Raw genomic sequence first — 72089 nt, 5'->3', positions numbered from 1 at the left:
CTCAATGAATTACAATCAAGAAACTATTAAAACCTACCAGTCAGTTGATATCACATTGTTGAGTGAATGAATCATGGATAATTCCTTACAAACTAATAAAAGATTATTCCAGTTTCCATACAGGGAAATATTTCTTAGAAGATGGAGCCTTTTATAAAGCAGCAATGATTAATTGCCTGAAATATTTATATTTAATGAAATTTCAAATTTACCTTATAATTTTATCAGTATTAATTTGTGTTAGAGAATTGAAGACCTTTAAAGATATCTTAAGTTAGATATTATCTCACTTACCTACTGCTACATAAATGAACACCCCAAAATTCAGTGGTTTAAAGAAATAACAGAAGTCTTACTCACAAATATGCCAGTAGGGAAAAACTCATCATTGTATATTTCTTTTCACATTACAACAGGCACTTTTTAGTCTTTTCCATTATATATCACTTCCACTTTTGTTTTCCACCAAAGAGTCAAAGATACCTTATTCAAAGAGTAAACATTCCAGAATCCATCTCCTGCCTCAGAGTGGCCTTAGAGTCTCAAGGAGTTGTGTAATATCTGCTACTTTCTATTTGCTGAAATTCTACGTTTCAGGCACGGAAATACGTTAGGATGACAGGAAAATGAGGCAGTGGAGTTTCATAGAAAAGGCATGAGATTTAGATCCAGACAGTTCAGAGTTTAAGTTCTGATTCTAGTGTTTGTGAACTGTGTGCCTATCTCAGGGAACTTCCCTGCTGTACCGCTCTGATTTAAGAATAGTTATCACCCTATCTTAGAGTAGAAGAAGAGTTATTGCCCTTGTGGGTTTGAGTAAACAAAAGTAGCAATTCCAGCCATCTGCAACATATAGGAATTTAGCAGAATGAGATAATACAATTAAACAAGAAACGTTGTACCTTAATTGTCAAAAAACTTGAGATATTTGCTTATAATAATACTAGCTTCCCCATAATATCCATATTTTTTCAGATGTGTGCAGTTTCTGAGTCCAGACATTTCTGTCTTCCTAACATCATAAATGAAGTTTCAGAAGTTATATCTCTTTTATTAAAGAATTCACCCACCTCAGTTTCCTAATCAGGTGATTGCAGTGAAGTTTTCTAAATTTCAGGTTGTAGTTCTGTGGAAGTTGTCACTGCTTCTCAAGATGAGTATAGGCTCTTCCTTCATTGGATAGCAACCAGGTTTTTTAGCTACTCCTCAGTTGCTAACAAGTGGGGAAGAGATGGCATTGCTGGACAGATGGTCAGCCGGACAGATATTGGGACTTCACAGTGATGTAGAGTCTGGAATTTACGCTGCTGATATCTTGGCAGCAACAGTTTGAGGAAATTAACGCACATAGCGCATAGGCTACACCTCATGACCAGGGTCAGGTTCTACTATCTGAACTTACCCAGGTCGAACAGCTAGTGAAAAGAACAGAACTCATATCCAAGCCACAGAAGAGTATAGTGAAAACTATTCATTTCATTTTTTAATGTATTTTACTTAAGAAAATCACTCAACCAAGTCTAACGCTTCTGCCCCAAGGCCATTTTGCCTTGTTAACTGACTTTCCTACTCCCATAGTAGTGCAGAAAATGATGATCATTTAATGGCCAAAACACTAAGTTGTATCTTGGGTGAGAGGAGGAATGGAAAGTATTTGTGCTAAGGGGGAGCAGTAAAGTATCAACAAATAAGCTCCATGTTATAGTCACTCATTTAATCTCTTCACCTGTACTTTGAAACACTTATTTGACCATTCTTTCAATGTTATAGGGATATGGAGCTGCCTTTTCCAGGAGAAAATAATCACAGAAAGATGAGAAAGAAATTATTAATCATTCTGGCAGAATTTCAAAACAGCCAAAAATAAGTCTAAATTCAGGTACAAGAATTCCCTGTAACTGGATAGTTAAGGAGACTTACCATTGGCAAACTAATCGAGGGTTCTATACAGCTGAGTGATGAATTGGCAAAGCAAATGTTTTCCTGACTTATCAAACACTGAGTAGGGACCCGGAAATGCCTCCAATTTGTGACAAAAGAAGAAGCTTGGATCATAAAATAAAAGAAGGACCAAACAGGAAGTATATCTTTGTATTCCAATATACGGGATAGCCACATGAAAGAATATACTGTACTGCATATATTAGCATATATCACCTTAGGAAAGAACATTATAGGCATTCCTATAGTCACATAACCAACTTGATCTCCAAGGTGATCTAAACTGGCACAGAAAAACAGGAAATTAAAAAAAAAAATAGCGGTACTTAGGAGTCTCAGTTGAGTGTCTGACTCTTGATTTCGGCTCAGGTCATGATCTTAGGGTTGTGAGATCCAGCCCCATGCTGCGTTGGGCTCCACCTCAGTGGGGAGTCAGCTCGAGATTCTCTCTCTCTCCCTCTCCTCTGTACTTCCCCACTTCTAAAATAAATAAATCTTTTAAAAAATATAAATAAACAAACATAGTTATGGGTTAGAAGACTGCTTGGTCATGAAAAGAAAAAAGATGTCAGTGAGAGAATTCACAGCCCATATTCATTTATAAAGTTTAGAGTTTGAAGCGATGTTTCTATGTAAACTACGTGGTTGCTAAAGCAAAGAAGGAAATATGATCAAGTGAAAAAATGTGTAATATTTATATTAAGACTAACAGAAAAAAACCCTCCATAAAGAATCATAAATTTCTCAGTAGATAAAAAATGCTGTTCATATTCTCTCCCTACACACACACACACACACACACACACACACACACACAAATATATGTTCTATATAACTCAAATGATTTTGTGCTAGACCACAAATTCATGTAGTCTATTAAATAGGATGAAAATTAAAAGATCCAGAGAATTTTGACATAGTGTTTAAAAATTGTTTTAAAACACCAAGTTTGTAGAAGTTGGTTTAAAAAGGTCAATTTATTAGATTCTCGTATTTTCTAAATGGGAAGTCTCATAAAAACCCTACAGCAAAATGGCTCTACAAGGACATTATTATTTAGTGATAATGCATAGTCATGCATTAATTTATTATTTCATTCATTCAGCATTAATTGTAGGTGTGAAATATACAGAGATTTATGCTAGAAATAAAAATATATATAACCATACATTAGAAATGTGCCATTTTTTCCCTTTGGATTCAGGAGACTTGTTGAAAAAATTACAAGACTTTGTCATTATGTTAGGATGAAGATATGGAGATAGTTGTAGGGCCTGAGACACAGTACTCAGTCTGGGAATGAGGAAAGATATTTGATGGTGATCAATATATTACTGTGTTCTGTGTTTAACTTAGAATTTTCACAGTTTAGATCATTCAGTTTCGTTATTATATTAGTCATATGTTTTTTTATTTGCACTTTCCTCATATTCTCTGACTTTTACAAGTTCTTAAGTTTAAATAAACTTTATTCTCTTTGTTAAATATTTCACATGCAATAACAAAATATAAAATAAAACAAACAAAAAACCAAATGCCATCCGTCTAATTCTTTCATTAACTCATGATTGCTTTTATTCAGTAAATTTATCTTGAGACGAAAGTGAACAGGACAGGTCTTTTGTTAATGACAAAGGAAGAATGGAAGGAGCCACTTGGTATAATTAGGAAAAGTTTTACAATGTTAGTAATGTTGAGCCTTAAAGATGAATAAAAATTTGCCAGATGACAAATGTAGAGAGTATGTTCCAGGAAAGTAAAGCTGTACAATAACATGAAAAATTGTTTTCACCATAATCCCATTTTTCTTATTTATGACAATGTTTTGACAAAGCTTTTTATTCAATACCTCGTGCTACTCTAGGGAGCCGACATACCCTATTAGCAAAGCTATCACTCTCATCTGTCTACACTGGGGTAATGCTAACACGTTTCTATTTTTAAAGATTTAATTAAGTTTAATTCATCTAAAACCCAGTTTTTAAAAAATAACATATCCATTTTACTGCTACAGTGTGGATGGGTGACATGCTGTAATGATAACAAAATAAAGCAAATCGAGGCTGTTGAATACATGACATTAAAAGAGGTTGTATTTAAAACCCGTGGGCCGGTGTCACTTTTAGGAGTAGTCTACATGTCAGCAAAATAACACTCTAGGGTTCCATTGTCTTAAACATATCATGGGACAGAAAAATCATACATAATGAAAATGAATGGAATCTCATGTTAAGTATATGTATATCTGTATATACATGAAATAAGTAGAAAAACAGAAGGGCTCTAAGATGTGTATTCATTAGCAAAGGGAACTGTTACAAAAAAAAAAAAAAAAAGACCAAGTTATAGAAGTGCTCCTTAGCTGTGCCTTTGCTTTCAAATTTCAGAGAATTTCTGAAGACCAATTGTTAGAAATAGTAGAGGATATTTTCTGTGGATTCAGCATCACTAAGTATTACTGAAAAATTGAGTGACATGTTTTCAAACTTGGAAGAAAATGCTGTACATCCTGAATAATAATAGCTTAGTGTTATTAATGTATCTTTCCATATGTCCCTATTATGGAAAATAATTTTCATCTGCTTTATGATTCAAGACCACTACTTTATCATTCAACAATACATCTTCCTTCCAAATGGATTTTATGTTGTATAAATTTTTTTCAATTTTACGGAAGAAGAAAAATGTTTTTGGTCGTTTTTACAGATCCATTTTGTCAGGTAAATGCCTTTAAATTTCTCTCCTGTCCTCTATCACTTGCCAGTCTGAACATTCAAATATACTTGAAGAAATAATTTACTGAAAGGTTTGCAGTAAACTTTTCCTTAAATTATTATAATTAAGAGATAGTGTCTTTATTGTTTGTTAAATATTCCAACTGATTCAACATGCCAGTCCTCATATTTCCTAACATTCTACAACTCTTTCACTTCTGTGTCCTCTGTTTTTAAGTCCACTCTTATTTTATATATTATTCAATTCATTTTTAGAGCAATAAAGAAAAAGCCATTCCACTAAAGCAACCACAACTGTATTTGCTTCTCTTTCTCTGTAGATTTAACTTAATTGCATAAAATGTCCCTGGGGATGCTATCTTTTGTTTGGTTTATAATTTGAAGAGTCTGCGCTTTCAGGATTACATAGATTTTTTTCATCGGTTGAGGTTGCCAGTGGCAGATTCCTTGCCTCTCTTTCCCTGGTTCATTTATCTGTCCTGATGCAAGTAGGTCTTTTGTGGTGCACTTGGCTTGCAATCCACTTGCAATCCATAGAATATACATTTTTATCCTTTCACCATTTTGTGAAGTCTGATGATCCTTTGTGCAATAGTCATGCATTTTGCTGTGTAACTAGTTACTGCTCTATGATAAATCAGTTACTGTTTACGTACTAATGGCCAATAAGATTTTAGAAATCTCCACCTCTTTCTCTTTTCCCTTACTATGTTTGAATTCTCCAGCAAGTCATCTGAAAGCTTCAGTGCCTTACCTCAGATAGATTCTTGGTAGTTAAGCAAATCTTATACTCTGTCTCATTCTCAGAACCAGGCACATAATAGTACTAAACAATCATTTGTGATTAAATGAATGAATGATTGTTAAGATTTTTGCATAGATATGTTTGTAAAACAGACCCTTGAAGATCCCAAACTTAATAGTCATGATTCTCAGTATTTGGGAACAAATCTTAAAATATGTTGGAATTTGTATTTTTGTACAGAACACAAATGTTACCTCTATATTAATACTTAGCTGTTATTAACCAGCCAATCCAATGATTTTTTGTCCTAGATCTTACATTTTTTTGCCCTCTATTTTATTTTCATATTTATTAGGTGACATGTTACTTTTTAAAGAAAATAAAGTCCTAAAAGAAGTCACTTGCAGGGGGGCCCCTGGGTGGCTCAGTCAGTTCAGCGTCTGACTTCCTTTCCTTCCATGATCTCAGGGTCCCGGGATCGCACCCTGTGTCAGGCTCCCTGCTCAGCGCGGAATCTGCTTATCCTTCCCCCTCTCTCTCTCCCCCTGCTGGGGCTCCCTCCATGTCTGTCTCAAATAAATAAATAAAATAAAAAAAGTCATTTGCCCATGACTTCATTAATATTTAAGTGATCTCCAATCAAATATACTTAATAAAGTCATACCTTTTTAAATCTGAACATACAAGCCTAAAATAAAGAGTAACAATTAAGTTTTTGCTAATATAATCTATATGTCATATATGATGTATTGATTCTGTATGTCACCTTGCCGGGTTACTCTGAAAAGTTGCCACGGTGAAAAAGCACTGTAAGTGTCTTTTAGTTTACAGGAAATTAAAGAGATAATACAAATAGGCTTGTTTGGATTTTGATTAAAAAAAAGGTATAAAAGATATTTGGGACAGAAATGGGTCTGATATCTGACAACATTATAATATATGATATTAAGATTTTTTGTTTTATCGTGGTGTGGTAATTGTAATGAGTTCTGTCAAAAATATCTTTATTTTGGGGCGCCTGGGTGGCTCATTTGGTTAAGCGACTGCCTTCGGCTCAGGTCATGATCCTGGAATCCCGGGATCGAGTCCCACATCGGGCTCCCTGCTCAGCAGGGAGTCTGCTTCTCCCTCTGACCCTCTTCCCTCTTGTGCTATCTCTCATTCTCTCTCTCTCTCAAATAAATAAAAACAAAGATCTTTAAAAAAAATTAAAAAAAATATCTTTATTTTTAGGTGTGGCATGTTGCCATGCTTGGAGTTGATGTTTGCTACTTTCTTTCAAATAGTTCAGGAGTACACGCACACACGCACACACACACACACACACACACTTTCATATGCATATATATTTACATATATACACATACATGAACATATATCTGTATGTTCAGAAATGCATAAATATATTAAGCAAATACAACAAAACATCAGCAAGTGAATTTATATTTTGGGTGTGTTGGTGTTCCTATTAGCACTCTTTCAACTTTTCTATATATTTGAAATTTTTCACAACAGCAAAATCCAATGCTCTCCTACTTCTATAAATCTATCACCCACCAACCATTATATTTTCACGTATCCCTTACCACTTTTCCTTTTGATTCTCTTTAATGATTGCTTCAAAAGTATCTAAATGACCCAAGAAACCTACCTGACTGTGACTCATCCTATTTGGGAGGTACCTTCAAATTCATGGAGAAATTAAGCCTTCAGGCATAATCTCCCACAACTTTCACTTCCAGTAAAACACTGCCTATATTTTGAGTCTCTCTTGTAACCATCCCTTCCCTCTAAGATTATGGTAGAAAGAAAGAAAGGAAGGAAAAGAAGAACTGATTGTTTCCATTTATTTCCCTCTACACTCTGCCTGGAATGCTTGTCCGTGTAATTCACCTCATTAAATATTTTATTACAAAAATGGAAATTTTGTTTATTTCTTCCAGAGTAGCTTCCCAGAGCTCAAAGTCTTGGCTGTAAGCAGATAATGCATAATGAACGATTTCCATTTTTTAAATTTGTTGTGGTTTATTTCATGACCCCTGATATACTATATCATGATAAATGTTCCATAGGTACACATTTATTTTTCAGTTCTCACACTTTTAAGGTATTTTTACTTCAGGATCTTCAATCTGACATCCCAGATTATCAGGGTTTGTCTCAGCAGCATTTCACTGTATGAATATATTTTTTTCATTAGTGGGTATTTTAAGTATTTCCCAGTGTTGTCTACTGAATAAAGAAAGTTGCTATGAACATTCATATACAAGTCTTCGTATGGGCATGTTTTTATATCTCTTGAGTAAACTATTTTTAACTTTATAGGAAACTCCCAGAATGTTTTCCAGAGTGGTTAATGTACCATGTTATACCCCTACTTGAAAAGTATAAAATTTGTTTTCACAGTCTCTTCAACACTTAGTACTTCCAGTATTTTAAAGTTAGTTTTTTAAAAAAATTTTTAAAAATAAAGTTAGCCAGTCTTGTGGGTATCTTGTGGTATCTCATTTTTACTTTTTTTATTTGCATTACCCGGATGACTAACAATGTTAGCATATTTTTGTTTGCTTTTCACCATTTGATACATCTTCTATAATGGCTTTATCAATTAGTATTTTAAGTGTTTTATCCAAAATGTGAAATTGTCGGTACTATAAAGGCTCTTTGGACTTCTGATTTTCTTTTGCCCCTGATTGTAATGTGCTACAAGGGATTTCAGCGGACTGTGGACACGTGACCTTCCTGGCTGTTGTGTTTTTATGTCCCAACCTAGCTGTCCTTTCTGGAGTTCCCTTTCACGCCTCTCCGGTGGGATCACGTCCTTGCCCCAAACCAGTCCCATCTTTTCTGCTGTGCACCACATGAAAATATGCTTCTCCTCCTCCCTTGCCTTGTTCTCTCTTCTTTAGAAAGATACACACACACATATTTAAAGACTGCCCCTGAAACCAGCCTTTTTATTTTGGAAACTTCTGTAGAGGGAACCCAACCACAAAAACAAGTGTGGTTTTCCCAGATTGGGCATTTGTGTGTTGTCAGTTGTGGCCGAAGATGTGGAAACCTCTTGTTCTCTACTGTTGGCAAATATGTACCTACCTATGTGGTTCTCCAACAGAGCTTCCTGTATCTATAGCTAGGAGCCATCTGTCTGTTTCGATGTATCTTTCTATAAATACACACTCTCAGGTTAAAAAAAGGGCTGCTGAGCAGAGGGACTCCTAGCAGGGTGGTCCTGTGGCCCGTGCCTGACCCGCAGAAGTGGAAGGTGGTGGCCCAGGACATTTAACTCTAACACAGGCCACGTGGGCCCCCACCTAAGAAATCAAAGAAAAGGTCATTTGAATGGACAGAAGGTGGCCTTGGACAAGCCAGGAAGAGAGAGCTTTCACCAGAAACCAGACCCTGTGGGAACTTGATCTCAGACTGTGGGTGTCCAGAACTGCGAGAAGTAAATTTCTGTTGTTTTAAGACGCCTCTTGTGTGTCATTCTGTGTCAGCCCAACCTTACCAATACAGCATCTCTTGTTGACCTTTTTACAAAACCAGCGCATGCTAAGGACACCCTTCTTAGAGAGCAAATGAGGTGTCACCGATGCCCAGGACCTGCTTCCTAAGAAGTAGCATGGCCTCCTGCCCTGTCCTCCGGCTGTGTCTCCCCTCACACCTCTGTACTCTCTGGCTGAAGAAGCTCACCTGCACACGCATGAGCTTGCTTACTCTGAGGCTGTGCCTGAATTAGAGAACACCCAGCCCCGAGCCCCACCCTCGCCCGGTACCCACCCTCCTGGCTTCCCTGTTTGACCCCTCCAGCCATCTCCAAGCCGCCAACAGGCCTTCCCATCTGGTGGACATGCCGGTCCTTCACCTTCACGAAGAAGGATTTGCAGCAAAAAAAAGGGGGGGGGGCACCTGGGTGGCTCAGTTGTTAAGCGTCTGCCTTTGGCTCAGGTCATGATCCCACGGTCCTGGGATGAAGCCCCGCATCGGGCTCCCTGCTCGGCGGGAAGCCTGCGTCTCCCTCTCCCATCCCCCACCCCCGCCGCTTGTGTTCCCTCTCTCGCTGTGTCGCTCTCTGTCAAATAATGAAATAAAATCTTAAAAAAAAAAAAAAAACTGAGTGCACATCCACATGAAATTCTGGCTTTCTGGTGCCTTGTGGGCAATTAGGGTGTGGTGAACAAATGCAAGGTACTATTTTGTCTGGTTCTGTTTTGTTTTCCTTTTCTGTGAGTAATGTGGTTTGTTCACTGATCCAAAGGTGAGGTATCTCAGTATATGTCATAAAACTGATAGGTTAACTTCTCAGCTTGTAAGTAGGGTCAAATTTCAGACTTAACAGTTTCAGACACAACTTTAGGCAACAAATAGAATATCAGAGACATGTTTGAAAAGAAAATCAAAGAGCACACACATCATTATTAAGTGTTGCATAGGGTAAACTGAACAGATGTGGCCCTAGACAGGGTGGATGACATTAATCAGAATGGTAGACAGAGGCATATACCGGGAAAATTTGCCAGGGACCAGGACCATGTAATATCAAAAAGTGAATATTCTGAGAAGAACTTTTTCTTGGGTTTTTTGTTATTCCTGAACATTCCACCCATTCTGGATAAAGAAAATTGTCAAGCTATATGGAAATCACCTCCCCACCCACCTCCAGAAACATTTGCTTGCACTTCACAGTTGTAAAAAACTGGAGATCTCCTCCTACCCTCCCCAAAGAGAACTTCTTTACATTATAGAAATTAAGGGTTTTCTTTATATATTTTCAGAGAGGGACAGATATGTCTTCTGCTCCTGTGTCCTCTCTGAATCTCATGACTTTGGGATTCCTCTCTGTGTACAAACCCACTACGTATGCAGGTAAACCTCTGGTCCTCACTGTTGCTCTGTGGGAGATTGGAGTGTAGAGAACTAACATAAAATTCTACTCTGTTTGCATTTTTTGTTCCACGCAATAAATGTCTGCTTTTTGACAGAAACACTGGATCTCTATATGAGAGAAGAGACCATTTATTACTCACAGCCAAAAACTGTGTGTGTATGTGTGTTTTCTCTGTGTTGGACGTATAAATATATGTGTTTACAGGCATTTATAAATGCTAAGAGAATTCAGGCCAACCTCAAGATGTGCATATCATAATGTAACGTTATCTTTGGGTTCCTTGAAATTATATTTCCCAGATTAATATGTTTATATTCCTTGCACATGTTCTTTTCTAAAACTCTTCACAAGAATGGTATCATTAAAACATTTACCTTTTTTTTCCACATTTCCCTACTTTAAAATCAAATAAATTTGGCTACATTGATTATTTATTATAGACTGGTAAAACGTTTATACAGTACAAATTGGAAAAAAAGCTACAAAGAAATCAAATTGATAATTGTTCTAGATGAGCCTAATTCCTTGATTGCATCCTATTTAAAATAAGTATAATGTTTTCATATTTAAACATTTTTTAGATTCTTTTTGATGTGCCATTAGCTGTACAGAAATGGTAAGATTATTGTTATAATTGTGGGCACCTTTATTTATTTTCTGAACTGATTCTAGTTATAATTAAGGCTTTAATATATTATTTGACATACCAAATGCTTTTTGCATTATTCTAAATTATATTACCCCTGTCACTGCTCAGGGTCAAGCTGATTCTTGCAGGGACTTGTTTTTTGTTTCTTTTTAATTGAAGTCATTAAAAATAAGGAAAATAATGATAAAGGCTATTGAACTTCCAGAACCCATTTTGCTTAGTGTACAAAAACTTTATTATATGGCATGATTATTTAAGATTGCCAAACAGAATATTTTGTACAACAAAATAACACAATGACAAAGCTATTTAATTTTAAAGATCTTCAAGAATTCTCATTACATTTATCTACAAACTCAATTATTGTCTGTGAAAAATATCAGTTGCCACATCCAATTTTTCAAAAATAATTTAATTTAAAACTTATTGCAGAAAACATTTAGCCATTTTTTTAAAAAAGAAGCTAAACATACAACTATCACATGATGCAACCATTGCACTCCTAGGTGTTTATCCCAGAAAAAGAACATAAAATAAAACTTATGTTGACACAAATACCTGCACATGAAAGCCTATAGCAGTTTTATTCATTAAAGCCAAAAACTGCCAACTGTCCTGTTGTCTTTCAACAAGTGAATGGCTGTAGAGTCAGGGGGATATCCATACCATGGAATACCACTCTAGAGAAGGAACTAACTATTGATACATCGACCAACATGGATGACTCTCCAGAGAATTATGTTGAGTGAAACAAGGCAGTTCCAAAAACTTGCATACTATATGATTTCATTCACATAAAATGTTTGAAATAAATAAGGGCCTAGGAAATTAATTTGAAAGTTTTAGAGAAGGGAATCTAGTTTTAAGAATTTTCCAAAACTGTTAATTCTTGTGTAAATCCGAAGTCATGAGGGTGTAACAGTGATATAGTAGCAGCAAAAGAGGTCTCAAAATTAATAGCACAATAAGAATTACACATATATTCAAAAGACTTAAGTCTCATGTCTTCAATTAATTAATAATTGCCCATATTTCCTAAAGCTAGTTTTCATTTAATTATAGAAATACAAATATTTATCACTCCAATAGATCAATATCAAAAAATATTCTCAATTACTATTTTTAAATTTAATTATCATTCTCCTTTTCTATTTCTGTCCTTCTGATGACCGGTTCTATATAAAAGAGAACTTCCCTGAATATTTCCAAAGGACAGGTGGGAAACATGTTGGCTCTTCTTGCTTACACAATTTCCCACTGAGTGTAAAATTAGCAGTAATATCCTAAATCATTATGCCTGATTGTTACTGGAACCTCTTCCCAAACAACCTTTCATGGTGATAGGAAATTACCAGTTTTAGGGAGTCCCAGAATAACTCCATCTCTTCTAATTTAATTTTAACAATGTCAGCTTCCAGGCCTCAAAAAGGTAATCCTGATTTTAATTAAATTAATTCTGGTTAGATAATAATGTTTGACGATTAAACGGACATGCTTTATTACTCCTAAATCTTCATACAAATGCAATGAATTAAAAACTGAGAACGCTGCAAAAAAGGATTAGAATAATAAATTTATTGCTGAGTTTTCACTATCAGATTGGTTTTGGGGATAATCCAGATTGATTCAGTAGTCTTTGGAATTAGATTTTATTAGGGAGATTTGTGAATTAAAGAAGGAGACAAATTATTTGCCATTTCTCCCATTAAGAGGTGGGATGTATTTTCTTTCCCCCTAATTCTGGGCTTGACCTGTGACATTCTTTGATTAACAGAATTTGGCAAAAGTGGTACCGCTTAAGGTCTTAGACCAGGCCTTAAGAAATCAGCAGCTGCCACTTTTGCAAGCTTGGAACTTAGCCCGCTCCAGGCTAAGAGAAACTCAAAGTACTTGGAGAAGCCACAAGAAGAACGTGAACCTCTGGTCAGTAGCTCTTGCTCATTTCCAAGCCGAAGACTAGTTAACATTCCTTGCCAGATGTGTGCCGTAGTCATTTTTGAACATTCCAGCACAGTTGAGCCTTCAGACAACTGCAGCCTCATTAAACATCACATGAAGCAGAAGGATTGCCCAACTGTGCCCAATTAACCTACAGAATCATTTATAAATGATAAATCGTTCTTGTTTTAGTCTCCTAAATTTTAGGGTGGACTGTCATGCAGCAATAAGTAACTAAAATTGGAGAAAATAGATTTTCTGAATTCCAGTAGTTTCTTTTACACAATTAGCTACACACTTGGTTAATTTGGATCCTAGAGTTTCATAGTATGCAAAAATAAGGAAATACCCAACATATGAAATAAACAGTTTAAGAAGCCAATACCACCCCTGCTGGTGAGAAGATTAGAGCAAAAGAAAGATAGATGTAGAATCAGAGGAGGAAGCAAAGTAATGGAAATACCAGATAGATTTAGCTGCTGGTATTCCTTTTCCCCTAACATCGTGTGTAAGGGCAACAGAATGACACTAATGGAGAGAGATTTCTACACAACATGGAAATGGTGCTGTTATTCTACAGGAAACCAACATGTTTCTGCATGCTCCCAGGGAGGTATCAGAGAAGCTAAGAAGGCTCATGGTCAGATAATGGAGGTCACAGTTGGTTGAATATCATCACCAAGAATTTCAGCCTAGAGAGGAGCAGGTGTCCCAGAACATCTATTTGAAGGCAGTTTGGGATACTCATGAAGAAGAAGGGCTAGGGTAGCCTTTCAGTATTAACCCAAAGGCTTACGTTTTCCAAACTACAGACCTAACCAGATTGCTTTCTGAGTTGTCTTATCTGAGTCATTCTTCTATAAACGTGCAGCTTCTGTTCTGACCAAAAAAGGTCCTAGGGAAGTTCTGAAAGTTCAGGTTTCTTGTGTCACTTCCTGACTTATTTCAAAAAACAGGATTTTTTTCCTTCAATCATGACAAGCTTTTACCTTCATAAAGAATATGTTACTGGTTCTTTCTAAAATTCCTTGCCTTGGGACTCTTTTGACACTCCTTCACATTTTTCTACTTCTTCCTTCTTAGAGTCTACCTAATCCTAGGCCTTTTGAGTAACCTTTACCAAAATCTGGAGACTTTGATTTTATCTGTCTTCTAGGGTTACTAAAAATGAAATCTGAAATTTGTCTTTTTTTTATTTTGCCATTCTCTTTGTCGCAGAGGGGGAGGAAAAGCAGAAGCAGAAAAGGAAACAGAAGAGGAACAACAAAAAACAACACAGAGATAGCACTTGACCAAGCATTAACATTGTCTCTACAGATTTTCATTCCAAATGTCTAGCACTCAAAGAAAAATGAGCAAATATAAAAGAGTAGTGGCTTGACCAAAACACTAGAGAGTAGTATAAAAAAACATGGAAGATGCAGAATTTGGGGTGACCAGACATGCACATTAAATAACCATGATTCAAGGATTTGAGAAAAAAAGAGAATATCAGCAAAAACCAGGAGATTACTTAAAGAGTAAAATGGATCTTTTCAAATAGAAAATGAGAATTATATAAATGGATTAACAAAAGTTAGAAAATGGTTATAAGGAAATTCATGATGTAGAATATAGATTAGAAAAAAAAATCCAAAGTGTACTTTAAGTACAAAGAGATACTAAAATGGAAATAGAGATCACAAACTTTATTTTATAACTTTTTCCATTTATAACTTATAAATGGAAATAAAGATTATAAACTATGTGAACTATAGTTAGAAGGAGAACAGAAGAGGGAGAAGAGAGAGAAGAGAATGGGAAAGAAACAAATAGCCAAAGAGATTGAGGTGAAAATTTCCAGTATTGTTAAAAATCATCCACCTGTCCCTGTTCTTAGCATAAGTAGAAAGAAAATAGCTTCTAGACACATGAGAGGAAATGAGTAACATACAATGACAATGAAAAATCTTAGAAACAGGAACTATAAGAGAAAAAATTTCAAAAAGAAAAGAAAAAAAACAGTTGACAATTTTACAGAAACAGTGTGTACCAGTTTCTTCTGCAGTTTTGTATTTGTAACACTTTCACAATTTCAGCGGCTTATTGCAACCATTCTGTATTTTTCTATTTCACAGGTTCCTGTCGGTCCGCTGTGGTTCAGCTGATCTGAGCAGGGCTCGTCAGCTGGGCCATTCTGAACCGCAGACTTCCGGTCAGGTAAGATTTATTCCTACCTTCGTTCGAGAGCCCTATCAGAAACCGCAACTACAGGCAGCACCTTCTTCCGAAAACGGGTCATAGTAGCACAAGGCTTACTTTTCGTCTTACAGACAGACGAACATTCGACTGTCCAGAGCACACCCGGCATAGGAAGGTGGGAAAGTGGACTCTGTCTGGGTGGGAGGAATGATAAAATCACATGCCAGAGGTCTTTCTCTGTAAGGGGCAAATTACGTACTGAGAATAATTTTCTAAGCTACCTCATAATGGAAGCTATTAAACAATGATATTAAATCTTGAAAGCGCTAAAAGAAAATAGCTTCCAATTCACATTTCTATATCCAGAGAAAACTCTAAGAATATTGTACATGAATTTTTCTTGAAGAACTTTCTCCAGATAGAGATCAAGCAACTAAAAGAACTTCTTCCAGATACAGATCAAGCAACTACTTAGGACTAAAGTAGCATAACAGAAAATACTGGTTTTGATTACTGTATATATTTAACTGAATATATTTAAGTAAAACAATGTGGGAATTAAAGCGACTGAGGAGACATGTAAATATTTAAGCTCTAAAAATTAAAAAAAATAAGGTGAAAGAGGAAACAATTTGGAAGTTATAAGTTTTATAGTTGTTCACTTTATAATAACCACATGCCAAAAAATTTATTTAATATGGACAAATAGAAGATCTCTCCTGCTGGAACATCTCGGCTTCTACAGTGAAGGAAACACCTGTGATAGTTCAGTACTTTAGTTTTTCTGTTTGAAAAATCATTTAAATTATCCTTGACGACTGAGAAGTTAGTATCTGTATATTTGACTAAACCTTTTCCTAAGCTATCAATAATGGTACATAGGGTTTTTAGCATAATAATAATAAAAAAACCACTATCTGCATCATCTCCCAGCCAATATGTCAGTATGGAGCTTATAGATGGAACACCAAGAACCGCTTCCACATTTACTTTTCATCCAAATAAAAGGCATGGTGTACCAGAAGCTTAAGATCGGGTGTGAGACTTTCGGCAAGCTCAGTGATGCTAAAACCTCACTATCACATAACTTCCTGTGTGGATTTCTTTGGAACACTGTTCCATCTCGGATCAGACTCAAGGGGTTTTCACTGCCTCTGTTATTTTAGAACTCTACTAGTAACATTGAGGCTCCAGGGTGGGGAGCTGAGGGGGCCAGTATGCTAATTATGCAACCTCTAATATTCTGCACCGTATGTGGGAGCACCTTACCTGTGTTGGGATTTCACAGATAATGAGAGTTGTCACAGACCAGCCATCAGAGAAGCTAGAGTACGTGATAGCACAGAGTTTTCATTAGCTTTATCACAATATTCACAATAGAAAATTATATTACGTGGTAGCAGAAATAGGCATTTGTCAGTGTTGCTTATATTTTACCTCAAATTAAATAGTAGATATAGGGTAATAAATAAAATCCATTCATGCCTTTCACACACTATAAATAAACAAACACACAAATAAACAAATAATAAATAAAGTGGACAAATATTCTATATTACCATATAGAATAGTGAAAAGAAAAGAAGAAAAAATAGTACTTGCAAAACATAGGTGATGCAGGAGAATGTAAGGATCCTTAGTGATAATTACGAATTGTGTCTAAATAAACATAGTATGAAAGGTATCATACAATTGATAATAATAAAGATAACCGTAAGAACCAAACTTCATTAAGTAGCAGGGAAGAGGGTATACTACAAAAAGAAACAGAACAATTCAGAGAGAAAGATTGAAGGAAAATTTAATATAGGAGAAAAATAGCATAATATGATATACTCCAGTGTGATCATATGTCATGTTCATAAATATAAATAAGTTAATCTTGTCCTTTAAAAAAGAGCCATTTAATTCATGTAACAGAGCAAGCTTGCACTTCTCCAAACAATTTTTCTTTTCCTATAATCCTCACATATATGCCTGACACCTCACAGAGTAATCTTGGGAAGCCACCATTCTTCAGCTCATAAATGAATATAGGTTATATATCTTCTTTACAAATGGTGCTAAAGCAGTCGTGAAAATTGTTCAATTATTCCTATTTATAAATAGTTTCATTCACTACACCACGGAAACTATATTTGGTGTCCAAAATAAAAAAGACAGTATCATCTAACACAGCTTCATGAAAATAATTTGCTTAGAGATTTATGAAATATATTTTGACTGCTTCAGTAAGCAGATAAAAATGCATAGACCTTTCATAACTGTAAAGTCACAAAACAGGCATTTTAATTTCCTGAAAACAAGAGAAAATGCTTTTATGTACAAAATATAGGGGCTTTGTAGTGGATCACTTACTGGAGGGCATACTGAGAGCAGGTTTTCCAAGTCTAGAGATTAATATATTTAATAGTCTGTGATCATGTGCAAAGATTGAAATAATGCTGCAATATTATATTTCTAAGAAATCTAGATAGTAAAATAGATTCAGTGCTACCAACACCTTGATTGTCTTCACACTTATTTGATTCCAAAGACAGATACAAACAGAAATCTGTTTCTATTTTAACAGGTTAAAAGTATACTTGGATCCCATCATTGGATTCTGAACAGTATTATCAAATCCAATAACATCAGTTATTCCTTGGGCTTTTGGGAACAATGTATAGTGTGTCGATGAAATTGTTTTAAAGTAGTAAATATAATGAAGTTTATTTGAAGAAAAAATGATGGGAAGTAATTGATATACTTCTTGAACATGCAGTCAGTGGCAATATACATATATTATTTAAAAATATGAAGGGAGTATTAGAGAAATTACCATAAAGAATTGAAATTTCTTGCCTCTGGGGAGGGAGGTCAGATGAGGAAAAGTAAAGCTGAGAGGTGTTTTATTTTTTTATTTCCTTTTTCTTTTAAATTTTAGAACTAAGAGACTATTTCAGATATGTGCAATGATAAAAATGAAAACTAATTTATAAAAAATTCAAAAGTTTACAATATTTTATCCTTAATAGTGCAGTCCTTGGCATACACTTCAACTGAAACTCTAGCTCCTCACCTCCCAGCTATCTGTACCTGGGCACAGAATTTATCTTCTCTGTGGCTCAATTATCTTAATTATACAATCACAATAATAATAGTGCCTACCTCAAAGGACCTATATTGGAAGTGATTTAGGCTTTGCTCTGCACATAATTAAATTCTCAATAATTGTTAAAAATTTAAATGTTGATGTTGATAGTTCTATATAAGGTCTTTCGCTTATAATTATTTCTAGAGGAAAAAATAAAACACCTTGAAGCATTCAGATGCTACATCTCTCTATAAGAACTTTCTTCATCTTTATGTAAAAGTGCTCTTTCCAAAGACAATTTATCTGTATTTGTATGCTAATAGACACAAGTAGACCAGTATTGTTAAGAGATATGCAAGCCTAGGAGATTTAAAGGATCAGCAGACCTTGTCCCTGGTGTAGGAATAGTCCTAGTCGAGAGTGGGAGACGTTTGCAGTTTGAAAAGCAACTTTACTCATTATTTTGGTCTAACAAACTATGAAATGTAAAGTTTGACAATATTGTTTAAAAGGTATACTGAGAAGTCATGAGGGAAAGGTGACACGAGTTTTTTAAAGAGTGTGTTAAAATGAGCTAGAGTTGTTCAGTATGACCTTTATATTTCTTGAAAATTGATACATCATTTCCCTAAAGTTAATGTAAAGAAAGCTAAATCAATGTTTATAAAAATTTCAGAATAAATTAATATACAGCTAATTGAGTTACTGTGTTGTAAATATTGTGGCTGTATAGTAATCAGAATTGATGTAGGTAAGACATTAGGGTTCGAAGCCTCCAGCCAAGAAAAGAATTCTTGAGACATCTTTTGTGCAAAAAGGTGATTTTATTAAAGCTCGGGGACAGGACCTGTGGGCAGAAGGAGCTGCACTGGGGTCACAAGGAGGGGCCCATCATGTCCTTTCAAGTTGGGAAGGGGTCAGGGATAGTGTAGTTCTCTAAGGAATCTTGGAAGCAAGGCTTCCAGGACCTTGAGGAGGCTAGCTGTTGTTGGGAAAAGGTCATTTATTACCATCTGATAAAAAAACCTTAGTCATGAGCCCTTTCAGATGTATATCGGTGGGCCATATGCTTGGGGGATGATTGCCCACACGTCTCTTGGGGGATTTAAAGATAAAGGAAAATTCTAAAGGAATTTCTATATGTTAAAGTAGACTTACAGGATCCTGGGGGTCGGGCTAAGGTTGCCTTTTGCCCTTAGCAAAGTATTAACATCGAGGCAGTGGAGTCCCTAGAGGAAGGTCACTCTGCCTGTTTCAAGGACTTGTCAATGCGCTGTAGGTAGTGAGGAGATTTAATACTTTTCCTTCTGCCTCTGTTTCCCTCATCACATAGCACGTGCGTGCATTATTTGATATGTGATAGTATCACTATCACATTTAGATAGTTTTTGCACAGTCTTTGAAAGCAGTAAAAGTTTTTTTTTTTTTACATCAAAAGGAAAATTTAACTGAAGGAAGCAATATGAAAGTGAGCTAAAAGCAGAAGGTAGGGCATGACTTTAGAAAAGAAAAAGATTCACCTTAATCACTATAGTGCCTAAGGCTAATTATACTCCGTGATACAATTAACATAGCATAAGTAGAATAAAATATGTGTTATAATTATTTTCTGGGAAATGACACAGCACAGTGTCCAATTTCTGAATTAGGGGACATACGATTTAAACCGGTGTAAATGCATTTGAAACCATTTTATAACAAAATTGCTGTTTTAGGCCACCTTTTTGTCTCACTGAAATTAAGAAAGTAGTAAGATCTTACTTTAAATTTCAGAACGTCTCTATCTCTAGATTATCTGTGCTGTGTGTGGTTAGTAAAACTGTGTGAGAACTACCACGATACAGCTCTAATTTCTGATAACGTTTTGTTTATAAATGTTTTATTGCTGTTATTTCCTGTGGTGGTAATGGACCAAACTGATGAAACTGTAACTCTCTTTCAGAACTATCAAAAAGTCAGAACTATAACATATGTGATGAATGAAAGTTTGTTTTTGTTAAAATAGTATTGGATTGGTAATTCTAATCTGATTAAAAATCTGACACAAGTGTAGCTAGAAATGGGTAACTTTAGAAATGCTTTGTAACTTAAAGAGATTGAACTCTTTCTATAAATAGCAAAGGACAGATGGGGATGGGAATATCTAAAACTCTCATCTTCATAAGTAGATCAGCCTTTAATAAAATATTTGTGGAAAATGGGATTAAGTCTTTCTATCAGCAAGCTAGAGAAAGAAAGTAATTACAATTCATTGAGTATAATACAAAGACCAGAAGAGACATTACAATGATGATAATTAAATAATTATATAGAAATAAATGTCATTTTAAAGACATCTATGAAAAAGGAGGCTATGAGTTCTTTAATTAATAGGATATTCAATCTATATACCTTTGTTCCTTCAACAATTGAAAATATGAAATGCTTCACTCTTATAATCTTTACTTTCCAGAAACTGCCTAGGAAACTTTCTCCATGTTTAGTGCTTTGAAATTAAATATATATGTAGTTAGCTATTGGATTATGTATTATAAAATTTAAACATTATCACTTATATTAACTCTGAATACTTAAACATTAAAGTATATATCAAAAGACTATAAATAGATATACAGTTGACCCTATTGTGGGGGTTAAGGGTGCAGTTGAAAATCCAAGTGTTAACTTTTGACTCCCCCGCCAAACTTAACACTAATATGCTACTGTTGACTGGAAGCCTTACCGATAACAGAGACAGTCCATTAACACATATTTTGTATGTTATGTGTATTATGTTTGTATGTTATGTTATTGCAACAAAGTAAGCTAGAGAAAAGAAAATGTGAGAGAGAAAATACATTTATAGTACTAAGCTGTAAAAAGTCCAGGTATAAGTGGACCTGTGTGCTGTTTAAACTGGTGTTGTTCAAGGATCAACTGTACATAATAAGTATCTTTTTCTCTGAAAACAGAACTCAGTTTTGAGGTAATTCACTTTTTAATGTCTGCATGGATTTAGTGTGAAGATGTCTCCCAGAAGTTCTCTAGGTAGAGAAAAATCACAGGAATAATGAGTACGTTATTCTGCAAATTATCTAGGGTATCTAGAATGGAGCTAACTTTCATAGCTGTTGGAATATGATCAGTATGTTAAAATACATGGATGTGACAGATCACACAGTAGGATATTTACCAGGCTGTCTTTCTGTAAGATCTAATAACATTAAAAGAAAGGGTCTGATCACTGATGGTGTTACTACTATGAAAATCTAAATGACCTGGACTAGCATTTTTAATTGCCACACTTTGTTAATGTGACTAAATTTCAAAAGGCTAGAACTCCTTTTTTTTTTTTTTACAAATTATAACCACTAATATTTTGTTATAGAGAGGGTATTATGAATGAATTCACAGTTTCCAGCATTGATAATCTTTGCCAAATAATCAACCAAAGTACAAAACTTACATTAATAAAGATGTCATTAAAAGACTGATTGACATTTTCCAGTGAGTATTTTGTTTTGTTTTTAATAAAGGAAAGATAAATAGTAGGTTTTAAGTAGAAATATCTGAGTAACAACAACAAATTCAATTTAATATTTAGTCAACATATCTGATTAAATTATCAAGATGTCCAAGGGATTATCCAGCAGTTTTGCTGTCCTAAAATCTGTAAGTAATCTTTTGAAGCACTGGAATTTCAATGGACTTGTTAACTGTGACCTAGCCCTTCAGGTAGAGATATAATTCTTACTCCATTTATCCATTTGTTTCAAACAAGGTCAGTGAGCATACCAAGACTTTCATTATAGTTTAAGTAGAGTTCCATGAATAGAACAATGTGTTATAAAATGTTGGCTTAATATTACTCTTTCAATTGAAAATAATAAAAATCAAAATTCAAAATAATCTAAGCATATTAGAAAAATTGGCTAACATAACTAAGAAAACCAAAAGTGGAAACAGTTTCCATCTCTTGCCTCTGAAATTTTCTTTGCCATACCTGCATTTTCTCTTATTGCAAACCCACTTTCTCCACATGGCAATTTAGATACTCTTGGATAGTCACTGATTCCCATGTGCGCTATTTTGTTACTCCAGGGATAAGACATTTCCACTAACTGCAGATACAGTAATCCAGGGAGAGGCATACCTTTGCACCACTTATTCTGACCAGGATATTAATTTAATATATTCAATTGTATGTGAATTATATAAATCAATCTGGAACAAAGAATAAGGATATTACGATTGTCAAACCCACCCCAAATTAGCATAATTGGAGATATGCTGGAAAAGAAAACCAATTACTATGTGAGATAAGTATTATAAGAGGAGATCATCAGCTATTACTTTCTCCTGTCCTTAAAAATAAACAAACTTGTATAGATTTAAAAATTAGAGCAGTGCTCTTAGGAAAAGGAGCTATTCTTTATCCAATCGTACATCTATTTCAATCTAAACCAGGGTGGGATGATAGGACCTCTTTTTTTAGCAGAATAATACTAGAGCTATATAATAGAATTTTTACATATTTTGTTGCATTGATATATATGATTTATTAGTAGTATTAAATAACAGATATTAAACTGAAAAACATGACAGCTATTAGCAATAGCAATAGTAAACTAAAAGACCTCATTGGAGATTTAAAAGAAGATCTGAATATGTAAATGAACTGAAGTTTAACAAATCATCATTATTTCCTTATCTTAAATACAGATTAACTATTATAAATATGTAATTTTCTACTTCAATATGAAATACCCAAAGGAGTATTTTTTGAAACTAGGGTAATGACTAAATAATACATCAAAAAATTCTTAAGAATATTAGAAATTATTTTGAGAAATAAGGGCAAAATAATAACTTCTGCCTCTACCAAAACTTCCTTAGTACTAATTCTCATAAAAAAATAGATAATTAAACAAAAGAGAGTTTATTTTTTAAAAGATTTTATTTATTTATTTGACAGAGGGGGGAGAGAGAGCACAAGCAGGGGGATGGCAGGCAGAGGGAGAGGGAGAAGCAGCTCCCTGCTGAGCAGAGAGCCTGGCATGGGGCTTGGGATCTTGACCTGAGCAGAGGGCAGACTGAGACATCAAGGTGCCCCAACAAGAGAGATTTTAGAAATAATGATAGTTATCATTATCGTTATAATGATAGTTATCATTATATCATTAGAAATAATGATAGTTATCACTACTGAATTTAATAGGAAAAATCCAAACAAAAAAACCTTCCTCCTTTTCTGTTACTGTAGATGAACTGGTCTTGCTTCTAGGAAAAGCTACTCCCTCCTCTTGTAAACTAAATCTCATCTTCTGTTATCTTTTTTTTGAAGAATCGCTCCCACAATGTTCCATGTGTCCCGAAGCATCAGTTTTTCAATTAAGACATTGACCAAGTGTTCACAGTTGCCCACTTCTTACCCACTGCTTTTTCTTGACCAAACATTAGACTTCTCTCTTTCCTACAGACTTTTTGAATTCCTCTTCTCAAAACCTGAGTAAGCACCAAAAAATAAAAATAAAATAAAAAAAGTGGAATGTGCCATCCACCTCCAGCAGGTTCTCCTCTCAGAATCAGCTAGCACAGTGAGACCCTTTTCCTGGCAGATAGCCCTGGTCCCCATGCTTGTCCAGCTTCCCCTCCAAATTTTCTACTTATCTCAGTTTGCTGCCTCCTTTACCTCATAATAAAAGAAAATTCTTTTTTGTTTGATTTTGAGATGCTTGCAGATTTCTGAAATTAGAGTGTTCTCCCTCTTGTAGTAGTCTTTCATTCTAATTAAAATTTCTCCCTATCTAGATTTTAGATTTGTTTTTATTTAACAACGCATGCTGTTTTTCAACCCATTTCTAAAGAATTCTATCTCGACATTAAAATCTGTCTAGCTACTGCACCAATTCTCTTTCTAAAATAAAAGTCCTCTTAATGACATGTTTCTTCTTCCATTTAAGATGAAATTCCTTTATTCTCAATATCTCCAGTGTCACTCTTCCCCTTCTCTCTACCCCTCCGCAAATATCAATAATTCCGATACCTACATATACACACAAACTAGGCATTCTTCAAGATCTAGTGCCATATAAAATATATTATGTATTTCTTAACCATTTAATATGTGTAAAACTGTTTTTTTCTTTATTTAAGTTCTATATTTATTTTTATATGTCATTAATGAAGGTTTTTAGTCCTGTGGGGTTTTTTGTTTGTTTTCTGTCTGTGGTCTTAACATCATTTTTTCCTATAGGTCTTATGATTTTTATTGCACAATTTTGCATGGAATGGCATTTTTTTTTTTACAGATGCTGATTTTTAACCTGAAAATAAATAGCTACAGTAATAATGAGCATTTATTTGGGACTAAAGAATTGTAATTTGGGGAGCACAGAGTCTAGTTGAAACCCAAGTAGTGTCCTGCTTGTCGGGTGAGAGCAGCGGGTTTTATGAAGAAAAAGAAGGGGGCAATTACATGATTTGAAGAGAAGAAAAAATGTTTCCTATGGGTGCTAACAAGCTAAGCTACTCTGGGTCATACATTGATTGACTACTGATTCTGTATTTAGAAAGTCCACAGTCATCAGTCTCATGATCAGGATGTCTTTTTTCCCGCTGACTTTTCAAACAGTTGCTTTAAAGAATTGCCAGATTGCCCTGTCCAAAGATTTTGGCACAGTTCACACAGACACTGGTTAAGGCAGTTGCTCTGCACTGACCTCTTCAGCTTTATTTTAAAATGGCTTTAGTCATGTCAGTTTTTCATAAATGTTTGTATCTCATCACAGTGGAACTGACTGCATGCACACAAAAGTTATGTCAGTATGCAGATTTATGAGTCTTTTCAATTCCGGAAAAAAATAATTAGCAATTTGTTTCAATAATAGCCCTGTTATGTTTTGTTTCTCTTTTTAGAGACTCAAATATGTGCAGAAAATTAAACAACTATCTTTCTCAAAAATAAAAATAGTAACATCAAATGCAAACAAAAAAAGAATTCAAACATTGTAGTAAATACCATTGAAAATTTTATAACTTCTTTGTAAAGCAATTTGAAAAAATACTCTAAGAAATGTAAATAGTTTATTTAAATTTGAATACAGTTTCCTCTAGAAATTTAACCTATGATATTATAACGCATATGACTTACTGAGTACATTCATTAGGCACCAAATATGATTTGATATTTTAAATATAATACCTACCACCAGGAGAGTTCTTCAGATTTTGAACTTAAATGATATTTTTAAATAGGGGAAAGTTCCCAAGGTCATGCAGCTAGTCAAGAACTGATTCCGAATTTAAGCTTAGATTTGTTCAGTTTCATTGCTTATTCTTTACCTTCCTTTGTGACTACACCATGTTTTATTTAAAGGGTTGATTCAGTAAATCAAATGGTATATTTTATTACAATGTTTTCTGTAATATTAAAAATCCGAAAAGCTAAACATCTAATATTATGGGAATAACTTGATAAATTCTTAAATATTAAAACTACTCCTAAGATTATACCTTGAACACACAGTAGAGAAACATTAAAATTGTTTATGCTACAGTAAAATTTAAGATGGAAATATTATTAGCTTTATCCTACATACTCTACTGAAACACAAAATCATTAAGCAAATTACAAATGTGAAAAGCTGCAAATAGTTGGTACTATAGAAGATTTTAAAACCAGTATTGTGAGGGAAGGGATTCATTTTTCAAGACCAATAACCTAGAAGTTGGCCTTTTGCAAAGCTCCATGGAAACCAGCCAGAGCTGACTTCTTAAAGCAGTGAAACCTGGTAGAGGCTTGAGGTAGAAAATCAACTCACCCATTTACCATGTCATGAGAGATATAATCATAAATTTAGACTTTCCCATTGTCCATTACATTCTAGGGAGTGCATAGAAATCTAGCAGGGGTGGCTATCAGATTCCTGGAGGGGTACTCTGACTTTTGGGCCAAGTGACTTTTAAGATGCTAGTGATATTATAATGCTTTGTGTGTGTGTGTGTGTGTGTGTGTGTGTGTATACACACATATATACCTATTTAATAGTTATTATTTTTACTTTAAAAATTCATCTCACAGGGGTTAATGTTTGAATAACTATAAGAGAGATGATAAACTGAGTTTAGTCAAATTGCCTTGCAAATATAACTGAAATTCTGTATCACTGTGGACACATGCAAATGAACAAAATAAGATTTGGATTCTCTATCAGAGTTTAAATTATGTTTTAGTCTGAACTTTTAAAATGTAATTATTTTGGAACTGAGAATTACTTTAGAACTGATTTCTTATTAATTCATATATTACAGTTCATATGTTAGATTTTTAAAATTAGTTTAAATTTCATAGACTACACATGCTAATCCCTATTTTTTAAATTTAATACCAAAATAATTCTTGTAAAATATGCAGACTGGTAGAAAGAAATGCAGATGGCCTTGTTTGAAAATCTGTGTCATTAGAGAAATGCTCCAGATTGACGGTAAAATGTGTTGATAGAGTCATAACCAGAGTCGACTAACTTCACTGAGCAAACAGGAAAATGATGGTAGGCTGAGGACTGAAAAGAAATTTCATTATTTATTAACTTTTTTGGCATAAGGTGTTAATGAGTGAGAGTATTATGTGTATAGGAACGTGCATGAACATACATAAGCCATGTATGTTCTATAACTGTAGAAAGAAATATTTATGACTCCTTTACAATTATGAATGCTTTATTTAACTTGTCCCTGCATTTTCCCTAATCCTAAAATTGTATTGCTATCCCACAGATTGCAGTTTATCATGTTCAAAAATATAATAATAACTCTGAGTGTTTTGGAGGATTAAGTTTTATGAAAATTACATGTCTGGAATTATGCAAGCCCCAAACATAAAATAACTTAAAGGTTAGGTTGTGGCATCAGTTTTCCCTCCGGTAAATTTGATGTTTGTTGCTATTTTGGGCCAAGGATATTTGGAAATAAAACTCAGAGAGTGAGTCCTTTTCTAATTTTATGTATACCTGATGAGAGTTTTGTCTGGACAAAGGTATAAGCATCTTTGGACACCAAAATTTGGGTAGGAGAAAAACTTTTGCTTCCAGCTATTATAATGTTACCAAGACTAGACCCTCTTGCTACCATATATAACAACAACAATAACAAAAACTGGAAAAATGTATGAAATGACTCTTTTCACACATTGAGAAAAGGCCATTTATGTTCTGATATCAATGAGTGGAATAGTTAAACAAGGCGAAGTCTACAACCACCCTTTCTTGCTGGAAGCCCTCTCCAAATTGCAGCGTACAGATAGGGAATTCGGCAGAACAGGGAAGGTTTTGCTGAGTAGATACAGAAATCAAAATGCAAGGATGCTAAGGTGCTGGAATCAGCAGGCAGAATACCGGACAGAAGAGTGCTACTCAGAGAAAGGGCTTGGAAAGATTTTTGTAGAGAATCACCTGAGTCTTTGGCTGAAAAATAAACTACTGCACATGTTTAAGGTGAGATTCTAGGAAGGTACCAAAACCAGCTACGGAGCAAAGATAGGAGCAAGGAGATATAATCTGAAGAATCAATTCCTAGACGCCACCCACAACAGCAACAATCAAGTTCTGATCAGCCAGAGTGGAGAGATTTTGTGGATAATTGAAAATTTCAGTAGAGTCCTGTGAAAGCTCACATTTAAATAATGATACTAATTGACCTTAATGTTAGGACTATTCTCTCTAGTTTTTACAGTTTTCTACATATAAGATCATGTCATCTGCAAACAGTTTTTCTTCTTCCTTTCTTATTTGGATGCCTTATTATTTCTTTATTAGAAATAGTAAACAGGTTCAATGAGGTTAAAGGATACAAAATCAACATATAAAAATCAATTGTGTTTATACATACCAACAATGGAAATTAAGAAACAATTCCATTTACAATAGCATCAGAAAGAATAAAATGTTTAGGAATAAATTTGACCAAGAAGGTGGAAGACTTGTACAATGAAAACAACAAAACACTGATGAAAGAAATTAACGAAATCCCAATTACATGGAAAGTTATTGCGTGTTCATATATTGAAAGACTCAGTATTGCTGAGAAGTCCATACTACTTAAATCTTTCTTTAAAAAAATAAAAGATTTTATTTATTTGAGAGAGAGAGAGAGAGATTGAGTGCACAAGAGGGGGTAGGGTCAGAGGGAGAAACAGACTCCCCGCCGAGCAGGGAGCCTGGCACAGGACTCGATCCCGGGACTCCGGGATCATAATCCGAGCCGAAGGCAGTTGCTTAACCAACTGAGCCACCCAGGCACCCTATTTAAAGCTTTCTACAAATTCAGTGTAATCCCTATCATATTCACAATGGCATTTTTTACAGAATAGAGAAAAACAATCTTAAAATTCATATGGAATCACAAAGGACCCTGGGTAGCCAAAACAATCTTGAGAAAAAAGAATAAGCTGGAGGCATCATATAACCTCATTTTGAAGTGTATTATAAAACTACAGTAATCAAAACAGTAATTACAGTAATTATGGTATTATCATAAACACGGACACATATATCAATAGAACACAATAGAGAGCTCCCAAATAAACACATGCATATACAGTTAATTGATCTTTGGTAAGGGTGCAAAGAATACACAATGGAGGGGCACCTGGGTGGCTCAAATGGTAAACTGTCTGCCTTTGGCTCAGGTCATGATCCCAGAGTCCTGGGATAGCCATGCATAGGGCTGCCGGCTGGGTGGGGAGCCTGCTTCTCCTTCTCCCTCTGCCATTCCCCCTTTCCCCCCGCCACCCACTTGTGCTCTCTGGCTCTATTTCTCTTGTCAAATAAATAAAATCTTAAAAAAAAGAATACATAATGGAGAAAGGATAGTCTTCAACAGATTGTGTCAGGAAAACTGGATATCCACATGCAAAATAAAATTGGATGCTTGTCTTATATCATTCACAAAAATCAATTTAAAATGGATTAAAGGCTTAAACATAAAAACTGAAATTGTGCATATCCTCGGAGAAAACATAGGGGTAAAGTTTTATGGCATTGGTCATAACAGTGGCTTTTGTGTATATTAGTAAAAGCCCAGACAAAAACAACAAAAATTAGAAAGGTGACACTACATGAAAAATAAAAGGATTCTGCACAGCAAAGGAAACAATCCACAGAATGAAAAGGCAACTGACAGAATGGGAGAGAATATTTGCAAACTATGTGATAAAGGGTTAATATCCAAAATATATAAGGGACTCCTACAATAATAATAATAATAATCCAATTAAAAATGGGCAAAGACTTGAATAGACATTTCTCCCAAGAGGACATACAAATGGCCCAATGATATGTGAGAAGGTTCTCAACATAACTAATCATTAGGGAAGTGCAAATCAAAATCACAATATCATCTTACACCTGTTAGGATGGCTATTATATTATTTGTTAAGATTTGGCAAGGAGATGGAGAAATTGAAAACCTTATATACTGTTGGTGGGAATGTAAGATGTTATTAATAAAGGTGAATTTGCTTCTCCTTTTGATTTGCTTTTGTATGTGTCATGTCTTTTTTATTCTTCCTTTCTTCTATTTTTCCTTGAGAGGATAATTACTAGTATAATGTTTTCCTTCCTTGAATTATATTTGCACTATATTTGTTTGAATCTTTTTCTTAGTGGTTGATTTTGGTTTAAAATATACTTCTTAATGTATCAGATTGTGTTTCTGATTATGCTAACATATCCAGTATAATGTAGCCGTGTTATTACTATATAACTCTATCCCCTCTTTCCCTTTTGTTGTACTAATATTATTATGCATATTCTAAATTTGTTGCAAACTCAAAACCACATTGTTCTAATTGTTACTTTATATGATTTTATATCATTCAAGAAACATTAACAAAGATGCTTTGTTATATTAACTTTCTTATTTACTCTTCCCTGTTTCTCTTAATTGCTTCCTGTGCAATTTAGTCACCATCTGCTATGTTTCCATACTCCAGCAGCTCTGTTCAAATCCACCTTCTTTGTGCTTTGTTGTTATTTGGCAATAACAATTATCCACAGCTTTGTTAGTGTTTGATAACAATTTGTTGTCAAATATATTATGTGTCTATATATTATATACCCAACAATATCATTACATACATATTGTTTTATACAGTTTTTGAATCAGTTAAGGAAAGAAAGAAATGCTCATTTATATTGTCTTTTGTAATTACATAATTGCTTTTTTTTTCCCTATAGAGTTGATTTATAGTGTTAGATCACTATATTTATCCAAAAGAATGTTGTTTGGTACTTTTTGTAAGTCATATCAGCTAGCAAAAAATTCTGAGGATGTTCATTATTTTGCTTTCATTTTTGAAATAGAGTTTTCTTGGATATAATATTTTTGGTTGACAGTTCATTTTTTATACTTTGTATGTGTCAACTCACAACCGTCTAGCTTCCGTTATTTCTAATGAAATGTCACCTTGTATGTGATCAGTCATTTTTTACTTGATGCTTTCAAGATTTTGCCTTTCTCTTTAAATACTTTCCCCCATATGATGTATCTGGATATGGATCTCTTTGCCTTACTTGGAGATCACTGGGCTACTTACATATTAGATTTAATGTTTTTCACCAGATTTATTTATAAAGTTTTCAGTCATTATATCTTTGAGTATTTTGGGGGGTTCCTTTCACTCTATTCTTTCTTCTTGGAACTCAGTTAAATTTATGTGCACTTTATGAAATTCTGTATTTCTCAAAGGTTCTGTTAATTGCTCTTTATTTTTCTCTTTATTCTTAGATGCATTCTTTCTATTGATCTAACTTCAAGTTTGCTGATTCTTCTGCTAGCTCAGTTTTACTATTTAGCATCTCTAGTATTTTTTTTAATTGTGCTTTTTAAATTTTTCTACCTGAGTTTCAGGATAGTTTTTTTATAATCACAATGTCTTTATTAATATGCTGTATTTGGTTGCACGTTGTCATTGTACCATTCTTTACTTCTTTAAGTATGGCTCCTTTTGGTCCTTTTAACTTAATTATATAGCTTCTTCAAGGTAGTTCTTCCTCTCCTAAGTCTGACATATAGGGTCTCTCAAAGGCAGTTACTGTTGCCTGTTTTTTTTTTTTTTTCTCTTGTGTGTCTTGCACTTTCCACTTTTGCTGTATTTGTCATAAAATTTAAGAAAATTTGCCAATCTGACAATTTAGGTACTACTTTGTACCAACTCTGGATTGTTGTCATCGTTGCCTTTGTTCTTGTCTACATTGACCAAGGTAGAGGTTTATCATGCTGAGCTGTGGAAGAAAGGAACAGGTCTTGGCTCAGAGGACACAGACACTGGCTGATCTTATCCAAATGTAACAGATATTCTTGAATAAATATTTCTTCATTTTTTGTATCACAGTGAGATAGTTCTCAGAGATTTTAATTTGTTTTTGTTATATTCACATGTAGTTATGGTTGTCTATCTGGAGAGATATTCCATGTAGCTTATCATGACATCATTCTAGAAGTCATTCTCCAAGATAAAATATTTTTAAGAATCTAATACCATCCACCCCAAAGCAGGGATTTTTCTTTTTGATATTGACAAACTGATTATAAAATTTATGTTATAAAATTCTAGAAACAACTAGAGTAGCAAAAAAAAAAATCTAACAAAAAACCACAACTATTTTAGGAAAAAAAAAAGAAATGTTGGAAGAATTACGTTACTTAGTTTTAAGACTTTCACTGAAGTTCCAGTCCTCAAGTACTCAAGGTGTCATATTTTTGGCATAAGCATAGATACAGATTAACGGAAGGAGAGGGTACCCAGAAATACACCTGCAATGTATGAACAATTGATAATTCAGAGGTATGCCAAGGTAAATATTTTCAACAAAATCACTAGAACAAATTAACACCCATATGGAAAAAAGTGAATAGCGATTTTTATTTCACAATAAAAAAAATTACTTTGAAATTGTCATAGATCTAAATGTAAATGCTAAAATTCTATACCTTCTAGAATACTACATAAGAGAAAATTTGGGGTACTTTAATTAAGCAAAGATTCATGACAAAAATCTCTCTCTTTCTCATACACACACACACAAAACTTCTATTCTTTGAAAGACACTTAAGAAAATGTGAAGGTACATTATGCATTTGGCTTATTGGCTTCTTAAAATTAGATTGTAAGGATTCTTTATATATTCTAGAACCAAACATTTTTTCAGATATATCTATTTTTAATATTTTCTCACAGTCTGTGTGATAAATTATTCAAATGGTACATGTACTTTCTCAAAATTAGAATCTGTTCTTCAAAAGGTGCTCCTAAAAGTTACTTGTATCTGGAGTATATTAAGAATCCTTAAACTCAGAACAGGCAAAAGAAAATACCAAAATAGGTACTCTACATCCTGAATGTTGATGTTTATAATTAATAATAGCCCCCAAACCAGAAGAAGTAAAATTAAATACCATCAATTAATGAATGAAGAAGCAAGTTTCCATGTATTTATAAAATGGGATACTATTTTTTTTTAATTTTTATTTATTTATTTATTTGACAGAGAGAGACACAGCGAGAGCAGGAACACAAGCAGGGGGAGTGGGAGAGGGAGAAGCAGGTCTCCTGCTGAGCAGGGAGCCCTATGTGGATCTCGATCCCAGGACCCTGGGATCATGACCTGAGCTGAAGGCAGACGCTTAACGACTGAGCCACCCAGGCGCCCCTAAAATGGGATACTATTAAGCAATAAAAGAAAACAAGTAAACTGCATACATTCAACAACATGGATGAATCTCAACCGCAGTATGCCAAGTCAAAGAATCCTCATATAAAGTAGCACATGCTATTTTATTCCATTTATACTAAGTTTTAGAATAGTCAAAATTATTCTGCAGTGACAGAACAGATTCGTGGTTGCCTAGGGCTGAAGATGTGGGAGATAGACTGTAAAAGAAACTTTTTGTGGTGATGAAAATATTGTGTCTGCATTGTTCTGATGGCTAAATGGTACTTATCAAATGCATTTGTCAAAACTCATAGGACTCTATAATTAAAATTAGTTCACTTTATTTTATATAAATTACATCTCAATGATGATGATTTATAACGTAAAACAAAAAAGTGAAATAGCAAAAATGTTGTTTTTAGGATCTATCAGAGAGAAAGCAGAAGTTATTGAATGCCTAACCTTATCAATACTTGATTGCTATGATTAGAAATCACAGTGAGAGCGATAAAAGTAAAGGACCATATAATTCAGTCTGAGGAATTGAAAATGCACATAGGAATGGAAATGTTTAAGAACACTAAAAAATCCAGGGCGCCTGGGTGGCTCAGTTGGTTAAGCGACTGCCTTCTGCTCAGGTCATGATCCTGAAGTCCCAGGATCGAGTCCCACATCGGGCTCCCTGCTCAGCGGGGAGTCTGCTTCTCCCTCTAACCCTCTTCCCTCTCGAGCTCTCTATCTCTCATTCTCTCTCTCTCAAATAAAAAAAAAAAAAAAATCTTAAAAAAAAAAAAAGAACACTAAAAAATCCAAATACTGGTCTTGTTAAGAAGTCATACAATCATTGATGTGTTAGATTCCTAATTAGATTTCTCCTCTCCCTTTCTCTAAATATATAACCTCAAAATGAATAACCACAACAGATTCTGTAATTTCAATGTCTTTAAAAATGCAAAAATCTGAAATAAAAACGTCATTCTAAACAACTTTCAGGAGATATAGTTATTCACATTTATATATAATTCAAAATGTTACCTTAAAATAGTATATGTCAGTTGTAGTAAACATATTGGCTTAAACATAAATCATTATTTCAAAATATTTGTCAAGGTATATCAAACTATTATGATGAAGCATGTCCTTCTTCTGAAATGAATCATTGAACACTACATCAAAAACTAATGATGTACTATATAGTGGCTAACTGAACATAATAAAAAAATGAAAGGTAAATCAAAATGATTAGTCTATATTTCAAACAGAATATTGTTCCAGTAATTTTGTTTATAAAGTCTAAGAATGCAATTCTTTGTTTTTAGTTTGGATAATTTCTAGAATTCAAAGACGAAGGAATGAATTTGTCACTGTTATTTTGAAAATCAAATTAAATGTCTTAAAAATGAAAAGTTATTTTTTGCATTGAAGAGGATAAGAAAATATTTTTCCAGTCGAGCAAGATGAATTTTGAAATTCAATCACATTTACCCTTGTTTGTCGGTATTTTTTATATTTTTGAAAGTCATTATTTTAAAGCTTCTGGTAGTTTATACAATCAAATGCCTCCAGTTTTTTCTTGAAGACATGATAAAATATGTAATGATTCCTTTAAAAAAATATTAAAAGGCCAGGTAAAAGAATATAAGGTACATTTGCTCTTGCATTCAAAATAATAAATGTTTCTTTAAACAGTACATTTTAAAGATACTTAAGCCTTGAGAATGATTAACTTGCCTTAAACGGAAACACTAACTTCAAGAGGTTTCTTTTGCAATCTCCACAGCTGTCTCCCCAACACTGAATACATAAATATCATTCTGGCACTATGGCATACATATAACAGCATCAAAATACTGCTTTCTGACTGGCAATATTATTCATGAACTTTTGCAATTAGTTGTGCTTAAAATGAAGACAGCTGTTAAAGTGGAATCTTTTGTCATATGCATGTATTATTGAGTTTACTTCAAAATGGCAATAAAACTGAGTGATTTCTAGAGCAGAAGAGCTTCTGAAGATAATAAACAAATATACAAAAAGCAAGCATTTATTGAGCACTTTCTTTTAGCCATTTTGCTAAGTATGTTATAATAAATTACCTCTAATCCTCACAGTAATACTTCAAGTCAGATGTTTTTTGCATTTTAGAGAGGAGAATACTGAAGTGTTAAAATGAACGTGGTTTTCCCCATTTTAAACATCTAGTAGTTAGCAAGACAAGGATGTGTCTCCAGGTTAGTATGCCTCCAGTATTTGGGCAAGGCCCAGCATCCCTTCATCCTCACTGCTTCTCTCTTCATGAATGGCTTGAATGCTTAAAACTAAAAACTGGGAAAGGAAAAAAGAATTAAGTAAATTATGGATGCTGCATTACGGGAAAAAAATGGTGAAGACCTTTATGAGTTGTTCTACCAAAACCTGTTACTGTCTTCTATTATTCTTTTAGAAAATTAAAAAGAAATAGGTTTAAAATTTTGAGTGGAGTACTGATGAATGAAGAAATTAATGTGTCTCCTGGGTAAGTGAAGAGAAAATTAATCATTTTTATCAAGTGTCTAAGAAATCATGATTAGAGGAAAATAAACTGAATGGCAAAGACCACAAACATAATTGAGAAAATTGATTGACACATTGCAGGAAAGAGCTAGATAATTAATAGTGGTATGAGCAAATAGTTTGCAGCATAAAATACTTCATTTTAAAAACATATGCTAGAAGTATAAAATAGGAGTGTAGTTATGTTTAAGCTATTAAGAATTGCATACAAAAAAATAGAATTTCAAACATGGAGATAAATTCCAAGTTTAGAGATTGCATTTAAGATTCATTAAGATTAAGATTCATGTATTTTGGAGATAAGATTTGTGCAACAGCTTGAAACCTTTTAGTTTGGCTTCTATATCCACTACTTATAACCTACTTAATACAACTGAAAGAAATTCAGGAAGTAATCCATATTACATTTACAAAGCTTAAATTGCGATACAATGTGGCTATTACAAATTCAAATACAATTGAATTACAAATTCCAAGTCTGTTAATCCTAATAGTCATTGTAAAAATATCATTCATTCTGTTCTCTAAGTCAGCAGGGAATAGCATTGGGTTTGCTGTATGAATTAGGAAAATTCCTAGAATATCTGTAATTCCACATTAATTTCTGTGATTTTTTTTACCCTCCTGGGATAGAGGGTAAAATATGTCAGCAGCTCTTAAGATTAAAACAGCATTACATTTAAGCTATCACTGAAATGTTTGATTGAAGAAAACTATTCCAATGTAAGAGGCAAATTTATGTTTTAAAACACAAACATTATTTCTTCTGGCATGACAAAATATTGGCAGTGATAAGTCTTTTCTAGACAGTAATGACTTCCTGTATATTCGTAGGAAATAATAGTATCACAATTTGAGCAACATTTTAAGTTGTCAAGCTCTTTCTCCTCAAAATACTGGTCTTGAGTGCATTAATCCACAAACTTATTTACTGTACAATTATGGGTTATTACTTTCTTTAGTAATGTGAAAATTGTGAAAATTGATTAAATCTTACTTACAAGCTATTACCCTATATTTGTAATACATGAATTGTGAAAGCATTTTTTGAAAAATAACTCAAGAATCTTTCTCAATGGAATATGTGACAAAAGGGAAACTATCTTGTGGTTTGATTATCGCCACATGTAGGGCTAATTGGTTCAAGTGGGCGGGCCCTCTAATGACTGTATATAATTGGCTGAATGTCCTTACTTCTAGTCCTAGTATAGTTTAGGGGCTTAGATTGTAATGAAGACATATATTCATAACAATAGGTCTCTCTCATCTATATTTTCTGCTACAACCCACAGAATTCCAGGTGCAGGGATGATTGTTTCTATGATTCTTCCCAACCATGCTCTTTGACCAGTAGTAATATTTAACAGCTTTTTGGTGAAAATTAAAGTAACATTAAATTCCCTTCAATAGACACTGAATCATTACCAAGATGGAGGCATACTAGAAAAGAAAAATGAAAATACCAAGAAGCAAACATGTCATCGTGAAATACAAACCTTTAAATTAGTTAATTGATATGGGATGAGTAACGGAGAAAAATTAGAAGAAAAAGGACAATGATTTTTTAACTCCTAAAAAATTAAGTTGAGGGTAACGAGAAGTTCTTTTTCATCAGAGTCCTTGCCACCCACATGATCCCTGCCACCTGAGCTCCAAGATAGTCTTTCAAACCTACCATTCTTCCCCATCACCTAAACCACCCTCCCCCAGTTCCAAGCTATTGCCATTTCCCACTTAGATATTTCAAGTAACCCTCCCTCTGTCTTATCTACCTGCATCCATTTAGTCTTTATCTCTCCAATACATTCTCTAGATTGCCAAGGGAGTTGTCTCTCCTGTTCATCTAAATTAAAACAGGCACATCCTTGCTATCTGATATGCAGACTCAACTTTTCAAAGAAGTCTTTCCTGTTCCCCTTAACTGGTTCATTTTCCCCTAAAATACGTTTATTGCATTATAAGCTTCTCTGATATAGAACTTGTTTAAGTTTATTTTGAATTAGCATTTATCTCCATCACCAGACTAACGCCAGTAATAACAAGGGTCATTTTTGGGCTCAATTCCGTGAAACAGGTGTATACTACAGGACTGTAAATGCATTTTTTTCTTTCTTATAATCTTCTTAATATATTTTCTGTAATGTTATTATAATATAGTATATAATACATATAACATACAAAATATGTGCTAATTGGCTATGTTATCAGTAAGCCTTCTAGTTAACAGTAGACTGTTAGTTGTTCAGTTTGGAGGGAGTCAAAAATTACACACAGGTTTTCGACTGCATGGTAAGTCAGTACTCACAACCATCACATTATTCAAGGGTTAACAATGAAAGAAATGAATAGCCTTAAGTATCCCAAGACTGAAACATGGACTCATTTATGTAGGAGTCTAGCCTGAACATTTTAACTCTCACAGAAGGAATCCAAAAGAAACAATAAATAAAAACCATCAGGTTTTATATGTTGGTTTGAGAAATGGTGGCAACTCCTACTAAAAGTTGCAGTAGCCATAATGTGAGGAAGTAAACAAACTGCCAGTTAGCAAATGACAGTAAAAGTCAAGTTTGTTCACTACATCAAAAACTAATGATGTAATGTTTATGGTGATTAACATAACATAATAAAAAAAAAAGTCAAGTTTGTTGAAAGCACTGCTTATTCCAGAGTAGTATGGAGAAAAAAGTGTTTCCAGAATAACAATGTTGACCAAGTAACAGTATGGCCTTAGAAGAAATAGGAGCAGAAATATCAAGGGAAGAAAGTGCTGACATATGCATCCACATTGCCAGTGTCAAACTATTACTCAGTTTTATAACAGCTAGGTGTGCTTGGCTGCTGTGAGGTACTGTGTAAATCCCATTCTTAAATCTATGAATGACAAGTAATAACCAGAATTTACCAGGATGATAGTACTGAGCAATTCCTTTAGAAAAAACTAAGAAAGGAAAAGTTGAACTTTCATCGAATAGCATGTATGTAGGTGGGGAGCAGTAGTGGAAGAATGTATTATTCACATCTTCTCAAATGCATTTCTTCAAAGCAATGGTTTCAATCAGTAAAGGTAAAATTTTCCTATGAAGTTAAATTTCACATAAATACACATCTAAATTTCTAAATATACATCTAAACATAACATGCATAATTTCTCCCACAAAAAAATTCACAGACCCATAAAACATCACATTTATTTTCTCTCTGTAGTCGTTATTGAAGATCTCTAACTTAAATCTGAGGTCAGATTCATTCTTCCAAGAGCTTAAAAAGTTAAAAAAATTTAGTTGATTATTTTGGTTTCTAGTTGATTTCATTTAGTTGAATTTCATTTTCCACCAACCCTGAGAGATAGGGAGTAAGACAGCAATATTATCCACTGGTGATTGTCTGATAAGCATCTATTTCTGACCCCTCCCTAATAACATAATTCTGATTTTTTTGGGGAATTGACTTCTTCCGTATATAATCATACACCTCAGGGGAATCTTTCCTTCAGCCAGCTTCAAGGGTAGGGCTGAATAAATGTGTCCATGGTATAGAAATGGGAGAAAAGTTGTCTGATTTTTGCCTACACATTTTGAAGGCAAGTAGGATGTGACATTTGCCTGGAGAAAACCAGCATATGAGGAAATGAATGGTCACCTGACTGAGGGAGGTAGCAGAGTGAATACAGAAGAGAAAATGCAGGCATTATTAAAAGTAAATTTAGCCAAAGATAACTAATAATTTGCAGAGAGGCCAAGGGAAATTTCTCAGATTTTTCCCATATGACAAGAGAATAAGATCCATATCAAAAAGATTACCACAGGAGATTTGAGAATACATAACTAGAATTTAAGAGATATTCTGAGGATAATCAATAATATTAGGAGGTGAGATACGCTGAGGTGAAATTCAACAAGGCAGGAATGTGGGATATTGACATGAAATGTAGTAATTGTCACAGGATGCAACCATACACAGAACTCAAGTAATTAGGTTGGAGGAAGAAAAAAGGTAGGGAGAGTCTGAGATGTTTTTTAGCTAAATTACAGAGAGATAAGGAAAGGGGGAAAAGACAAGGAGGGAGGAAAATTTATAGCTAGAAGTGGAAATTATTACCTAGAGGTAATATTATACAGAGTTCAAAAAGGTTAAAACTGAAGAAAACTCATTGGCTTTTTTAATTAGAAAATGGGAAGCCACTTTCTGCTATGCATTTAAGTAAGTAGAAGCTTTCTGAAGACAATTTTAGTTTCCATCTCACAAAAATGATTCTTATGGTAAGTATGTTGGACATTTGGAGGTATCATTAAGTAATACGGGTATGGGAGATGAGCACAAGGTCAGTGGCTTATTCTTCATGTATGTATCAGACAGACCCCTGATGGCTTTTGGTTTTATAGACTCAGCACAGAAACCTATCAGTCAGAAAAGGATTATCCAGCCAGTATCCACAAGCATATGATGTAAACAAATGTGGAATTGCACTGATAGAAACATATTTTGATGCTCTGCTGAACTAGCAACAACTGTCTTGAGGTAATGGTTTACGGAGTTACAGGCCTCAGTTGTCAACAGTTAAGAGTGTTCTTCCCAGAAGCAGTAACATTTTCAAGCATTATATTGGCAGTGACACCCTTACAATTTAAAAAGAAAAAACTCACTGGATTCAAAATACACAGATTGAATGATAACTTCATCCTGTATAGCTCAACTTTTTGAATTCCTAATGTAAACTGCCTTAAGAGAATTGGTTCATTATGGACATATGTTCACATGTTACTTTAACGAAGTAAAGTGTCTTCAAACCATATTAAATGCGACCAAGAATTGTGAGGGAAATGTATGAGTAGTTTATGCTGAGACTTATCAGCTTTCTCTTTAATCCAGAAAACTAGATAAGAGTTGTTCATTTACTAATTGGAGAGCATTATAAATTTGTTACCATGGGCACACTTGGAATGAGGAGAGGAAAGACAAAATGCAAAGGTTTGAACAGATGTGAAGATGTGAAAATTTCAGTACAATATTGTGCAAAGTAATAAAAATATTGAAAGTGGACAGAAAAAAATAGGTGAGCATTAACGTTCCTGGAAAATAATGGTATGATGCTTCATGTTCTCTAAGGACCTAATTATGAGCTATTCTGATTAGTGTACCTCAAGTATTGACAGACAGTCTGTTTATGTTGGTTCCTAATTAAAGACTCTCCCCTCACACCCCTAAAAAGGTTTAGCAAAGACATCCTTCAGCACTAACAAGCATACTGTGAAGCCACATGTTGGGAGGCAAAAATAAATGAATTAAGAAAATAGTTTAAATATCTTCATAGACTGGAAGAGAGAAACTTCTCTATGACTTTCAAGGAAAACAGTCTTTTTATTTATATGTCCAGGTTTCCAGTCATATTTTTTATATTTCCCATATTGCACATAAAGATCAATCATGTATTTTTTAACTCCCAGAACAACATCTATGGTAGGAATGTTTTTCAAAAATTATAATCTTGGGATAAACCTTTATGAAAACAGTTCCACTCTTCAGTTTCTTTGATGAATGCTTTCAATTCAGTTTCTGTGTAGTCATTCCTAAATATTTTCATGTGTCACATGAAAGTGAACAGGAAATGGACAAGTTTCTGATTGTATCAGGTTCATTCCGGTAATAATATCATGTCTTGGGAATGTTTCATAAAAGAAAGGGAGTAATACTAACAACCTGGGTTGAATATTAATAGTATAATATCTTGATTTCATGAGTTGGAATATTAATAGTATAATACCTTGATTTCATGAGGAATTAAATGACAAGGAATAGGAATGTCAACAATGGAGATAAATTGCAGGAGTATATCTGAGCCTTAGACAAGTTGTTACTTTATGTTAGTAGTTTTGCTAGACTTTGTAGGCATATCATTTAACTCTAATGCAAGCAGCAATGAATGTATTTATATTCTCAATTTATATAGGCAAGGATTTGAACAGTCTGTCAGATTGCAAAGCAGCGGTCTTAATATTTTCACTACTCTAACGTTTAGATCTAATCCTTTATGGAGAAAGCTCTCTCACAAAAGAGTGATTCAGCAGAATGGCTGATCCCCTTGGTTTCTTCTAAATGAACTAAGCATCTTTTGTTGGTTTGTAATAGTTCTGATTGTTTTCGTGGTTGGTATTAACTCAACTGTATCAGCCCTATCAGTCTTACTAGAATTTGATTTTAAGCAAAAAATTTTTAGCATACGTGTATCCTTTATATTCCGCTCAATGTTCCTTTGTATTGCTCTTGTTTTCTGGGGTTTAATTACTTAATTACTCATAATAATGAGCATCACCCCACCTATTTGACCATATTTTTTGCAGGATTTACCTTGTTCTTTTAAACATTTCAAGATATTTTAAACATTATAGAAACATAATATTTAAAACTGTACCACATTAATGGCTTCTCAGGAGATGAGCTAAAATACTGGTAAGTATTCTCAATTATAGATCATCCTGAACTAAACAATAGAAGGATACATTTATTGATTTGGGGAGGGAGGCATGAAAGCATATTACAGACATATATTTCCAGTGTCAAAGCCTACATTCAGGAGATAGAATAATTTTCACCAAATTATTATGTGTTCTAAAGAAAAGACAAAATCGAGAGCTATCCACCTATGGAATTAAATCATTTAAAATACAGCGAAGCTCTCTGCTTCTCACTGCAAATGTCTTACCAGGATTGTTTTACTGTGGTGACATTTGGCTGAATTAGACCATTGGGATCCAAACATACTCCCAAATGTGAGCAGAATTTTTCCTTTTAAAATGTTAACATGTTTTCTAGCCCTTTCTTACCATTTCATACTGAAAATAAAGGCACAGTTTTCTTGATTTCTCTGCCAACAGGACCTAATTGTAAGTATTTAATTTTCTGAATGTATGTTACTCTTCTAATGTAAAGGTAGAATTAGAATCATAGAAACAAAAGGTTTGAAAGGCTTTTGAGAATTCACCAAATTTATCTGCCTGTTTCCAGTAAGATGGACTCCTCACCAATCCGGGCATATATTTATCTACATTATTTTAAGGAAAACATTTCCAGAGAAGAATATTACATAAGCGAACAAAATCCCTGAAGAACAATCCCTGGGAAATTTCTGTAATTACTCTTTTTAAACTCTCCCTCCTTCCCTGTCTCCTTTGCTTCCTCCCTCCTTTCCTCTCTCTCTCTCTCTCTCTCTCTCTGACACACACACACACACACACACACACACACAGACACACACACACACTAAACTTTTCTAAGATGTATTCTGATATCTTCCTTCCCTCTGTTTTTCTTCCATGTTTCTCTTTTCTCCCCTCACATTAACAAGATGTAGTAACAGTATAGTTTGAAAATTACCTCTTTAGCCCACAGTTATTTGGTAATTTATTCACACACACACACATACACACACACACCCTCAAATAGTGAAGCTAATAGCTTTATGCCAATCTCAGTCTTTGTGGCTAACATGAAATGCTTGAGCAAAATGCTCACCCATAAGCAGCCAGACATCAAAAAACAAAAAGGACTTCCTTTTATTCATTCCTTTTGTACATGTTTGTACCTGACATTTTTTTCAGGTTGGTTCAGCATTGAACAAGCCTGATTTTGAGTATGTCTTTAACCTCAAAAAACATGTACAGTATATTGTTTTCTCTTTCAATAAATCCGTGTTATTATTCTTGGTTAATTCAGAATCTGTTACTCTAAAATCAAGAAAATAATTGATTAAAAGCTGACATATTTTAAGTTGCATTTGTTTTAACTTACTAGTTTTGCTAGAATTGCCAGAGTTAAAAGAAAGATATAAACAACACAAATGCAGGGATGTTTTGATTGAACATTTATCATTTGATAGCACAGAATTAAAATAAATTATGTCCTTAAAGTATTATGTTCTTTTATTTTTTATTTTTTTAAAGAGTATTTATTTATTTGAGAGAGAGAGAATGAGAGACAGTGAGAGAGTACAAGGAGGGAGGAGAGGGAGAAGTGGGCTCCCTGCAGAGCAAGAGTCCAATGTGGGGCTGGATCCCAGGACTCTGGGATCATGACCCGAGCCAAAGGCAGACGCTTAACCGACTGAGCCACCCAGGCGTCCCTTGTTCTTTTAGAAGTGATATCATAGTAGAATTATATTTCAGACACTTGAGTAATATGTATGCACTAGGCAGTAAAGTTATTTATTTTTCATACTTCTTTCTTTACTTTGACCTATGTTTAATATTTAAGAATTAGTTGTTTTTTGACAACATTATAATATTACCTTCCTTCTTTTTGAAGGTAGAGATTAAATTTATCAATTAGAAATCCCCATCCTGTATTTCCTAGAAGAATGATAACCTGATTAGAAAAATATAATGCATTTGAATCGACTTGAATATAATTAAATTTAACTGCAACCTGTGTTTTCCCTTTAAAAAAAAAGCTTATGAAAGGAAAACTACATGATGGGAAAACACTTAAGTTTGGTTAGTCCTGTACCATGTTCTCTGAAATGTGATTCAAAAGGTTCTGAGTGCAATTTATTATTATTAATGGTTTAGGAGATGGACTACTTATTTATGCCATTGCTCAGAGATTATTTGTTATAAATTCACCGAAACTATCTTTGAGAGTATTAACCTTCCTTTGTATAAATTCATTTCCTAAAACAGTGCGAATGTACAAGCAAAAACATTTCCAATTTTTTGTAAAATAAAAATTCATTCACTACTTACAGGGTTAAGTTTGAATTTTACTATTAAGATGCTTATCTTAATAATAATTTTTTCATGGACAATAACTCCAAAGGGAACATGACATAATTTGACTGCTTAAACATTTTGAAACACATGAAATTTTTATGTTGGGATGCATTTTTCTTTTGATATAACACTCTACTTTCTATGAAACCTGAAACACAAAGATTATACTCGCCACATATTTATCTAATAGATCATCTTTTTCTCAGGCTGATTACATCATCAGATACAATGAATTAAAATATATTGAAAAAAAAAGAACAAACTGAAGATAGGATTAAATTCTACTTTAAAAAAAGTTGCCCAGGGGCGCCTGGGTGGCTCAATTGATTAATCGACTGCCTTCAGCTCAGGTCATGATCCTGGAGTCCCGGGATCGAGTCCCGCATTGGGCTCCCTGCTCAGCGGGGAGTCTGCTTCTCCCTCTGACCCTCCCCCCTCTCATGTGCTCTTTCTCTCTCACTGTCTCTCAAATAAATAAATAAATAAATAAATAAATAAATAAATAAATAATAAAGTTGCCCAGCGCAGACAGCATCTGCCCCAGATCTGCCCCAACCCCTGGGCGGGTGGAACTAGGGATGAGAGTACATTTTATTTTACGAGCAGCCAGTAGTCTGATTCTTCTCACTTAAGAAATGTGCCTGCTTGTCCACCACTCTTGTTCTCATTACCGCTGCCCATTTTCCAGTTCTGCCTCCGGTTTCCATCAATGATGGGGCTGCCCTCCCCCCAGCTAACCCTGTTTGGCTCCATGCTTGTCTGGGGTAGTAGTGTTACTCAGTGGGTCTTTTCCCAGCCTCCCCCACACACGCTCTCTGGTGGAAAGGTGCCTATGTCATTCCTAGAGGAAGCCCTTGGGACACCTAGCTTCTTTGCCGATCCAGGGTCATCCAGCACCACGGGTTGGGTAAAAAGAACCCTGACACTGCCTTTTGAGGAACAAGCTTGGAAGGCGGTGGCTTCTTTCCACCCACTGTCACCCTCTGCCTCATCAGCTCCCGAGCAGCCGGGCCAGTGTCCTGCAGGTCCTGGGGACACCTGCCCTATCTTTTTGTACCAGTTAAACCCTAGGGGCCCCATCTGTGTTCATTTTGTCTGAATCTCTACCTTACTCTTTTATTCTACCAGCTGTTTTACATAATGTTGCTCATGGACTATTTATGTAAGGGAGAAGAAGCAGAAATAAACCTATAAATATATATTTTAAAATAAAATAAATCTTGAATAAAGCATTGCCTTTCTATCCTTATGTGTGTGTCAAGAGAAAAGTTCTGTTATGAAAAAATTATAAAGCTTTCTTTATGTAATTAATTTTTATAATTGTTGCTCAGTTTCAATCTGCTGTTGTTTCACTCCATTTGCCATGTTCATTCACAAAGGCTTGCTGTATTTTTTTGCCTTCCTTTAATCTTTTGATGTCTAGTTGAATCCCTACCATTCCCATGCTGCTTCAGCCTACATTGATCTCCCTTTTTCTAGTCTCTTATAGCACTTGCTGATTAATTTTGTGTTACTGTCTTACAATATATGTTGTGATTAGCTAAGCTAAGGTAGGGATCGTTAGAAAATAAGTCAATCTGAAATATAATGACATGTTATTTTTCAGGTTTTTTTTTTTATTTTGCATAATTTTTCCTATTCTTTCTCAGAGTTTTCACTATTATTATTGCTAAATGTTAAGGCTCACTGTCATGAGCCTTTAATTAGGAGACTTCCCCCAAAGCTAATATTAGTGAATATTAGAACACATGGTGCTTCTTGAACTTTGGCATCAAAAAAATTAATAATTTACCCTGAATGACATCTCTAGTCATCATTAGGCAGGGAATTTCTAGTTTTATTGCTCTCTGTGTGAATTGTGGCAATGAACTACTAAATCATGGTCACCTCAGGTTATATGTCTTCTTCTTTTTTTTTTTTCTTTAGAACAACACATTAAGCAGCTCAATTCAAATTATGTGTCATTCTAATTGGAACTGGAGAGCAATTAACTTTTGCATGGCAAAATGTCAAGTACTTTTTTTTTAACTCATCAAAAGGAATTTGTCAAGAGAAGTCTATAGCTTCATATAAATTACAGTTGTTGCTGTCATTGGTCTCTGTTGCAGTTAGTTTGTGAACTCCTTTAAGTATGGCTAAGGATAACAACTAGGAAATTGAAGAAGCAACAACTATGTTTTGCCTCTTGGCATGACATCACTTCTTAAGAGTCAAAATCAGTTACAAGTTCCAATTCATGTAAATAGATTTTCCCCATTTTATACAAAAAGAAAACTATAAAATGCCCAAGTTGTATTTTTCTCTTTAGTCCCAATATCCCCAAATTTATATTAATGAAATCTATTTATGTTTATAAATTACAAATAATTGTAGTTCATAAACCAGCACTGTAAATCTAATACCAAAGGATTAAATAGCAGACAAGAAATTGCACAAGCAGAATCTATATTATCTTCCTCCACTTCATAATTGGATATATTCCCTAGAGCCCTGTAAATTATAATTTAAAGAATATTTTTTAGAAAACTGTACATCTTTCTTTTCTTTTTCTTTCTTTCTCTCTTGCTTTCTTCCTTTCTCTTTCTTTCTCTTATTCTGTGTTCCTATCACAGTGTAATGTTAAAGACTTGAGATTTATTGAATTTCAGTGACAGATTGGAGAAATGTGACACAAAATATTTTTCCTAATAGACCCAAATATCTTTAGTTCTTCCGTAAAAGAAAGCCAAAAGTGAATAAACTTTTTTCAGTAATTAGTATTTTATCATTTGGAAATGATTTAGATATTAAATGAATATCCATCATTAAACTTACCTCACTGTAACTTTAAGGATTCAAGTTACCAAAAAGATTTTAGAAACTATTTTTAAATAGACATATTATAAGTCATAATTTATATTTTTTTATTTAAATTCAATTAGCAAACTTATAGTACATCATTAGTTTCAGATCTAGTGTTCAGTAAATTGTCAGTTGTGTATAACACCCAGCGCTCATCACATCCCATGCCCTCAGTGCCCATCACCCAATTACCCAATCCATCCACCCACCTCCCCTCCAGCAACCCTCAGTTTGTGTCCTATAGTTAAAGAGTCTCTCATGGTTTTTCTCTCTTTCTGATGACTTCTCATTCTGTTATTGTTGAAAAGTTCATTTATAAACTTATTTACTTATATCTACTTAACTTACTTGTTCATAACGATCATATTCAGATCATTCAAAAAATCTCATAAGACCTTAAACATCTAGCCATCCTCTTAAGTTATCTTTCTTGCTGATAAATTCTGTAATGGGGATAATGTATTTGACTTCTAGCAAACCTAGGTAGAGTGAAAGTTATTTGGCTGCATTATATCTAGTGATGATAACTCTAAAGATATTCCAGTTTTAATTAAACTCACAAACTTAAGCAAGTTTTTATTTACTGAAGATTATTCTAGATCACATGAATTTGAAAAACTTTTGAGTTAGTTTCCATATTTCTGAGAGTACACTTAATTTATATAAATGCTTAATTTTCTTTTAGCCAAGTAAATAGAGCTGTCTACAAATTAATTTTGGCAATACCATTCTGAGGTAGAAAAAATATTACACATCTATAACATACATACACAGACGTAGATAAACATGCAGACAAATACAAACAGAAATCTTACAGTTCTTGTTTTAAAAACTTAGCCATGAAGAGTATGATAATGCAAAACTCACTTCTTCATAAAAGAATAATTTGGTCCAAATTATGTTTCTGGCAATGGAATAAGTTAAGGTTAATTGATAAGATGGCTTAAACTCTTTACTAATATTTGTGGAGAAGACTTTTAAGATTTCTTTCATTTGTGTAGTTTCCAAAAAGCATCTTCATTTTTTTCCCCTCTGATAAGAATTAGTTTCCTAGAGAAGACCAGGAGAACATTTATGTCTCAAAAGCACAGAGAAAGAATACAAGTTCTTCCAAGAAGGAATTTTGTTTTCTAAGGCCAGAATTTTTACAGTACCTACAAGCCTTCTGAAATGAATAAGGGAGGTTTGAGGATTGGTAAAAAGGATAGTTTTTTAAAATTTTTTGATTCTTTTTTTTTTCTGTTCTTGTAAAGATTCAATTTGTTTAAGACAAGTCGTACAGGTTGTCCTCAATTTGGGGGAGTGTTTGTAATTCCTCAAAGAATTGGCTTATAACCTGAATGATATCAAGGGTCACCAAAGAAATATATCATCTTTAGTTTGGTTCTTTATGTCAGAAGTTCTTCATCTAAAATAGAAATCAAAAGATTTCCTTGTTCTAGATTTAGAGTTGTTTGTCTTTGGAAAGTTTTTCTTTCCCTCTGGGTACACAATTTCATTTTAGCTTAAGGGAAAAGGCCTAAAAAAAGTTTCTGTCAGGCTCTGAATATCAGCTTCCAGCCAACTTCTGACCATAGAGTTACTTTAAAAAAATCCTGTTGAACATCTTGTTGAATTTTAGCCAAGACAAACAGTAAATATCCCTGGCATTATTGAACAATCCCTTGAATGCAAGCAGCATCCCCAAAAAGGATGCAAAAGATACTACCCTCTCAAGTTCCAGACCCACTCTTAAAAGTAAGAAAAGAAGGACTCTCTTTCCCGTCGCGGCTTGCGTGGAGTCAGTTCATGGGTCTGGGAGACCCGAAAATTGAGAGCTTTGTCGCTCCCCGGCAGCTGCACCTGATGGCTCTGTGGCTGTCACCATGCCACAAAATGAATATATTGAGGTACACCAGAAGCAATATGGCTATCATTTGGATTACCATGAGAAAAAAAAGAAAGAAAGAAGGTCAAGAGGCTCATGAATGTTCAAAGAAGGCAAAAAAGATGGTTGGTCTGAAAGCTAAGTGCTACCATAAATAGCGCCATGCTGAGAAAATACAAATGAAAAAGACTAGCAAGATGCATGAAAAGAGAAACACCAAACAAAAGAATGATGAAAAGACTCCACAAGGAGCAGTACCTGCGTATCTACTGGACAGAGAGGGACAGTCCCGAGCTAAAGTACTTTCCAATATGCTTAAAAACGAAGAGAGAAAGCGGGAAAGTGGGAGGTTCCTTTACCCAAGGTTCATGCCCAGGGAGAAACAGAAGTATTAAAAGTTATTCGAACTGGAAAGAGAAAGAAGAAAGTATGGAAGAGGGTGGTCACTAAAGTCTGCTTTGTTGGAGGTGCTTTACTTGAAAACCACCTAAATATAAAAGACTCATTAGACCAATGGGCTTACGTTTCAAAAAGGCCCATATAACACATCGTGAATTGAAAGCCACCTGCCAATACTTGGTGTAGAAAAGAATCCTTCATCCCCACTATATACAACTTTGGGTGTTATTACCAAAGGCAGTGTAATTGAGGTGAACGTGAGTTGGGCCTTGTGACACAAGGAGGCCCAGTTATTTGGGGCAAATATGCCCAGATTACCAACAACCCTGAAAATGATGGATGCATAAATGCAGTCCTGCTGGTTTGACAGCAGTTTCAGAGAAGTAACTCCTTACAATTACTGAAGACTACACACTGATCAGGAAGACCACCATTACTGTGGTGGTTCTGAATACTACCAAACAGCCTTATGTATCTGCAGTCATCAAGAGAAGTATTTATTCTATTGTGAAAAACATTAATATAGACATTTATTTAAAAAAAAAGAAAAGAAAGAAAAGAAAAAGAAGCAGATAATTCCCCTGAGAGCTGTCAACAATCAGTAGGGCCCTAGCCTCAAATGGAGTGCAACCTGCATTTCAGTTGGCCATATCTAGCTGCAAGTGGAGTTCAACCCATTTTCTTCTGGTTATATCTTTGGGTCCCCAAACTGATCGTTGAGCTGTCTGCATATATAAGAACTGACAATCCATGTGCCCAGGCAGGCAGAAAGTGAAGTCAAGTTCTCAGGACACAAAATAAGACAAGCAAGAAGGCAGTAATTGTCCCTGGGAGAGAAGAGATCAGCAACCAATGGGCAGCTCAGAACCATATTCACAAGAGTCAGGTTTTGGAAAGGGAAGGACAATGTGAAATTTTACCTTCCTTTCTCTACCAGGCACTACAGATATCAAGAGAACTGACATTAGAAAGAATTCTCTCCCTTCACTGGCTTCTGCCAGTTTTCCCACGATCCTACCTGAAGTGAGTGTGGTTTAAAGAAGAAAGTTTAGCTCCATTGTCTACTAGAATTTTGCAAGGTTTTCTGTTAATTTTAATTTTAGTTTCCTCTCAAATGTTTATTTTTTTTCTTTAAAGATTTTATTTATTTATTTGACAGAGAGTGAAACAGCAGGAAAGGGAACACAAGCAGGAGTGGGAGAGGGAGAAACAGGCTTCCCACCTAGTAGGGAGCCCAATGTGGGGCTTGATACGGGGCTCGATCCCAGGATGCTGGGATCATGACCTGAGCCAAAGGCAGACGCTTAATGACTGAGCCACCCAGGCGTCCATCCTTTCAGATGTTTAAGGGAATAATGGTAACAACAGGATTCCTTGGATTCCCATCAAACCTTCGAGGGGTCCATATGGGGGCCTCCTTTGAGGATAGATATGGATGCATTCAATTTCATGTCAAATGATTTGACAAAATCTTGGAGGATAATCTTTTTTCCAGTGTTCAGGAAATAACTGCAAATGGGACACCAATTTTGGGGTCAGTGTTTTGATAATAGACCCATAGGAAGGTACAATGAGAGAGGCCCACGTGTTTTAGGTTTCTGGCCTTGGAGCTGCTGCAATCGTAAGGGCACTTAACTTAGTGGATTTTTGTTTATGGCCTTATGGTCTCTTCAGATGAAGAGACAATTCAGGTAAGGATTAGTAAACTGAGTACTCAGTTTAATAAGGATAAAGGGGAATACTAGAAGTCTTACAGTCTTTTGTTTTGGGTAATTCTTGTGTATTTAATTTTTCATTAGCTTTTTGCAATGAATCGTTCAATAAAGCTATTTTGGAATCTTGAAACCTTTTGGATCCTTCTGCATGCCAATTAAAGTAGGTACCCCATTCTGTTTGTTTGATTTAGGAACCCTTGCTTTCAAGTGAACTTCTCAAATGAATGGTCTTTTCTAATTGGAACATTCTCCATAATGACCATTGTAATTCTAGGTTATTTTAGTGAGATTTTGCCATTTTTGTAGATATCTCCAGCTTCTAGGATCACAGTTCTTAGAAATAAGATAAGTAGGTGTGCTGGGAGATTGAGCACTCAGTTCATTGAACTTGAGAATCTCCTTTCTTTAGCTAAACCTTTGGGTAACTTGGAGCCAGAATAATATCTAACAGTGATGTGTTCTTGTGTTGGGGATTTTGTGGTGTTTTACAGTGTATCTTATTGCACAGAAGAAATTTTCTTGAGATTGGTGAGTGACCCAGTGTCAGTCTAACTCATTCCATGACCAGCATATCCTAGCATGGGAGTCTTAGAGTTATGTGGAGAGCACTCTCAGTTTTTAAATGCTTGACCCATGCCCACCAATTTTGCAGTTTTGGCTTCCAAGATTCCCATTAGCAATAGAGCTAATACTCCTTTCACTTGAAGATTTCTTTCTAGAGGCAGACACTGTTTTGGCTTTTAATAGTCTGACTTATGCCTACTTAGATTTTGATTTTGATGGTCAAAATTGTCTGATTTTTTTGCATTATTTCCCCAAGCCCCCCAGAAGTTTATGCTGTAAGCTTACCTTCAGGCTTTATGAGTCTCATAACAACTGCCACTCAATGTGGACATTGGAATTCCTTCTTCTTGGGTCCTCTAATGGCTGCAACACATGTGGGCTCCCAGTATAACAACCTTACAGGTTCCAGAAACTTTCTAATAACTTTAATAAACCCCAGAGCCTTCCCAGGACCCCAGAACCAGAAAGGGAAAAAAAAAATATATATATATATATAAAGTTTGTTTGGATCAGAGTTTAGATCTGAGAGTGACTTATCCATGGCCTCAGTAACAAGGAGAAGAATACTGAACTCAAAGTGTTGTGCAGACACTGCCTGTGTATCTCCTTCTGCAGGCCATTAGCAGTGAGCTTTGGACCCTATTCCTCATCTCCAAAAGTGTTAAAAAAATCATTAAAGTAGACAATTGAGGTGATACAAAGAAACTTTATTTCTTACTTTATGACACTGATAGTCTCCTTTTACAGAACTTCAAAATGGGGCAGAAGGCAGAAGGCTCTTTTATAGGATAAAGAAAAAAGAACAGGAAGAGAAAAACAGAAAAAGAAAACAACAACAACAACAAAGCTATTGTCTTGGACCAAGTAGTCACCTTTGTTTGGGGTATGAAGGCTCAGAGTTGGTTTGGCGTTGGGGATTGGCTGATTGGTTGACGGTGTTTCTGGTCAAATGGAGCATTTACAGGGAAACAAAAGTTACCTATGTTTCAGTTTGCTGACATGGCACCACAGGCAGGAACGACTCCATCTTGGGCTTAGTTATTTCAACATATTTGATAATCTGAAGAGAAGTTTCAAAGTCAAATTGAATATGCACACATGAAAAATAGAATATGTAGCTTTGTTACATTGGTATACAAATAGGCACAGTTGTGGATGACTTATCATAGAATAACACCATATAAGTATTCTAGAAAAGCCTAAGTCAGAATATGCTTCAATTCTGTGTTTAATGTTCTTTCACATTTTTTAATAAAACCATTCACATTGTCATTTTAATAAGTTATTTTGTTTGGAAAATGTGTTTTTCAGTTATTAGATTTTATATTTAATTGTAATTATATCTGTTTTGGTCCAATAAATAAACTTTTTGAGATATAATTTAATCTATTTACTTAAAAAAATTTGGAAACTCTTCCATTCATTTATTCAGTGAGTATATATTGATCACCAGTTTGGGACAAATTACCTGGAGGGATTAGCAGTTAAGCAGAAGTTTAGGCCCTCACCCATAGCAGGATGGAAAGATATTTAATAATAAATTAAACAGTTTATATATTTATTACAAGGGTGATGTGGTATTTAATAAAGAAGTTCAGGTTTATAAAATAGCGTATAATAGGGAGCTGAAATTTTCTTAAAGGTCAGTAAAGAGTTCCCTGAAATATAGTTTTAATTGAGAGCTCAAAAATGTGTTAAGGGTTAACTTAAAAATGATAGTGATGGATTGGGGCAGGGAAGAGTCTGCCTATAAAACAATCCAGGAAAAAGAAATATGAGGATAAAATTCCTGGTGGAGGAAAAGACTACATTCATTATAGGAATTGAAAAGAGTCAGTATGGTGGTTGAATGTGTCTATAAATTAGATAGATTGATGCTGGAATAGAAGAGAGACAGAAGCCAATTAGGGAATTGTAAATCAGCTTAATAATTTGTCTCTTTATGTTAAGAACAATGAGCAGAAAATATCTAAAGGTTCATATTTATCAGAATTTTTCTTGATGCAGCTGACTTGTCTACACTTCAAACTAGATTAGACATAAAGGGGAATTTATTGATTCACGTTACTGAAAAAGCTCTGATTCATACGTTACTGTGAAAGACTGAATATACAACTGGACAATAGACAGACCATATATAAAAATGAAACTCTGGCCCACAACCTGCAGGAATCTGCCCAGTAAACCAAATCATCTTCGGCAGCAACCAGCCCAGGAAGCCAACCTGCCATAAATCAGACTTGTGGGAGGCCAGAGTTCTAGCTCTACTGACAATCCAGTAACTCCTGCAATATTCAGCCCAAAATCGTGAAGACGTGACGAATCACTAGAAGCTTCCCTAATTTTCTGTCCCCATTTCCAATTTAGGACCAACTACAGAAAGCCAAATATGCACCCCTGACCATTCTAGCTCGTCTGCCTACAGCTTCTCCTTTTCAACACCCTCCATTTAGAGCATACCTGAAGTCTTCCCTTCGGTCCAATATAAAGCTTTCTCACTTCATTGCCTGCCTTTGTGTCTCTGCCAAAATTTAAGTGATGGTGACTGACTTCCTTTCTATAGCAAGTCTCAGTAAATAGCCTTTGCTTTCTCTTATTTGCCTGACCTTCATTTATTTCCACAGCTGGGTTCACTGAATCACAGAAGCTGTCAGTGATCTCTCTTTTTGTTCTCTCCTGATTTTTCCACCTCTCTGGTTAACTTTCTTCTATTTTACTTTCTTTCATAAGACCAAGATGTCCACAGAAAAGCTAGTATCCTAATATCATCCTACAGAGACAAATCACAGATAGAAACTAAATATCTATCTAAAGACCCAAAAGCATGTCCACGGTGATCACAGTCTCATCTTAGGGTACAGGTCCATTCCTGAACCAACAGTAGTTTCCAAGCAGGTGATTTGTTACTGGGGTTTATAAGATGGTTTCTGTATAGGATTATTATAGGAAAAAAATGATGCCTAGCTTTATTTTCAATTTTAGGTAAACAACAAACATGTTTTTAAAAAATGCAAGCAGAACTTGTGAAATAATATATGAAAAATATTTTTTTGTTTACCTCAAGTTCAAATTTTGCTGGGCATCCTTTCTATGGCGTGGCAACCCTACTCACATGGCATGAAAGGCAAAGTTGTCATTAAGTTATGTAACAGACTGTTAGGTTGTTCAGGAACGAATCCAGAAAGGAACGGTGCTAAGCTGAAAAACAGTAATATGTCATTAAATTTTTTAAGTAAGCGAGATATTCACATTTGAAATTTGAAAGAATAAGCCTTGTTGCTGTGTTCAGAGAAACTGGGGGAAATAAGGGAGGATATAGGATATTAATGGGAGACTGTCACAGCAGATCAAATAAACTGTGGGTGGTTGTAGCTGCGATGATGCAACAGGAATAAAGACAAATATATCAGTAGATATATTCGTGGGGCAGTAGAATCAGTAGCAGTTTGGGATTGTTATTTATTAATTAAAATGAGTAAATTTAGTCATATTACAATTAAACTGTTATAATTTAAGGAAATTTAGTATAAGTATGCTGGATGCAAGGTCACCATGCAAATTGAATTATATTTCTATAAAGCAACCATAAACAACTCAAAAGTGAAGTTTAAAAATAGAACATTTAGAGTGACATCCTAATCACAACATGACTAAAAATAAATCAAATAAAATTTGGGTAAGATTTCTTAAAGTAAGATACAAAGCTTTTGAAAATAGATAGAAAATGCTGAACTAAATGCAGATATACTTATTTGTTTTTATTTTATTTAATATAATAAATATATATATTTATTATATATAATAATTATATATATAATATATAATATAATAAAGTTGATATCACCCCCTCCTGAAATTATGATGCAACCTCAATCAAAATTTAAGCAGGTGTTTTTGTGAAAATGTACAAGTTGGTTCTAAAAAAAATACAGAAATACAAGAGCCAAATATAGCCAAGGCAATCTTGAAAAAGTACACAGTGGTTGAATGTACTCTGCTAGATTTTAATACGTATATTAAAGTTAAAGTAGTTCAGAGAATTGGTATTGACACAAGAATAAACAAATAGGTCAATGAAACAGATCTAATAGAGTCTTGAAACAGAATCAAGAACATATGGCTACATTATTTAAAATGAGCTAGCTCTGCAGAATAGTTAAGATTATTCTTTTCAATAAAGTGTTCTGGCTCAATAAAAGTTCAGTACAGGATTGAATTATCCATATGAAAAGCATGAAAAAGTTGACATTTGATTCACCACAAAATCAAAAACAGTAAGTTAGTCTGTAGGTTTATATGTGAAACAAAAAAGAAATAAGATGTGTAGATGATGACATGTATAAAGATATAGTAATTACATTCATGTTAAGAAATACCCAGGGGCGCCTGGGTGGCTCAGTCGTTAAGCGGCTGCCTTCAGCTTGGGTCATGATCCCAGGGTCCTGGGATCGAGCCCCACATCGAGCTCCCTGCTCTGCGGGAAGCCTGCTTCTCCCTCTCCCACTCCCCCTGCTTGTGTTCCCTCTCTTGCTATGTCTCTGTCAGGTAAATAAATAAAATCTTAAAAAAAATAAGAAATACTTGAATAAGACACAAAAAATTCCAAACATGAGACAGTTGTTTGACATAGTAAAATTAAAAATAAAATTAAAATCAGAAGATACCATTAGTAGAATGAAAAAATATGTTATGGAGTAAGAGTAGATATTTGAAACACATAACCAACAACAGGCTTATACCTAGTATATTTTCAAAACAATTCCTACATAAAAGCATTCATACATAAAAGGCAGAGAACAAGTAGAAAAAAAAGACAGATACAAAGCAATCACTGTAAAAAATAATACCTAGTGGCCAATAAAAATATAAAAAGATAACCATTCTGTTCTCTTTCGTTTTCAGTGAAAAGCAACTTAGTCACACTGAGATAACCACCAGAATAGATACAGTTTTATAAAGTTAACAATCTTAAATTTTGGCAAGGATTTGCAGTAACTGGCATTCTCAAACACTTCTGGTGGGAGTATACATTGGTACAAATGTGATTGGTACAAAAAAAAAAAGAAATGTTTATTGTTGCTTACTAGAATTGCAAATGTAAATTATTATGACCCACCAATTTTACTCTTATTTATAATCAACAGAAATCCATGTAAAGTTGCAATGAAAGACATTTGCAAACATATTTATGGGAGTTTTATTTATAACCCAAAATGTGAAATAAGTAAAATGTTCATCATATGGAAATTGACATTAAATTTTGTACATTCATTTTCTATATATGCAAGTATATATATACACATATATATGCACACACATATACATAGCACATATATATAGTACTATGTTTACTATGTTTCTGTATTTCATTTTATACAATGAAAAAGGAGAAAGCACTCCTACACACATACATGCACACACATACCCAGGTACGTATCATAACAAACTGAGTGAAGTAAACCCTACCCGCAAACATATTTGTATAATTCAATTACATAAAAGTCAAAAACAGACCATATTAGGCTATTATTGTAGAATTCAGGATAGTGAGAAATAAGGAATGTTCCAGTATCTATCATCTTATTCCAGTTATGCTACATAGCAAACATGGCTCCAAGATGCCTCTTATTTTTCTTGTAATTTTTTGGATCAGTAGCTCAGAAATGACTAGGTGGTTCAACTCTGATTTCCATGGTTCAGCAGGGTCCACTAGGGTTGGAAGATTTACTTATCAAGGGATTCCTTTACTCAGTTTTCCTTTGGCCCTGCCCCACTCCATTATGTCTCATTCTCCAGGGTTTTATTAGATGGCTTTGACTTACCATAATATGCTTGTCTCAGAATAGTCAAACTTTTTATATGGTAGCTGGCTTCCAAGAAAAAGTCTTCCAAAAGATTAAGAAGTATAAGCTGCAGTTCTCTTATGTCCCTGCTCAGAAGCTGGTACCAGCTTTATTTCTGCCATATCACAATGGACAAGGTAATGATAGAGACTTCTGAAACTAAAAGAAAGGAGACATTGGGTACCTGGGTGGCTCAGTTGGTTAAGCGTCTGCCTTCAGCTCAGATCATGATCCCAGGGGTCCTGGGATTGAGCCCCGCTTCGGGCTCCTTGCTCAGCGCTGAGCATGCTTCTCCCTCTGCTGCTTCCTCTGCTTGTGCGCCCTCTCTCTCTCTCTCTGTCAAATAAATAAGAAATCTTAAAAAAAAAAAGAAAAGAAGAGACATTTAATGGAGGAGGAAGAAGAAAGAAAGTGTATTCCTTTTAATCTAGCATAAGCAGGAACGAGTGGGAAAAAGCTTAAAAGATATTTTTGGAATGCAATTAATATTTTATTTCTATGTTGGAGTAATAGTTATGTAAGTTTGTTCAATTTGTTATAAATCATCAAGTTATAGGCTTAAAATATGGGTTGTGTGTGTATACATATATATTGCTGTATTAAGTTTAAAAAGTTAAAAAAAATCAAGTGCTAACTGAAGTTGTTTTTAATGAAAAAATATTAGACATAAAACTTAATCAGGTTAAAATACTAATTACAAGGATGATGTAATAAGAAAGATTAAACTATTCAGTGAATATTTGATGCCTCCAATATCATAGGCATTTTTTTAATACTAAGACATTTTAAAGATACAGGAGAGAGAAAGAGACATAGAAAGAAAGAGAATTTAGGATCAAAGAAGAGATGAGAATTCATCCCAGTTTCAGGTATAGTGGTAAGAAGTTAAATGAATTTTATCGATTTTTTCTATAAATTAGGGAAAAGTTTGAGTTAATCACTAAAATTCCAAAACTTGATGCAATATATAATAGTACAGATTTGAGAAGCTCATTGACCCCCAAATGGGGCAAATTCTAAGAATTAAACATAGGCATATCACAGATAAACTCTTGAAAAAACAATGATAAATGGAAAATCTTGAAATCAGGCAGAAAAAAGTATATAACATTATCTCAGAGGAATAATCTTCCAATAATTGAAACTACTAATCAAAACTATGTGGCCTAGAAGACTGCAAAAAATGACTTTAACACTGAACAAGAAACAACAAAAAACCTGATTGCAAAATTCTATATCTAGTAAAATATCCTTTAATAATGAAAATGAAATAAATATATATTCCGAAAAAGCTAATCTAAGATTATTTTTGTCACCATACCCACATTTATAGTGAGGGAAATTTTTCAGTCTGAATGGAAATAATACCAAGGTAAACTCAGAGTTTTTAAAAATGAATAAAGAGCCTATCAAAGATAAATTGCCAGGTACATATTGAAAAGACTAGATTTTCTCCTATTTTTTTAAAAAACTACATAGCTACTATATCAAAAATTATAACATTGTCCTGTTGCATTTATAGTATTGTAGGTTAATTAATTAAGTTAAAGAGTATGTAAGTAGGGAGGGGCAGGGGGATAGGGAGGGGCAGAGAGAAAGGGAGAGAGAATCTTAAGTAGGTTCCACACTCAGCATGGAGCCCAGTGTGGGGCTCAATCTCAAGACCGTGAGATCATGACTAAAGTCAAAATCAAGAGTCAGATGCTCAACTGACTGAGCCAGCTGGGTGCCTCTATAGTATTGTAGATTTAATACATGTGCTATTAAAGGGACCATGAAGAATGGAAATATATCTGTATGATTGAAAAGTTTCTATAATTTGTGTGAAACAGTACAATGTTACCTCTCAGTAGACTATAAAATTTGGAGATTCATATCATGCTATCTAGAGCATTGCAAAAATATGTAAGAATACATAACTGAAAACAATGGATATATTAGAATTGAATTCTAAGAAATTCAAAGAATTAAAAAATAAATACATAAAGAGAAATTGAAGAACAAAAGCTAGAATAATACAAAGATAGACCTATATCTAACCAGATCAATCATGGAATTAAATGTTAAGGGACTATATAATCCAATTAGGTTATCAGTGAAGTCAGGTAGACTCAATGGACATTTTTTGCTATCATTTTTTCTTTTTTCCTTCAGTAAATCACAATGTAATCAATATCTGTATTTTATTCATATGAGTGAAAAATTAATACAGTAGTTTATTTACTCTTACTGTTTCATTATTTAAACAATAGTTTATAGAGATTTATGTGGTAGGCAATAAGGCAAACAAACAAAAAAACTCCTTTAAAACTAATCAGTGTTTGTGTCAAAATGGCAGCATATTTCCCCCCAAATTCAGAGTCAATTGCTGGGTGCTCAGCAATTATGCAAACAGCTTGGTGATTTATATTTTTTTAGTCAAAATATAGTAAATAAATAATGCATGTTCTTTACAAAATACTATATGGATGGTAACAGAGTTTTGTACAGAATCACAAGAATCTGAAAATACCTTTCATGTAGTTAACATGAAATAGTTGCAAAGGTAAGCCTGTTGCCAGACAGAGCAATTCCATCCATTCATCTAGTTTGGAGAAAACCTCTTATTTGAATTTCTTCTCAAATTTTGTTCTTTTATGTAGTAATTATGTTTTCCATATTTCTAATGTAAACATTTACTTTAATTTGTACTGATTTTCTTATAATTTGCTCTTCCTCTTTTTGAGTGCCTAGTCAACATCATTGTTGGAAATAAACTAGCCCTTAGAATTCTTATTCCAACTTTGAATAAGTAATTATCATCTTTAGGTAAAATATATGGTCTTTCAGATTTCATCTGCTTGATGCTTTTTGAGATCCTTTATGGTGTAAAATGTAAGTATATATAAAAAGAACTTTAAATTTTGTGTTTTCAGGGTTACCTTCTTAAAATGAAAGAGGAGGAAAATAGTTACCAAGTTTTTACTTTGTGTGTTAGTTACACGTATTGCCTGAATTATTGCTCTAACACCTTGGCATAATGTATAGGAATACAAATTATATTTTTAGGAGATTTTCTTCATCCTACTTACCAGAAAGTAAGACTTCTTTAACTTTATTGTGAGCATAGCCATATAAAATGCCATGTTAATGCCTTAAGAAATGCTAAGCACTACAGTGGTATGATCTCCCCTTATATTTTTTAATACATTAATAATAAGCTATCTGGTGACTCCCTCAATTTATGTTGCTATTGTTTATTTGGGTAGAGTGGGAGCATCAGTTATCAAGGTCTTTATTAAGAAATCAATATTCATTTATTTTAATTTGATAGTGTCCGAAATGTGAGTTTATGGTCAGTTGGCTGATGGTGCTCCAGAGCAAGTTTCAGGTTCTTCAGCTATAGTTTTCTCCTCTTGTCATCATAATATGGTCTCTGATCACTTGTAGGTTCAGATGTTCTCCAAGGACCCTTTCAGGGATGATCTCAATTCTATTTTGATTTCTCCCACTTTGGATAGAAAAGTCAGCAGACAGACTGTATTTCACTCTGGTCCCCAACATATTTTTTAACAAAATATCACTGACACTTATGTGTATTAGAAACAAATAATCTATTAGAAGAGTTTGTCCATTGAAACAATGAGCTCAAACTGGATTTCACCTAGTTTCTGGCAAGTTTCCATGTGACTGTGTCCAGTTAAACTTTTTAAATACAAATATCCGGGTGTATCCATTTTTTTTTCACTGTTTTTCAAACTTCTGCAAGACTTTGTTCACATCCAACCCCTTGAAAAGAGTAGAGTTCATTCCTTCTTATTGCTCATAGTTTGTTTCATTCTTTAAAATTGTAGACTTTTTAGGATGTTTGAGAATGAAAACTTTCCTTTCAATGAAAATCCATCTATATAAGCAAAAGGTATTTTCTAACTCAGTAGGATGTACAGAAGCCCTAAGAACATGTTGGATTCCCTCCGTCTAGTTAACATATTACCAAATAACACACTATGTATAAATTCACCCTTCCAAAAACATTTTTGATAAGCAAAGGCTAGACTATATTTTTTGGGCATTTTTCTTTGGCAGAAAGTGAAACAACAACAACAACAACAACAACAACAAACAGTCCTCACTTGCTGTTGTCTTATCCTGCCAGTAACCAATGAAAAGAGAAATTCCTAAATGGGAATAGTTACATCTTTGGTAATAATAAAAACGTTCAGGCAGAGTGGAATCAAAATATAGTGGGTTTAAAAAAAATTTTTTTTTAACAGAATGGCATTGTGTGAGGAGCTCCACAGACCTAATTCCCACTGAAACAGGTCAAAGTTATTTTTAAAAAAACAATTTGATGTTGTCTCTATTTATTTTTGTCTGCATTAATTTATTTCATCAGAAAATATTATAGTTTTCTATGTACAAGCCTTTCATCTCCTTGATTAAGTTTATTCTTAAGTATTTTATTCTTTTTGGTGCATCACTACACTTATACAAGGTATTTAAAATAGTCAAACCTATAGAAACAAAGAATAGAATGGTGGTTGCTAGGGGCTGCAGGGCAGGGAAGAATAGGGATTTTTTGCTCAGTGGGTACCAAGTTTCAGCTATGCAAGATGACCAAGTTCTAGAGATCTGTGCAACATAGTACCAATCATTAGCAATATGGTATTGTGCACTTTAAAATATATTGAGTATAGATTTCATATTGTTTTTTTTAAAGATTTTATTTATTTATTTGAGAGAGAGAGAATGAGAGAGAGCATGAGAGGGAAGAGGGTCAGAGGGAGAAGCAGACTCCCCGCCGAGCAGGGAGCCCGATGCGGGACTCGATCCCGGGACTCCAGGATCATGACCTGAGCCGAAGGCAGTCGCCTAACCAACTGAGCCACCCAGGCGCCCAGATTTCATATTGTTTTTATCATGCACACATACATACAGACACACATGAACACAAAGGAATTTCTAGAGGTTATGGATAAGTTTAGTACCTTGATTTTGTTGATGGTATCACAGATACATACATATGTCCAAACTCATCAAGATGTATATATTAAATGTATGCAATTTTTGTATATCAATTATACCTCAGTAAAGCAAAAATTTTCAGTCCTCTGAAAATGGTACTAAGGGCTAACAGCAAATTAGACACATTTATTGAAGAAATGTACTAGACCATGCTAATCACAGTGAGAAGTGGTAGCATTTGAACCGTGCATGATCCTCTCCCTGCCTTCCCACTCCCAGCCTAGTGTGATGGAAAATCTGTTCCAGACTAGTGCAGCCCAGAGCACAGGGCTTCCTCTTCTCCTGTCCCCCAGCTGAGGGAGAGAAAACAGTTGTGTAGGGGAGGCAGAGGGTCCACATCATCCTCCTACCCCTGAGCTACCAGTAGCAGGGGCTAAGTTCTGAGTGAGTGAAGCCAAGGGATAAGTTGCTCCCTTCTTGTGCATATCCCCCACTTATGAGATGGATGCTCAAACTCAGGGATGGCGCACATGGTAATACTAGGCCCCTTAACTCACTAACACTGGCTCATTCAAGTGAGGACTCTGTACTAGTAGAGACAATTTTGAGACAGGGAAACTGAAAGACTCCATAAAAATCTGTTTTAATTTTTTTCCTTTTCCTACTTCTATTCTTGCTAGGACCTGCACCCCTACTCTATTTTACACATACCTCATAATGCAGATAGCATATATCCTCCTTCTAATGGACAAGGAGTTAAATGATTTCTCTAGAATAGATAATATTTAAGGAAGACCAGGTGAGAATGAGGACAATGTGTATTCTAGACCACCAGCACTAGACATCTTGCTGCCAAGGCCCCCTAGATCCAAGAAATAACACCTGGGCCCTCGTCTTTGTTCTAACTGGTTCCTGGATACCTCAGGGGACAGGTACAACAGATGACCATCCTCAGTAAAAACCCCCAGATCCTGAACAAAGACAAGACTCCCTCCTTTCCTTTTTGAGTCTCCCAGACATTCTGTGTCTGCTCTCTATGTATATTCAATAAACTCTGCTCTCACTCCCTGTTGGCTTGCATTTGATTTCCATCCTTCGCGAAGCCACAGACCCTCTTGGCTGATCCTATGGGACTCCCTCGGGGTCCTCTGGACCCAGCCTGCTGGCATCAATTTGAGAAAAACACCCAGTATTGCCCTGGCCCTTTTACTGAGCCCCAGCATGCAAAGCACAAGACTGCTATTGTCCCCACCTCCAGCTCCAGAGCCATGGGTCAACAATTTTGTGTAAGTAGATTTTACACTATAGGAAACAGACTTTACTAGTATATTCCAGCCTGTCAGTAAACAAATAAGCAAACAGTAGTAACAGGTGAGAAGGAGCAGTACCCAGTGCTACTACAATATGTCACCTAAAGTGTTTGCTTTCCAACAAAAAAAAGGTTTGATTCATGAATACTCATACAAAAAAAGAAAGTCTGACCCTCACACGGGTAGAAAAAAAGACAGTATAAATTACCTGTGAGATTAACTCGTCCTCTTTAGTCAAAGAAGACTTCAAAATAACCATGAAAAATATGTTTAAAAAAATAAATCATGTTTTGTAAAGGAAGTGATGCTGACAATGCCTCATCAAATAAATACCAATAAATAGATTGAAATCATGTAAAAAGCAAACCAAATGGAAATTGTAAATTTGAAAAGTAAAATAATGGAAATGAAAAGTTTACTAGAGAAGTTTGACAGTAGCTTTGGACTGGCAGGAAAAAAATGAGCACACTTGAAGGAAAATCAATAGAGATTGTGCAGTCAGAGGTACACACACACACACACACACACACAAAGAATGAAGAAAAATGAACCTAGCTTCAGAGAAATGTGGGGCATCATTAAGCATGCCAGCACACATGCAATAGGAGTGCCAAAAGGAGAGAAGAGAGAAAAAGAAGCAGAAGAAATACTTCATGAAAACTTCCCAAATTTGATGAAAAGCATTAATCTACACTTCCAAGAAGATTGACAGATCCAAGTAGAATAAAGCAAACACATCATGTTAAAAATTGTGAAAGCCATAATAAGAAAAAAATTTGGAAGTAACAAGGGAAAAATGACTCATTACTTACAAATGATCCCCCATAAAAATAAGACCTAACTTCTTATAAAAAGTAGTGGAAGCAGTGGGAAGGCATAATCAAAGTCCTGCAAGAAAAAACTGTCAACAAAGTATCTTGTATCCATTAAACTAAAACCAAAATAAAAGACATTCCTAGCTATATAGAAAGTTACATAATTTGTTGCTAGTAGAGAAATATTACAAGAAATGCTAAAGGAAGTTCTTCAGGCTGAACACAAGTAACTTCAGACAGATATTCAAATCTACAAACACAAAAAAACGAAGAGAACTAGTAAAGGTAACTATGGAATTATAAAAGACAGTATAACTGTATATTTTTACCATAATTGATTTTAAATCAATTTAATAAAACTAAATATAAGTGTGTGTGTGTAGGGTTACTGGGTGGCTCAGTTGGTTAAGCAACTGTGTTCAGCTCAGGTCATGATCCTGGAGTCCCGGGATTGAGTCCCGCATCAGGCTCCCTGCTCAGCAGGGAGTCTGCTTCTCCCTCTGACCCTCCCCCCTCTCATGCTCTCTCTCTGTCTCATTCTCTCTCTCTCAAATAAATAAATAAAATCTTTAAAAAAAAAGTGTGTGTGTGTGTATATATATGTAATTGTATGTATGTATATGTAATTGTATTGTTGGACCAGTCACAGCTTATGCTGTGGCACTGTTAGAGCAATGGTATATTGGGCTCAGTAAATGACAGCAAAGGATAACTCAAATTCACAGGAATAAATGGTGGGAACTAGAAATGGTAAATAAGAAGGTTAACAATACGAACACTCTAAATATATTACTCTCTTTTCTTCTTGTAATGTCTTTAAAAAGTATACAAATATAAGCTATACCTATCATGATGAACATAGTATAATGTATAGAATTCCCTTATCACTATGTTGTACATCTGAAACTAATATAACATCATATGTCAACTATACTTTAATAATAACAACTTAAAAAACATGATAAAGTAATAAAAACATGTTTTATGTATTCATATTTCTAACATTTATAATATATAATTATATTTATATTTCTCATAAATGTTTATAATTTATATTATTTATAATTATTTTATTTGTATTTATAATAATGTTTATTTAGCTTACATTTATCATATAATTTATATTTATTTAAAATATTTATAATAATAATAACCCAAAAAAGAAGTGGGGAGAAATAGAGCCATGCAAGAATAATGTTTCTGAATCTCACTGACTTACATTAAATCAATATAAATCTGAAATAGATTTTGATAAGTTAATATATACATATAAATTCTAGCAACTACTAAGGAAGTAAGCAAAATATGTATAGTAAATCAGATTTTTTGAAGCTGAAGGGGTTCTATTTTATAGAGTACGTTGCTGTTATTTTGCTTTTCAAATTACATTTCAAAATTCATCCTGAAGCACGAAAATTTTCTCATTTCTCCATATTAAGGATTTCCCTAAAAACTGCCTTTAGTTATTAGTAGCCCAGCAAATAGCATTCCACAGGGTAAAACAGAAATCTGCCTTGAAAACAAATCTCAATTTCCATTCTAGAATGCAAGGACTGCTTTTGTTTCCCAGATACTATTTTTTTTTTCAAGCTTCAAAGTTTATTATCAAGAAAAACCCACTAGAATGACTAAAATTCAAAGAATGAATGATAAGTGTTCTAAAATATGTTCAGTAGGTGCATTACTAGTGTAATTGTTTTAAGAATATAAATTGTTATAAGCATTTTGGAGACACATTTGGCAATAACTATTTAAGGCCAATATATGTAAAACCTATGGTCTCAAAAAACTTACTCCCAGATATATCTCTAAGTGAAATACATAAGCATGTACACTAAAACACATATACAAGAATGTTCAAAACAATATTCATAAAGCTTCAAAATGGAAACATTCAAATTCCTGTTGTCAGAAAATTCAGAAATAGCAAAATGAAGATCACTAGATCAGTAAAACAGTATTTATTAAGAGTTTATTGTAGGTATAAGAACAGTTCCTGAACTGGGATCATCCAAACCCCAAACTGATATGAAGCTTAGAGGCATGATATTACAGGAAGGCTTATAAAGGAGAAATGAGGAAGTTGCTTAGCTTTTACAATGATTGGTTATTACAATGGGGTTTCCATATGGCAGGGAATTGGTTAAAAGTGATTATTTCATATCATTTTTTAAAAGGATGACTTAAGTTTATTTTATGACTGTTAGAGATATTTACAAGAAATAACCGAGTTAAGTTATGCTATGTTGACGAAATAAGCTAGAGTTAGCTTTGCTTGAGGGGCTTAAATAGTTTTGTCTGCTCAGGGAATTCTCAAGTCTGATCTACATGTTTTATTTAATTTTAACACTATCAACAGTAGAGTAGATTAAAACAATAGCTGAGATTTGTACAATTAAACGTGATTCTGAAATATAAAAGAACATCATAGATGAATCTCAGTAACATAATTTGCCTGAATAAAGCCAGGCAGAAAAGAGTACATACTGAGATTACTATGTTTATAAAATGTTCAGAATAAGATAGTAGTTAGGACTGCAGGGAGGTAATGATAGACAGGGGATAAATTAATATGTATAGGGTGAGTAGAAGTAGGTACATAGGTATTATAATTTTGTAAAAATTCTTCAAACTATGTACTTAATATATGATTATGTTACAATATTTATGCTATAGACATTATATAAATGTTATATAAACATTATAAATAAAAACTTTTGAATATATGATATTACCTCTATTAGGCATACTAGTGTCTTGAAATTTAGTTTCTCATTATTCTTTTTTTTTTTTAAAGATTTTATTTATTTATTTGAGAGAGAGAATGAGATAGAGAGAGAGCATGAGACGGGGGAGGGTCAGAGGGAGAAGCAGACTCCCCGCCGAGCAGGGAGCCCGATGCGGGACTCGATCCCGGGACTCCAGGATCATGACCTGAGCCGAAGGCAGTCGCTTAACCAACTGAGCCACCCAGGCGCCCCTAGTTTCTCATTATTCTTGATATAGCCTGGAAACAAATCTTAAAAAGGAAAGTGAGACAATCTATTGTATAGAAGGAGAAAAAAGGCATAAAGTTTTAGTTAATAGTAAAAAAAAATTGTTAAGGAATAAAATCAGCAGAAAGTGGCCAGTTCAGTGACTTACTGTAATTATGTTATAATGAAGAAAAATGTGCAAATTAAACACACAGCCCATAGAGACCCCATACATAATTTAATAAATTACACATTTAAGGAAGAATAGGGAGAAACAAAGGTGGCTTTTCCCCCCCTCATTCATCGCTTCAAATACAAATACTTGTTAATACCCTCCTATTTTCTTGCAAGTATTCTAGATGCTAGAGATATAACAACTGTTAAAAGTGGCTTTATTCTATCTCTCAATCCCTGACTATACCATAGTCATATCTTGCAGATGGCACTTCTGCCCCATGGCCCTATTTTTCAGTCTTCCGCTTCTTGGGCATCTTGATGGTTGTGCGTTGGGTAAGGAAACGTTTTTATAATACCCATACTTTTGGCTTCTCTGATTGAAGACTAGTTTTTCTCCTTTGATGAAAAATGTCTTCTTCTCCCCTGAATGGGCACTACTTAACTATATTTCTTTGAGGAAAAAAAAAGTATGTCTACCATTTTAAAATATCCCTGTAATAAACTAAGAAATACATGGTTCTAGTTGCAGAATCTCTAATGAAACCACATCACAGGCAAACATGCTGGCTTTGACAGAGTCCATCTATACCCCCATCAATGTAGTTTCATTTTCTAGATCCATAGACCTTGGATCACCAGTATTTGGCCAGTATTCCAAGCTACTGACTCCCTGTGCAGTCCTCCTCTGTAAGTAGTCCCAATCCTTCAAAGTAAAAACAAGAGTGGGGAGGATATTCTGAGTTAAAGACTCCCTGGATTACTCTGAATTCCAAAGAGAGTATTGGCAGAGATAGCATCGATGTTTTCCCAATTCTCCATTTTTAATATTTAAAGTGTCACTTATGAAGAGTGACCCATGAGAAGTCTAAGTGGGGAAATCTGGCCACACAAATACATGGTGGATTCCTTAACATTACACTGACTAAAACCTTCCCATGCAGGAGAAGCAATAGGGCAAGACAGGAAATCCCCTATAGCCCACAGGTTCTCTCAACACATTTAAGAATAGGTCACATTCTTCACCTATGGATGGCATTATTTTATGTGGAAAACTCCATCCAAACTTTCCTTCATTCCTTCTCCAAAGATGCAAATAAGTAGATCCTATGTAGTCAATGCTCAAATACAATTCTCTTCTATTTGCATGAAATTTTTCTCTTTGTAATTTCATTACCACCCAATGGGGTTTCTGTTACCAAGAATGTAGGAGTCTTGATCCACTCTCTAATTCAATCAGACAGAAATAACACTGGGATCTTGGTAACCCACTCTTGTGTAGTTAAAATAATCCATTCTAACCCACACCTTTGCCTCTTTATTCCCTTCACAGTCTGTCTCTCTCTCTCTCTCTCATCTCCACCCTCTGCCTTGTCTCTTTCTGTCTTGTTGATCTGCAAAAGTTTCTTCAAAAAATATTCATTAAATCTTCCTACTTCCACTAAGTAAACGTGATCCCTTTCCATCTCCCTATTGCCTGTATTTCTCACTTACAAATAGTTCTCTTTCAGGAATAGCAATTTTATATCATATTCTCTTCCTAAATTATACTTCTTTTTCATATAAAATTATATCTTGAAATATAGAACATGTAAGAAACAATGTGTGTTTTAACATCAAATGTGTTTTTAAAATGAGTAATTATATTCAGTCATTCAGTAGTTTAAGAACATATTCAAATTGAATTAAACAAATTTTAAGTTGAATAAAATAAATTCAGTCAACTAGATACAGAGTTCTGGCTTACAGTGGCTTTGGTTTTATGTCTGTCTATAATTGTGATTCATTGTGTGCAATTGGATCTCATCCAGTTTGGGATGCTCAACTCCGCTTGCATTCTTGGGCACCACTGTCCTCCTCCATGAAAGTAATTTTCCATTTCTCTGCTATAATTAAGCACAAGACATTTCTTGTGCATTTAGAGAAATTTTCATTTCATTCAAGCTCAGGTTGAGTTAGAGGCTACTATTCTAGAAAACACAGGATTAAATGGGGCTCCCTAACTATTGAGATGGTGATATGGCCAGTGTCTTTTCTAGAAAATACTACAACTAAATGTACTGATGGGATTATTTCACGATAACCAGGAAACTATGACCTTGGCTAAATATTCAACACACGTTTTAACAAATGGATGAAGATTCAAAAAGTATGTAAATGATCTACAAGTTTTCTCCTCTGCTTATGGATTTCATAAAAATATTATTATTAAATTTTCCAAATATAATGGTTTCATAAAAAGAGATTTTAATGACTAAACCTTATAATCACACCATGAGTCTTCATCTAGCCTGTGAGCTGGCCAAATAATTCAAACCAGCTTGTTGAAAGAGTCCTAAATAATAAAAAACAGTGAAGGTAAATACATTTTTAAAAAAAATTGTAACTATTGTATTTTTATCTTAGAGTGGACTTGAACATTAATTTCAGATTAAGGGCTAAATAAAAAATACAGAATAATGGAAGAAATAGACCAGTTGACAGTTTTTTTCCTATTAAGTTTTTTTATGTTCTCTGGCTGATCCTTATAATGTTGTCCAGTGTTTTTTTTTTTTTCCGAAAAAAGTTGCAATCTATAATAGCCAGATAAATATGTCCAGAAATTTTGTTTATTCCTAATATAATACCCTATATTTTTTCTGCCAGTCAGAATAAAAAAATCCAATAGACATTTTTCTCTGGTTTAATAGGGAAATTTTTTTTAGCATTAGAATTATTTATAAATTTCCATTATAACATTTAAGGAATGTTAAATCAAGTCATACATAAAAAATAAAGTATTATCCGATTATATAAATTCTAAAACTGTTGTAGAACTATTTAGAAATTTGTTTAAGGACTTAGAAGAAAAATAAATTCCAGGGGCAAAATTTATATTACAAAGAATTATCAACATCAACTTTGACCTTTCTTTCCTGTATTTTAAAAAATTCAGGATTACTTTAAAAATGTTTTCAATCTCCTTGGTTTGGTAGCAGTATCTTTTAGTTAATTCTGAATGATTTTCATACCTGAATCCTACTCTACACCATTTCTCTCCCCAGTTTTCTGGCTTAGAGTTCTGTGCACAGAAAGGTTAATCACTAAATGAAAAATGAAACTGTATTTGCTCTTAGGCAAAAAGCTGCTCACTCAACAGTGGATGATTTGGTACCATAGGCCGCTTTGTCTATTGGTTTCGCTTTCCATGGTTTCAGTTACCCACATTCAACCATGGTCCGGAAGCTGATGATCCTCCTTCTGATGAATAGCCAGAAGGTCAATAGCCTAATTCGGTGTTACAAAGTCTACATCATTCACCTCATCTCATCTCATCACATAGACAGTTTATCATCTCACATCATAACAAGAAGGGTGAGTACGGTACATTAAGATATTTTGAGAGAGAGAGACCACGTTCGTAATTTTATCCCAGTCCATTGTTACGATTGTTCTATTTTATTATTAGTTATTTTTGTTAATCTCCTCCTGTGCCTAATTTATAAATAACACTTGATCATATGTATGTATGTACAGAAAAAACATAGAGTATATATAGGGTTTAATACTGTCTGCAATTTCAGGCATTCACTGGGAGTCTTGGATATCCTGCAGATAAGGGAAGAGTACTATAAATTGCTTTGTACATGTTTCAGAACTGAAAGTGAAAGTGAGAGTACCTATCTCTTTTCAAGGTGTGGGCATATTTAAAAATAAAGAGGGTGCCACTCAGGCTCATTTGGTTAAGCGTCTGCCTTTGGCTCAGGTCATGATCCCAGTGTCCTGGGATGGATCCCCACACCTGGGATGGAGCCCTTCATTGGGCTCCCTGCTCAGCAGGAGTCACTTCTTCCTCTCCCTCTGCCCCTCCCTCCTGCTAGTGCTCTTTCTCTCTCTCTCGCTCTCTCTCAAATAAATAATAAAAATCTTTAAAAAAAAAAGGAATAAAGAGGGTAGACTACTGAACCCAAGAGAGCTTTAAATTTAGCTATTTTTAGGTATCTTCTTACCTTCTTTAATTCAGTTTTGCCGTGACCAGAGAATAATGTATGATTTCAATACTTTTGAATGTATTGACACTTGTTTTATGTGCAGTATGTGTTGTATTTTGCTTTTTGTTTAATGTGCTCTTAAAAAGAATAAGTATCCTCAACAATCATTTTCTCATTAAAAAATGTATGTTACAATTGAAGGGTAGTGTTTCATAAGTATCAGTTACTAATTATCATTAGGTTAAGATGTTTGATAATGTTCAAATCTTTTATATTCTTTTTTTTTTTTTTTTTTTTTGAGAGGGTGGGAAGGGCAGAAGGAGAAGGAGAGGGAGAATTTAGGCAGGCTCCGTGCCCAGCACGGAGCCTGACATGGGGCTTAATGTCACAACCCTGAGATCATGATCTGAGACAAAATCAAGAGTCAGACGCTTAACCGACTGTGCCACCCAGAAGCCCCCATTTTTATTATTTTAATTGCTAGTTGTTCCTCTGGGGATTACAGGG

The 72089-nt window shown here is 34.4% G+C and overlaps 1 pseudogene; it reads left to right on the top strand.

Annotated features, from left to right (window-relative positions):
- Positions 1 to 48870: 48870 nt before the first annotated feature.
- On the top strand, positions 48871 to 49693 carry LOC112826914 (ribosome biogenesis protein NSA2 homolog pseudogene; annotated as a pseudogene).
- The last annotated feature ends 22396 nt before the right edge of the window (positions 49694 to 72089 follow it).

Source organism: Callorhinus ursinus, unplaced genomic scaffold (assembly GCF_003265705.2).
Source record: "Callorhinus ursinus isolate GAN/ISIS: 27379988/994484 unplaced genomic scaffold, GSC_fseal_2.0 scaffold7, whole genome shotgun sequence".
NCBI classification, from domain to species: domain Eukaryota; kingdom Metazoa; phylum Chordata; class Mammalia; order Carnivora; family Otariidae; genus Callorhinus; species Callorhinus ursinus.
This window is presented reverse-complemented; position numbering and strand designations above follow the sequence as displayed.